Source organism: Equus quagga, chromosome 17, assembly GCF_021613505.1.
Source record: "Equus quagga isolate Etosha38 chromosome 17, UCLA_HA_Equagga_1.0, whole genome shotgun sequence".
NCBI classification, from domain to species: Eukaryota; Metazoa; Chordata; class Mammalia; order Perissodactyla; family Equidae; genus Equus; species Equus quagga.
Window position 1 is genome coordinate 19,115,576 of NC_060283.1, and position 72,089 is coordinate 19,187,664.

Genomic DNA, 72,089 nt, shown 5'->3' on the forward strand with positions numbered 1-72,089 from the left:
TTACCTTACTCTTTGTTTATTATGTACACTTCTTTTTAAATTATTTTTTGGTTGTTCTCTGATATACAATATACATCTTTAATTAATCATAGTTTACCTTTAAATATTTTTATACAAATTTACATATAATCAAGGAACCATACTTTCAATTCCTCCCTCCTAGTTTTTGTGTTGTTTTCATGTAACTTACTTTTACATTTTCTATAAACCCACAATACATGCTGCTAATTTGCTTTAGAAAATCACTTATCTTTAAGAGTAATTAAAATAAGAAAACAAGAGTCCTTCATATTAACTCTTTTGCAACCATTCTGGAGTTCTTCCTTTTTTTGTATACATCCAAGTTTCTATCAGGTATCATATTCATACTGCCTGAAAAATGTTAATATTTCTTGTGATGAACACCTGTTGCTATGAATTCCCTCAGTTTTTGAATGTCAAATATATCTTTACTTTTGAAAAGTATATTCCCTGGTATCTGTAGTTTGAATATATTTCATTATTTTCTTAGCCATTTGCCCTTCAAATATTTCTTTTTTCTCCATTCTCTCTCTTTTCTAATTTGGGATTCCAATTATACCAATATTGGGCTTTTGATATTGCCTCAGAGCTCCTGGATACTCTGTTCTGCAGTTTTTTCTGCTCTTTTATCTGTTTATGTTTCAATTTGGTAATTTATATTAATGTGTCTTTAAAGTTATCCTTTGCTGTGTCAAGTCTACTGTCAAGCCTTCCTAAAGCATTTGTCATCTGTTATCATCTTTGTTATGACAGGCAAATTTTGACTTACATTTCTAATGAGTCTTACATGGCAGATTTTACCACCCCTCCTACAGGCACAGAAGACCTTATATTGTATTGGCATAGGATTCTGGGTCCAGGCATTTCTCTCACTCTTCCTCAAGGATATATTTTCTCTTTTACTCTTCATCTTGCCTCAGTGGATCTTCATGTGTACACGGGGGCAATAGGCTTCTTCCTTAGAGGCCTTAGGCTTTTGTGCTATAAGAGAGAAGGGCCTGAGTCAGTCTATGTGCTTTTCCCATAATGTCAGCTGCTCTCCTCATCCAGACTTGTATCACCAATATAGATTTTCTCCAGTCTCTTCCCTGTCCCCGGTATTTCTCCTAAGAACCTAGAGGATGTCCCCATAGTGAAGATCCTACAAGTGAGCACGAACTCCCCTTGTGTCTGTGGCTTTCAGAAATTCTATACTCTCATGCTAGCCCACATTTGACTTATAATAGATTTATTTTTAAAATTTAGCTGTATTTTTCTTACCAATTTATGTGGCTGTCCGCATTTCTTCCTTCAGTATGCTCCCAGTGAGCCAGTGCTTGTGTCCCACCTGTGCTTGGCCAGGTCTGTGTTTCTTTATATTTCAGGATACTTGGTTGCTATGCAGCCTCAACTCTTATAAGTTTTTTAAATGTTATGAATTTGTAATTTATCTAGACTCTTTCCAGTTTTCTATATCCTAGGCAAAAATAGAAAATCTAGAAATAAATATTCAATTATTGTACACACCAACAATGCAAGTTGGAAAATATTTAGAAAGCATTTAGAGAAATTAAGGGAGACCTAAATAAAATAAGGGACATACCATTTAAGTAAGATTCTACCATTTAAGATAATTAAAATGCTGAGTATTCCCAACTTGATCAATAGATTAATTACATTCTCAAATAAAATTCCAGAAGGTATTTTTGTGGAAATTTACAAGTATATTCTGTCATGTACCTTAAAATGCAAAAGGCCTAAAATAGCTAAACTAAATTTGAAAAAGATCAAACTTAGAGGACTTATATTATTGATAATCAGCATTATTACAAGATTATGGTTGTTAAGATAGATATTGATGTAAAGATAGACAAACAGTCCAATAGTGTAGTTTAAAAAGTCCAGAGGAAGACAATACTTATATAGACACTCAGTTTATTACAATGGTACACATAAGGGCTATGGACATATTGTGCTCTCAGGTCCCTCACCAGCTATGCTCCAGAGATTGCAGTCTTCTGTTCTTCAAAAGGGCCACACTCATTCCTGCCTCAGGGTGTTGGGACACTCTGCCCCTTCTCCCACTTCCTCTGGGGCTGCCTTTTCATTCTAGCTGCAATGTGTTAGCAGATATATGTTTGATTCCTTTTGAATTTCTTGTCTCTCCAATAGGCCCTTAAATTCCACAAGGGCAATGATCATGCCTGTTTTGTTCATAAATGTACATACCCAGAGCCCACTGCCAGCCTATCACAGGTGATCAACGAAAATTTAAGTTGACAAATGAATAGCAACCACTTACTGTGTGTTTCATAGTTCCCAAGCAATATACTGCCTGTCTCAGCATGTTACAGCATCAAAATTGTAACCAAACTCATATGTGCACAAAATTTACCTGTCATCTTTTTTCTTACTGAACTTACCCTCAAGCCCACTTTGCTGCTGAGTGGTAGGGTCCAGGACATAAGGGTGGACCCCTGGACACTTACCAATTGAAGATGTGATGGCCAGATGACACTGGGGCTCAAAACACCCATGGGAAGACGTCCTACTGGGGACCTACGCCTCTAAACTTCCTCAGCTTTGTGGAAATTAATTTTAAAACTTAATTAAATTGGAGTTGAGAAGGCCTGTAGGGGGAGCTCTCACATCGTAGCACATGTGATCAATCAACACCAAACAAGAAGAGATGGAACCTTGCATTTATACAGGAGGTAAAACTAATTTACTATTGAAGGAAGACTTCTCTAGCCACCCGGACACAGCCCAGCTAATGAGAAGTTATTGCCACCTTGAACTGTGACTTTCTGCCAATGGACTTTCATTTAGAACAGCTCTGCCTCCTACTTTTTCCTCTATAAAAGCAGTTCCCCTCCTTTGTTTTCCAGATTCTCCTATGGTTTACTATAGCGCACACATCCCAAATTGAAATCCTTTTGGCTGTTCTTGAATAATCTCACTTTGAGGATCAAATAACAGGTGAATTTGCTTTTTAAGTTAATAGCTTTAACAAGAAGACGTCAACCCAGGCCCACATCTGCTCAGGCACACAGGGCTGTGTATTCAACAAGTCACAGATATTGCACTCTCAACACTCTGGACAACCTTCAGCTCATTGCCACGTAAGGCTTATCAAAAGTAGAAAGGTTCTGTGATTTCCACTCAGTCACTCTGGGTAGGGGGAGAACTAAAGCTCAGGTCTCCAAACTTTTGAACCCACATCATTCTCTGTACCACTGTATATCCAGAAGCATCTTTTTAAAAACAAAATACTTTCTATCCTCAGTCAGGGGAGTATTTATATCTGAAATAATTAAACCGTGATATGCTCCAGATCTGTGCTTTTTGCCTGAACAGAAGAGTATATACAACAATGGACCTCGGGCAGACCTGGATGTGCTTAGGGATGCCATACCTGGAAAACTGACCTTATTTCACCCAGTAATTCCCAGTAAACAACTCAGGAATGTGCTGAAATTGTAATTATTTTGTGCTTGGCAAGCAGGCCAGCATTTAGCTGTAGTCTCCAGATGCTGGGAGAGGTGAGGAGGATGGAAGAAAGAGAGAGAGCAAACAAGAGTGGGGGGGAAGGCGGAGAGAGAGAGAGGGAGAGAAGGTCAAGGCCAGCTCCCAGAAAGCCCTGATAGGACCCTGACTGGTCTGTCCACCGTCAACGACCAGTGAGAACCCGGCATGACCTAAAGGCAGGGAAACATGCATCCCACTGAAAGTGCTGCAGTGTGCCCTGTTCTGTGCGGTCACATATCCTTTACTCTCACTCTTCAGTCAAGTGTCCGATGGTGTCCTTCCCTCCATCCGATATGACCACCATGCAGTTTCCAGCCAAAGAAAATTTTTGTTGTTAGTGCTTTCGAGTCGATTCTGACTCCTAGTGACCCTGTGTACAGCAGAACAGAGTCCTGACTGATCTTTCTGCACCATCCTCTAACTTCCCAACGCTGTATCAGACAATGCTCCACTGATATTCATAGGGTTTTCCTAGGCAATTCTTGGGTGGCCAAGTACTTCTTCCTAGTATGTCTCAGTCTGGAAGCTCTGCTGAAATCTGTCCACCATAGGTGACCCTGCTGGTATTTGAAATACTGGTAGCATAGCTTTCAGCATCACAGCAACACACAGCTGCAAGAGTATGACAACGGACAGATAGGACTTGTGTTTCCATGACCAGGAAATGAACCCAGGCCACAGTGGTGAGAGCACTTAATCTTAACCATTAGACCAGCAGGGCTGGCTTCCAAAGAAAACAGTGAAGGTAAAATTGTATGTGTGTATATATGTATCTGTGTTTATATATATATATATATATATATGTGTATGTCTACACACACAACACATGCACACAGGCCTAGTATAGTGTTTTGAAAGTGAGACAGTTTCAGTCAACCACACATATAATCCTAGAGCTCTTGCCCTTCAGGGTCATCATCCTCACCTCACCTCACCCTCCCCACCCGCTCATAGTCCCATCACCCTGAAGCACTCACCATTCTCCAGGCAAAGCGTACACTTTCACACCCCAAACCTTATCCCCTTTTATCCTCCTGCTAAAATTCTGCTTAAGACTCAGCTCAGATACCACCCCTCTTCATTCTTCTGGGAACCCTGTTATCTGTTCCTTTAAACCTCCTCTGGTATTTTGAGGGGTTCATTTTACATTTGCATCACATGTGCCCCTGACCCCTCCCTCTGGATTGTCCACTTCTTACAGGTAGGACTTCCACTGCATCCATCTTAGTCTCCCTGATGGGGCTGAGAAGTGTGCACTGCTGATGTACAAACAGTCTGTTTCATTTTCCCCCAAAGCAGGGGTTTTATGGAGAGTGTGTTACAGAGATCTTCTTCCTTGACACAGTGTAACCACACTGTCCGTCAAGTGAAAATGACAAGTTTGGGCATCAGGGTGTGAAATGCTATATTTCTCCATATTTTCACCATCTAACATGCTAACAATTTTTTTTTAAAGATTTTATTTTTTTCCTTTTTCTCCCCAAAGCCCCCCGGTACATAGTTGTATATTCTTCACTGTGGGTCCTTCTAGTTGTGGCATGTGGGACGCTGCCTCAGCGTGGTTTGACGAGCAGTGCCATGTCCGCGCCCAGGATTCGAACCAACGAAACACTTGGCCGCCTGCAGCGGAGCGCGCGAACTTAACCACTCAGCCGCGGGGCCAGCCCCTAACATACTAAAAATTTTATATACATATGTTGTTTGTCTGGCTGCCCTTATCAGAAGACGAGCTCCATGCAGGCAGAGATTTTTGTCTTTTTTGTTCACCTTTGAATCTTCAGCCACTGAGGTATAGTGCCTGGTGCACAGCAGGCACTGAGGTGTAGTGGCTGGTGCGTAGTAGGCCCTGTGGTACAGTGGCTAGTGCTTAGTAGGCCCTGAAGTACAATGGCTGGTGCATAGTAGACACTCAATATATCACTGTTGAATGGACTAATTAATTTGCCTCGGGCAAGAGAAACAAGAGAGATCTCAAAACAAAATCATCTTAGTCTGCTTAGGGTTTGCATCAAGATGCAATGGGATTTCCCAAATCTGTTAACAAAAAGCTTGTAAAAATCCGAGGGACTTGCCTAAGGCATGCATGTCACCACCAAGTGGGTGTCTATGCATCTGCAGACCCATGTATCCGACCCTCTGAGAGCACACACAGCCCCATGTTAGATGCACAGCACTTATTCCAAGTCTCCTTTTCACTGTGTCACCCTGGATGCATGTTTGGGGCTGACTTATGTCCCCCCAAAATTCATGTTATAGTCCTAACCGCTAGTACCTCAGAATGTGACTATAGTTGGAGACAGGGTCTTTCAAGAGATAAATAAGATAAAATTAGGTCATTAGGGTGGGCTGTAATCCCATGAGCGGTGTCCTTATAAGAAGAGGAGATTAGGTCACTGACACTCTGAGGGAAGACCATGTGATGACAGAGGGAAGATGGCCATCTACAAGCCAAGGAGAGGCCTCAGAGGAAACCAACCCTCTGACACCTTGATCTTGGGCTTCCAGCCTCCTGAACTGTGAGAAAATAAATGTCTATCGGTTAAGCCCCCAAGTCTGTGTTATGTTTTGTTATGGCAGCCCTAGTAAACTAATCCAATATGGAAAATACCCCCAAAGAATGTGTTTTTGTTAAGGAGGCCACAGTTGAATGCAGACCTCAACTTCTTGGTCGATGAAATGGTGTGGCCATAAAGTAAGAAGGGAAAAAAAGAAACAAACAAAGGTACGATGCATTGATATTTTTTATATTTGGGATTTCTAAGTCTTTTTAAAAAATTCTTTCAGGCCATTTTTTCCTTAAAAAGCGAACAAAAAAAAGCAACCGACAGCAATTTTCTGTAAAAGTATAACAAACATTAGAAAGATGTGTTATTCCAAAAAAGCTACAAAAAAATTACAGTATTAGAGTCCACATCAACACATCCCATCCGTATGTGCCCCCAGGGGGAACAGCTACAGTATGTGGAACACTCGGCTGCTACACAGTCTGACTACTTGGAACTTGGACTTTTGAGGCAAATCAACATCAGTCACCAAGACATCTTAGCTCAATAAGCACAATCAAGCATTTCAAAAGAAAACCATCCCAGATGAAAAGCGAACGTGAGTCAGCTGCATAGCTGGCCCCCATGCTCCAGGAGAGTCTGACTTGATGGAGCCCAAATCCATTGGAGTCAATGATGTCACAGTCTAGCTGGAGGTCACTACATGGCCACAGTGAACAGACCCCAAATGTCATTTCCTACTGGTGCCAATCGTCACTAGATTTGACTTTGGAGGCAAAAGGTCCTTGCTCTTAGGAGAAGATAGCAATGGTCCAAATCCCTCAAACTAACTAACCACCCATCTTTAGTCCTTTCAAGTAATCCCCCGACTATTTTCCTGTATGCAACTGTAAAATATTAAGCAATGGCGATCACACCATACCCTCAATTCCACTGGACTCCTCACATTCTGCTTCATTGTTCCTGGAGGGTTTGGAATAGGAACTCAAAAACACTTCTCTTTTCTATGACCAACCCCCAGCCCATGTGTCCTTTATATTTACACATCAATCTTCCCTTTTCAATCACTGTGCTATAGATACCCTCACCACCCCAACTGGCCCCAGCCCCAGCCATCTTCAGGATGCACATCAGTATCATGACCTTCCTGCGACCTGCCTATTTGGAACCCAGACCTCTCCACCATAAGCTTTCCTCCCAGGAGTGGGAATGACATCTGAGAGTGGCTTTTGGGGCTACTGCCCATTTGCCAAGCCCATACCAGATGGAAGAAAGGGGGGTTTCTGTTTTTTTGAGTTTTTATCCAATATGTTTATAATTATTGTACTTTAATCTTTTAGAGTCAAGTCCTTCCCACTGACTTCTCCATGGCAGCCATGTGGCAGGGCAGGGTGGAACATCTATGGGGATTTGACACCTAGACACCCACCACAATGGTTTCCTGACAAATTGGAGTGGGGAGGGTTGTGGCCCACAGAACTGCTGCCTGAACAGGGCCTCCAAATGAAGTTTGGGAACTCTTCAACATCTGCATGCATTGAGGGGCAGACCAGTGTGAAGGTTTGGAAGCGATCTGCCCAAACCCAGCTTTGCTCAACACCTCAGGATGGCATGGCCTCCCTGATTCAGACCTACAGAGCCAAAGGCCCCTCTGAAGTTGAGTCAACAGGGCCTGACATGGTCTGGCAAACCCACTCCTTTAAGGGCCTGATACTACCAAAGAGAGCAAAGCCTTCAGCAAAAAGTGCAAGTTCCATTTGGGAAGTAAGGTTATCCCAAAACAAGACATCACTTTCACCACCTCTCCTTTTAATCCTTTAAGTACCTCAAACGGAAAGGGAGACAAGACATATAGCACGAACCTTCTGAACCAACTCAAGGGCTTTGAGTACGTTGTGGTTTTCACCCTTCATAACCCTAAAACACCCACTATCATGTCCAGTCAGTTATCAAAGTGCAGGCAAGCTGAGGAGCATGGCAGGAGAGGGGCTCCCACAGGTCAACGGTGACCAGGGCCCTCAGAGAAGACCCACTCACATTTTCAATAGGACACAGTGTCCTAAGTTTACAGCAGGATTTATTACTGTGGAAAACAGCCACAGGACTCCAGGAACTTCATAATTCCTTCATAAGACATTGTATACTTCATTGCCTATTGGAGGGAAACTCAAAACTGCTTCAAAATATAACCTAAGCCACAAGATAAAATAAAAAGAAACAAAATCTTTCATGTTAATGCCTTGAGAAGTTGATACATTATGAACCAATAACATAAATCCACATAAATTCTGAAATTCTTCATGAATACACATCTGAAGCCAAAAAACCCCAAAATAATCTACATTAAAAAAAATCAAAGTACTTACAGCAACAGTAGAGTGAAAAGAGGTTTTAAAAATAATCATTACATCTTTGATACAAATTCAAACTTTGTACACTTCAATTCAAAGGAATGAGTGTTTTAAGAATTTAGTATATATTTATACTGTAGATAGTGGTATGTGTCACTGCAGATACCGACTAAAGCCAGAGGACTTTGAGGAAGGAGGGATTGATTTGACACTTTTTTCACACTGAAGTATTCAGATTGTCATGTGTTTAAACACACACACAAAATGACAACCTGAGTAAAACGTTACTAAAAACCTAGAGACTCATGAATCGCTAAGTCACATATTGCACCTTTAAATAATCTTTCTTAAGAAATACGTAATTGAGAAAATAATAAAACAGGGACAAGAAATGGAGACTACAGAGGAAGAGCCAAGATGGCGCCGTGAGTAGTCCTCTTTGTCTCTCGCCCTTCGAGTCTACAATTATTTGGACACTTATCGCTTGACAAAGGATATCCAGACAGCATCTCAGAACGTCTGAGACACCCACGCGACTATACATTGGAAGGCGGATGGACTTTCCTCCGGGAGGATGTGGAAATAGGTGAAAACTCTCCGACCCCGACGGGCAGCCTAGTACCTGCAAGCGGCTTTCTTCCAACGGACGCCCCCAGAGGATCCACACACATCTAGGGCAGGAGCGAGAACACAACAGAGGAGCGACGGTGGAAACAGGTGACCAGAACCCTACCTAAACCCCCTGCAATTACTCCTAAACGCAGAGGGAAACTTTGGAGTTGCACACCTGAGCCCACGGGGAGAGTCTCTCCCCGCCATTGGCGGGGAGACCCAGCCTGGTGCTTGGGGCGCCCGGAGGGTCCCAGAGAGAGACACGGAGGGCACGGAGATCTCCCAGCTGCTGTTGCCCGCCCCGTGGGTCTAGGGATTGCCGGAGATCTCGGAGAGGACCGGGGCAGGAGGAATTTTCAAAGGCCGGTCCTGCGACCCGGAGGGGAAGCGCCGGAGCTCCGCCCCGGCAGCAGACAAAACTCTCTGTCTGCGGTTAGCAGAGGGGCCACGCCCAGCATTCACGGCTCCGGCAGAGGCCAGGAGAGAAGTCCTGAGGGCGGGGCGACCCCCAGATGCCGTTGCCTGCCCCGTGAGTCTAGGGATTGCCGGAGATCTCGGAGAGGACCGAGGCGGGGGGAACTTTCAAAGGCTGGTTCTGCGACCCGGAGGGGAAGCGCCGGAGCTCCGCCCGGGCAGCAGACAAAACTCTCTGTCTGCCGTTAGCAGAGGGGCCACGCTGAGCATTCACGGCTCTGGGAGAGGCCCGGAGAGAATCCCAGAGGGCGGGGCGACCCCCAGCTGCCGTTGCCCACCCCGTGATGCTAGGGATTGCTGGAGATCTCAGAGAGGACTGGGGCTGGAGAGAGTTCCAGAGACCCAGCTTAATAGCCTAGGGGGAAACCCTACAGGCTCACAGCAGCCTTAAGGAAAGCCTCTGCACAGCACCAGTAGAAGGCACCCAGCCGCCAGCCACAAGGCTGAAAGACCCCAGGGCAAAAGCAGCATAGCTAGGTGTACCAACCACAGACTGTAGAAGATGCCAATAGCTCTCCTGCGACCCATAGAGGACAAGTGAGATTTGGTGGGTGCCGACAGCAACGGAGCGACAAATATAAGTGATCCCACCCCTGGCCGCTGGAAAAGCCCATAACACCGTTGCAGACCCCAAGGAGAGAGCACATCTAGGTGGGCTACAACAGTAGGCACCTGCAGCCTGAAGCCCCCCTGTGACGGCCCCCACGGCAGAGGAGGGAATCCAAAGGGCCACTGTGGCTACGAAGAGGGGCCCAGGCCCATTTAGCAACTACGGACAGGGTTCCTGGTTGGTGAAATATAAACAGCTGCTCCTCCCACCGCAGCAGCTGAAACAAGTGAAAGGAGCAACTAAACTCTATCTCCATGCAGAGGCACAAATCAACAACATCAAGCAATATGAAAAAATACATTAAATCTCCAGAACAGAAAGAAAGCAACAAATACACAGAAAACAATCCCAAAGAAAATGAGATATATAACCTAAATGACGATGACTTCAAAACAGCCATCATTAAGATTCTCAATGAGTTAAGAGAGAATTCTGACCGACAACTCAACGAGTTCAGGAGCTATGTCACAAAAGAGTTTGATACGATAAAGAAGAACCAAACAGAAATATTGGAAATGAAGAACACAATAGAGGAGATTAAGAAAAATCTAGATGCTCTGAACAGTAGGGCCGATAATATGGAGGAAAGAATTAGCAATTTGGAAGATGGCAATATAGAATTGTTGCAGGCAGAGGAGGAGAGAGAAGCAAGACTTAAAAGAAATGAAGAAACTCTCCGAGAATTATCAGACACAATTAGGAGATGCAACGTAAGGATTATAGGTATACCAGAGGGAGAAGAGAAGGAGAAAGGGGCAGAAAACCTATTCAAAGAAATAATGGCTGAGAACTTCCCAAATCTGGTGAGGGAGATGGATCTTCAGGTGACAGAAGCCAATAGATCTCCAAACTTTATCAATGCAAGAAGACCAACTCCACGGCATATAGTAGTGAAGCTAGCAAAAGTCAACAACAAGGAGAAAATATTAAGGACAGCCAGGCAAAAGAAACTAACCTACAAAGGAACCCCCATCAGGCTATCAGCAGATTTCTCAGCAGAAACTTTACAGGCTAGAAGAGAGTGGAATGATATATTCAAAAATCTGAAGGACAAAAATCTACAGCCGAGAATTCTCTACCCAGCGAAAATATCCTTCAAATACGATGGAGAAATAAAAACTTTCCCAGATAAACAAAAATTAAGGGAGTTCATTGCCACAAAACCTCCTCTTCAGGAAATCCTCAGGAAAACCCTCATTCCTGAAAAATCCAAAAAAGGAAAGGGGCTACAAAACCAAGAGCAGAGGAGATAAGTAGAAGGACAACAACAGAGAGTAGCAGCTCTACATCAGAACAGATTAAACTATGGGACGAGAAACAAAGGAAACTGAAGAAAACCGGAAAACAAGACACAAAATGGGAGTGGTAGGCCCCCACGTCTCAATAATCACTCTAAATGTAAATGGATTGAACTCCCCAAGCAAAAGACACAGAGTGGCATGATGGATCAAAGAACAAGATCCAACAATATGCTGCCTCCAGGAAACACACCTCAGCCCCAAAGACAAACACAGATTCAGAGTGAAGGGATGGAGAACAATACTCCAAGCTAATAATGAACAAAAGATAGCAGGTGTCGCTATACTAATATCAGACAAGGTAGATTTCAAAGCAAAACAGATAAAGAAAGATAAAGAGGGACAGTATATAATGATAAAAGGGACTCTCCACCAAGAAGACATAACACTCATAAATATATACGCAGCCAACACAGGAGCACCAAAATTTGTAAAGCAACTCTTAATAGAACTAAAAGAAGACATCAACAACAATACAATAATAGTAGGGGACCTCAACACACCATTAACACCAATGGACAGAACATCCAGACAGAAAATCAACAAGGAAATAATAGAATTAAATGAAAAATTAGACCAGATGGACTTAATAGATATATATAGAACACTTCATCCAAAAACAGCAGGGTACACATTCTTCTCAAGTGCACATGGAACATTCTCAAGGATTGACCATATTTTGGGAACCAAAGCAAACATCAATAAATACAAGAGAGTTGAAATAATATCAAGCATCTTTTCTGATCATAACGCTATTAAACTAGAAATCAACTACAAGAAAAAAGCAGAGAAAGGTGCAAAAATGTGGAGACTAAACAACACGCTTCTCAACAAACAATGGATCATTGAAGAAATTAAAGAAGAAATCAAATATTATCTGGAGACAAATGAAAATGAGAACACGACATACCAAATCATTTGGGATGCAGCAAAAGCAGTCCTAAGAGGGAAATTCATCGCAATACAGGCTCACCTCACTAAACAAGAAAAAGCTCACGTAAGCAACCTCAAACGACACCTAACGGAACTAGAAAAAGAAGAACAAACAAAGCCCAGAGTCAGTAGAAGGAGGGAAATAATAAAAATAAGAGCAGAAATAAACGATATTGAAACAAAAAAGACAATAGAAAGGATCAATGAAACAAAGAGTTGGTTCTTCGAAAGAATTAACAAAATTGACAAACCCCTAGCCAGACTCACCAAGAAAAGAAGAGAGAAAGTGCAAATTAATAAAATCAGGAATGACAGAGGAGAAATCACAACAGATACCAATGAAATACAAGAGATCATAAGAGAATACTATGAAAAACTATATGCCAACAAATTGAACAACTTGGAAGAAATGGACAAATTCCTAGACTCCTACAATCTCCCCAAACTGAATCAGGAAGAAATGGAGAATCTGAATAGACCAATCACAAGTAAGGAAATAGAAACGGTAATCAAAAACCTCCCCAAAAAACAAGAGTCCAGGACCAGACGGCTTCTCTGGAGAATTCTACCAAACATTCAAAGAAGACTTAATACCTATTCTCCTCAAACTGTTCCAGAAAATTGAGAAAGATGGAGAACTCCCTAACACATTCTATGAAGCCAACATCACTCTGATCCCCAAACCTGACAAGGACAACACAAAGAAGGAGAACTACAGGCCGATATCACTGATGAACATAGATGCAAAAATCCTCAACAAAATTTTGGCAAACCGATTACAGCAATACATCAAAAAGATTATACACCATGATCAAGTGGGATTTATACCAGGGACACAGGGATGGTTCAACATCCGCAAGTCAATCAACGTGATACACTACATCAACAAAATGAAAAACAAAAACCACATGATCATCTCAATAGACGCAGAGAAAGCATTCGACAAGATCCAACACCCATTTATGATAAAAACCCTCAGTAAAATGGGTATAGAAGGAAAGTACCTCAACATAATAAAGGCCATATATGATAGACCCACAGCCAACATCATACTCAATGGACAAAAGCTGAAAGCCATCCCTCTGAGGACAGGAACAAGACAAGGGTGCCCACTTTCACCACTCCTATTCAACATAGTACTGGAGGTGCTGGCCAGAGCAATTCGGCAGGAAAAAAAAATAAAAGGAATCCAAATAGGTAACGAAGAAGTAAAACTCGCGTTGTTTGCAGACGACATGATCTTATACATAGAAAACCCCAAAGAATCCACAGAAAAACTATTAGAAATAATCAACAACTACAGCAAAGTAGCAGGGTATAAAATTAACGTGCATAAATCAGTAGCATTTCTATACACTAACAATAAACTAACAGAAAAAGAACTCAAGAACTCTATCCCATTCACAATCGCAACGAAAAGAATAAAATACCTTGGGATAAACTTAACCAAGGAAGTGAAGGATCTATACAATGAAAACTACAAGACTTTCTTGAAAGAAATAGGCGATGACATAAAGAGATGGAAAGACATTCCTTGCACATGGATTGGAAGAATAAACATAGTTAAAATGTCCATACTACCTAAAGCAATATACAGATTCAATGCTATCCCAATCAGAATCCCCAGAACATTCTTCACAGAAATTGAACAAACAATCCTAAAATTCATATGGGGGAACAAAAGACCACGAATTGCTAAAGCAATCTTGAGCAAGAAAAACAAAGCCGGCGGAATCACAATCCCCGATTTCAAAACATACTACAAAGCTACAGTGATCAAAACAGCATGGTACTGGTACAAAAACAGGTCCACAGATCAATGGAACAGAATTGAAAGCCCAGAGATAAAACCACACATCTATGGACAGCTAATCTTCGACAAAGGAGCAGAGGGCCTACAATGGAGAAAAGAAAGTCTCTTCAACAAATGGTGCTGGGAAAACTGGACAGCCACATGCAAAAGATTGAAAATCGACCATTCTTTTTCACCACACACCAAAATAAACTCAAAATGGATCAAAGACCTAAAGATTAGGCCTGAGACAATAAGTCTTTTGGAAGAGAATATAGGCAGTACACTCTTTGACATCAGTTTCAAAAGAATCTTTTCGGACACTGTAACTCCTCAGTTGAGGGAAACAATAGAAAGAATAAACAAATGGGACTTCATCAGACTAAAGAGCTTCTTCAAGGCAAGGGAAAACAGAATTGAAACAAAAAAACAGCTCACTAATTGGGAAAAAATATTTACAAGCCACTTATCTGACAAAGGGTTAATCTCCATAATATACAAAGAACTCACACTGCTTAACAACAAAAAAACAAACAACCCGATCAAAAAATGGGCAGAGGACATGAACAGACATTTCTCAAAAGAAGATATGAATATGGCCAATAGACACATGAAAAGATGTTCATCATCGCTAATCATCAGGGAAATGTAAATCAAAACTACACTAAGATATCACCATACCCCCGTTAGATTGGCAAAAATATCCAAAACCAAGAACGACAAATGTTGGAGAGGTTGTGGAGAAAAAGGAACCCTCATACACTGTTGGTGGGAATGCAAACTGGTACAGCCACTATGGAAAACAGTATGGAGATTTCTCAAAAAGTTAAAAATACAAATACCCTATGACCCAGCCATCCCATTACTGGGTATCTATCCTAAGAACCTGATATCAGATATCTCAAGAGTCCGTTGCACCCCTATGTTCATCGCAGCATTATTTACAATAGCCAAGACGTGGAACCAGCCTACATGCCCAGAAACTCATGATTGGATAAAGAAGATGTGGTATATATACACAATGGAATACTACTCAGCCATAAAAAAAGACGAAATTGGCCCATTCACAACAACGTGGATGGACCTCGAGGGCATTATGTTAAGCGAAATAAGTCAGTCAGAGAAAGACGAACTCTATATGACTCCACTCATAGGTGGAAATTAGTATATTGAGAAGGAGATCTGATCGGTGGTTACCAGGGAAAAGGGGGGGTGGGGGGAGGGTACGGAGGGGGAAGTGGTGTACCCACAACATGACTAACAAAAATGTACAACTGAAATTTCACAAGCTTGTAATCCATCATAACATTAATAAAAAAAAAAAAAATAGTAATATGGTCAGACAAAAAAAAAAAAGAAAAAAAACTAGACCGCCTAAAAATTAAATATTAATTTTATTTATTACTATAGCTTTTCTCTAATGAAAAGTTAACTCACAGTAAAGGTCAGAAAAATCCAAAAAAAAAAAGAAAACTACAGACCCGTACTCTTTATGAATATAGATAAAAAAAAAAAAAGTCCCGAATAGGCAAATCCATAGAGACAGAAAGCAGATTAGAAGTTACCAGGCATTGACCGAAGGGAGAGTGGGGAGCGCTAACTTCATGGATATGGGATGTTTTTATGGGATAATGAAAAAGTTTTGAAACTAGTTAGAGCTGGGTGGTTGTACAACCTTGTGAGTATCCTGAATACCACTGAAGTGTATACTTTAAAATGGTTAATTGTATCTTATATGGATTTCACCTCAATAAAAATACTTAAAAGAAAAAAAAAAAAAAAAAAAAAGAAATGGAGACTACATCACTGAATAGGGTTCCTTTACTTCCCCTCTAGAAATTCTCAGGGTGATATTTAGTTTCCACTCTCACTCAACCAATGGGCTGAAAATGTAGCCAACAGAGGTGTCTTTTGGGAAAATTGGGAGAGAAAGGAAAGAGAATAAAGCACAAAATGGGGCTGTGGGAAGTGGGGCAAGGGCCTCCTCTGATCAACTGAGAACAGGAATGTTACTGAGAAGGCTGAACCTCTGATACTAAGCTACTGTTTAAATATTTGTATATTCCACTTATGAGATTCAATACAAAAATATAGATATCTACTAAGTTTTTCCTATGGAAGCATAATTCAGAAAAGGCACATGCTCAAATAGAAAACCCAGGCAGAAGAGGCACTATGTACCCCTCCCTACATGATCACCATCCACAATTATATATTTTCCATCAGCTAAATCCCAAGATACAGTAGGTAAAAATAGACCTCTGATAAGTAAAATATAGTCAACACAACATAATCCTGGCTTTAGCATGTGAATCATATAAAATAGTCTTTTTTAGAAAAGAATCCGTTTTGAAAAGGAAAAAGAAAATCATAGCCCACTTTTCCTGGTGTTCTGTAATTCTCACAAAAAAACAAAAAGTGTAATCAGCCCACTGGTAATTGGGAATATAGCTGATGTGATAACCACCCAGCCACAGCCGCTGACAGCCTCAACATCTCATTTGTGGTGTGTTATACATGAAGTTTCATCCTCAAGTTAGTTCTAACAAAACAGAACAAAGAATTAAAATATTAAACATATAAAAACATGTCAACATCTGGGCATTTTTCTTTGCTGTGGGTGTGATGTTCTGGTTAAGTCCAGAAAGGTTTTCCTTTGGAATTAGGTGATGTAACCATTTGTCTTCCCAAACGTGCTCACTGGGGCAATGTTTTCATAGATTGTCATTGCATTGTGTTCTGGTAGATGAGATCTACTTTTGAGTCCCTCTGGGATATGATAATATGCAAAAAACACTGATTAAGGAAAATACACTGGTCTTATTAGAAAAGAAGAGAGAGCAAATGAGCACAGGCTCCAGAGATTAGCGCCAAAGGTTATTTTCAAACAGATAGCCAACCCCCCAACCCCACCCACCAGTGAACATTTCAAGTTAACGTGTGGCAAGAGGTATGGCGTTCTGGTGAAATCTGAAACCACAGAGAACAAGAGTCACATCATCAATGTGTCTCAACCACAAGGGCAGACTACCCACATCTTCCTCTCCAGGGAGAAATACCAGAATCTTGGAGAAGAAGAAAGAAAGAATGTGGAGGAAATAATCCACAGGTACATTCAAACAACAGAAAGTCCAACAAGGTTTTCTTGGCTATTGAGGATGTGCAGAATAAGGAATAAATTGTGGTTCTCAACAGAGAGGATGAGTTAAGGGAGATGATCGGGGTAGAGTTAGGTGGAGACCACTGTTCAGGCAAACATATCAGAATCTGCAGGTAGCCATTAGAAAGAGGAAGAAGAGGTATATGCTGACATAGAAAGATATCCATGATGTCATAGGAGAAAAACAAAATCACAGGGCAGCATTATATATAAAATAGGATCCAATTTTTAAAAAATACTATGTGTATGTACATGTGTTTTTCTACAGAGGTACATAAAGAAGCCTATAAAGATATACACAAACTGTAAACATTGACTATCTCTAGGAAGTGGGATTGGGGAAGAAAAAGTAAAAGAGAAAAATATACTCTATATAATCCTGTACTGTTCAGTTTGTTAATATGAACAGGTTTATATTACTTTCAGAATTTAAAAAAGAAGACAAGCAAAGAATTTGTGGCAGGTATAAAATTTCTGTGTTTCTCAAGAGATACAAGATTGAGAACTACTACTCTATATAATCATAGCAAAAAAAAGCAAATCTCTCTTCTGACCAACACAGGAGGTGAATTCCACTCTTTCCACCACAGCCACACCGCTCACCCCAAAGCACACAATGTACCCAGACCTCCAGAACATTCCCTGCTAGACTCAAAAACACAGCGCATATTCATAGAGTTCTAAATTGGTACAAGGCGACAATCTGATGCAAAATTAATATTCTGCTTTCATCCTGGCCCAGATATATTGAGCCCTACAGCACTGAGGAAGGCTGTTTCCCAATGTATTTGTTGAGAACATGCCTCAAAAACAATGTTTATCAGGACCATTTTGGGGAAAGCCAAATCTAGCAGTCTTACACAAATGGCAGCATGGATATTAAGCTTCATTTTCTCAATCGTCCAGCCATCTTCTCTTAGCTATGCTAATGGACATTTTTAACATTTACAAGGCTGGGTGAGGACACATTGCTGCATTAATACTTAAAGCAGCATTATGCTATTTCATATCATTAATATTTGATAAGTCTATTTCATTAGTGTATGTTAAAGATGGTCAGACTTTCTTAGAAGCAAAGAGTGAAAATACCAGTTCTAAGGGTTTAAAACCTGGAAGCCAAAGTTCAGAGATTTGTTAAGATTATTTGGTGAGTCATGGCTGAGAGGTAGGGATCCTGATACCTCTTGGTTTGTAGCTCCATTGCTCATATCAGCACCACTAAGGCACTATATCAGTTAATTCAACCCACATCAGTTTAGCACCTTAAAGAAATCCAGGGTTACCTCACAGCCAAGAGCCAGAAGATCTAGAAGGGTGAAATATTTTAACACAACTGTGTGACACGATGCAAACTTTCAAAAACAGATGGGAAGGTTGGACTGTCCAACACAAATCTTGGCCTCACCTCTGTTTACACCGTTAAAGGCATGTGCATTCGACGGTCATACACAATCCCGTACACATCCACAGTGTTCTCATTCTCTATCTGATAGATAAGACGATCAATGACAATGAAAGTGCCGGTCCTTCTAATCCCAGCACTGAAAGACAGGAAAATGAGCACATCACCATGGGTTACCTCTACTGTAAACTCTCAGATTTCCCCAGTTGTACGTATATCTTGCTCACCTCCACTATCAGGCTTTGAGGGCAATGCCCAGGATCATTAAATATTTGCTCAGTTGAAACCTCAGCAAGTCATACTATGAAAGCTTGGGGCTGGGGCCCAAGTTCTAAAGCATTTTTGAGTCAAATGCCACGAATAAAACACCTTGCTGGAGCTTTTTGTTTCTCAGTCTAATCTAAGTTGCTGCATAACCTAAGATGCTGAGTTTCATCAGTTTATTCACCATAGGACAACAAAGCCCCTCCTTTCTTCTGTCCTAAATTAATCCCTTTAACTTTAAAGCTAATTTCCTTCTGTTCTAGAGGAGGGGGAGCAAAACATTTTCTGTAAAGAGCCAGATAGTAAATATCTTCAACTTTGCAGACCAAATAGTCACATTCTGCCATTGTAGCAGGGAAGTAACTATAGACATTATGTAAACAAATGACCAAGGCTGTGTTCCAATAAAACTTTATTTACAAAAATTGGCAGCTAGAGAGATCGTGTTGATGGTTTCATGGGTGGATACTTATCTCCAAATTCATCAAATTGAATACATTAATTATGTACAGCTTTTTGTATGTCAAAAAAATACTTTTAAATACATAAATAAAATGAACTGGAGAAATGTGTTTCAACGTTGTTAAACACTGAACCAAACACTGAATGAAGAAAGCAAGTTGCAGAATGATGTATCGATCATAAAGTCTGGCAAAAATTTAAAGCTACATAAATCCATAGAGACACGCACATATGTAATAAAATATAAAAGCACACAAGAGAATGATAAGATCAACTTTAGGACCACATTTACCTATGTAGGAAGGAGAATGGGATAGGAGACGAGTAAGCAGAGAATTTAATTATATCTGTAATGTAATATTAACAAAAGGAAACATATATGGCTTCATGATATGCTTTATTAAATTAGTATTCTCCTCTATATTTTTGCAAAGTTGAAATATTTTACAAGAAAATATTATAAATAAGGAATAAATTAAAATACATTATGGTTTAAAAAAATACAAGAAGTCAACCAGACCTTTCCCATGGGCTATAGTTTGCCAACCCCTGTTCTAAAGTCTCAGGACCTAAGGACTAAGTCCCTTATCCAGACCTGTCCTGAATTTGTAAATTCCTTTTGCATTTTCTCCTGTTTGCTTTTCAAAAGTGTCCATATCTATAATTATGTTTGAAATTTGTCATACACAGGTTGCCATCTGCATACCCGCAATGCACCAGAACCAGCAATTCAGGAGGACTCTGCTTCATGTAGTCACGAACAAGGTACCAAATGTTGATGATCAGGTCAGTGGTGTCAGGAACGCCATGGTCCGGCCATGAGGTGAAACGGGACTGTTGCAGAGGGTGACTCTTACTTATCTGGATCTAAAAGCCAAAAAAAGAAGTTAGATCCAGAGAGAAAGGCTCCCTAACAACATCAGAAAGGCAAGTGAAATCAAGTGGTCCTTGAATGCTGAACTGCACGGGGCAGCTGAAAGGCAGCTACATGGGAGTGATTACTACTAAAAATGAAAATTTTACATTAATATAACAGCTGAGAAAGTGTTTACACACACCTTAACGTGCTCATCAAATCCTCATTATATGCGCAAGAGGGAGGGTTTATTAGGCCCTCTAAAGACAAGGCAGCAAAGGTTCCAACAAGTGAAGTGACTTCCCCAACACTCAGTTCAGACGTAGCTGAAGTCCCTCATCCTCTGATTCTGAGTTCAGATCTCTTCCCCTCCCGCCAAGCTGCCTGTCAATAGCGTACTCACATTCTTACACCTTCACCTCCTTAGAGCTTCATAAACCCCATCCCTGAGCCCACCTGGGAATGTCACCGACCAGAACACCAAACATGAATTACACACATACAATTATGATAATTGGTCTTCATAGTTCCCATCTTCCAGAGAATCTAATAAGTGAGAGGGAACTAGCAAGCACCAAGTAAATATTTAGAACTGAGAAAGGACCCCTCAAAGTAACCATCCATTTCAACATCAGCCAGACAATATAAAGTGGACCTTGTTATAATAGAGTTAATTATTACACAGATTGGTAACATGTACCTCTAATTACAAGAATTCTGCCCAGGCTGGACCATTCCTGTCCCTGATTCAACTGTACTCATCAAGCCCACACTGGGGCACTGACCTTTCCTGTGTGCCTCCAACCCAACTGCAGGATTTCCATCTCCTTTATGACAGCTACCTGTTGACCCTTATTTATTCTTTTAAAAATGTATCTACATTATAAAAGTAGTGCATCCACATTATTCAAAATGTGGAAAATAGTAGGAAAAACAGCAAAAGTGAGGGGAGAGGGCATTACAAAGTCTCATCATCACAACCATTAACATTCACACATTTAACCAAAAGTAGTCATCCAAAGAAAGCAACCAGCCATGAGAGATAAGAGGAGAGAAAGATAGAGAGGGGGAATGAGAGGGAGTCAGGTTTTTCAGCATTTTCTCTGCAGAAAGGCCAAGGGGCCCAGATTAGGGGTGACAGACAAAGGAAAAGTTTTAGCTCTATCTATTATGTTTCCACTTCTAAAAAGGAAAATATATTCGTGCATTTTATGCAACTAAAAAGTAAAATGTTACTAAATGCTATGTGGTATCCTGGATCGGCTCCTGGAACAGGAAAGGGCTTTAGTGGAAAAACATGAAATCCAAAGTCTGGAGTTCAGTTAATAAATAATAATAGTAACAGTAATTTCTTTTAAATGATGTGGACAACTCCACCCACAATTTCCCTCCACAATGGCAAATGCCAAGCAGTGAAAGTAACCCCTCCGTTAAAAATGGGTGAAATCTACAGAAATAAGTATGACATTTTAAGGGATTCTCAACTATTATGAATTGCATTATTTATGTGGCCAATTCAGTGCATAACAGCTTTGACAGCATCTCCAGGAGAGGAACTGAAATATGAATTGAGGTCAGAGCCTTTGAGACACAGCACTTAGTAAAAATTTAATACTTAATATACCACGTTATATTCTTTTTTTTTTTTTAAAGATTGGCACCTAGGCTACCACTGTTGCCAATCTTCCTTTTTTTTTTTTTTTTTTTTTATGGGTTTTGGCCCCTGGGTTAATTGTCCCCTCTTTTTTTTTTTTTTTTGTTTTTTAATCCCCACCCCCCCCCCCCCCCCCACATAGTTGTATATGTTAGTTGCAGGTCCCTCTAGTTGTGGGACGTGGGACGCTGCCTCAACGTGGCCTGAGGAGCGGTGCCTTGTCCACGCCCAGGATCCGAACCCTGCGCCTCGGCAGCTGAGCGCGCAAACTCAACCACTCGGCCATGGAGCCGGCCCCCCACGCTATATGCTTGATTTATGAAATCAAGCATAACTCTCAAAAATTAGAACCTAACCCACTAACCCCCCATAAGATTCAGCTCCACTGAATATACATCCAGGCTTTTCTTTTATGCACTATTCAAAATATGCATAAAATTTTCTCTCCTTGTGGGGCTGGCTCCGTGGCCGAGTGGTTAAGTTTACGCTCTCCGCTGTGGCGACCCAGGGTTCGGATCCTGGGCGCGGACATGGCTCCTCTCGTCAGGCCACGTTGAGACGGCATCCCACATCCCACAACTAGAAGGACCTGCAACTAAGATATACAACTATGTACAGGGGGTTTGGGAAGATAAAGCAGAAAAAAAAAAAAAAGAAGATTGGCAACAGTTGTTAGCTCAAGTGCCAATCTTAAAAAAAAAAATTCTCTCCTTGTATGTTTCATTTAATTGTATACTAACTTCTCCTTATGGTAATTATGTGGTCTACATAACCATCATTTCTAATAGCTGAATTATGATATACTGACTAGATAACCCACAGTATAGTTATCCATTCTCCAAAAGCTAGATATTTGCATAGTTTCCAAATTTTCCCTCCATTATAAATAATGCTAAGATTCATCTGATAGGCCTTCTCATATATTTCAGATCATTTCTTTAGGACAGATTCTCAAACTTGGATCCACCAGGTCAAAGGGGAATGGACATTTTTAGGCCCTTGATATAAACTGCAAAGGGTTATATCAATTTACATGCTCATCAAAAGATATTAAGTTGCTTCATGACACTGCTGCTATTTTTAACAGTCTTATAAGAAGAAAAAGGACACATAAACTGACTTCCTAGAATGCCTACACAATTTAACTGCATTTGTTTTCATAACTTTTGGGGGAAGGGAGGCCATGTGTTTGAGCCCTGGAATCTTCCTGATGTAACTGTTATCATAAATTGCTCCAACAGCAATTTTCCACTCCTGATGCCATATTTATAACCAAATAATCCAAAAAAGCCTTTGTTTGTAACAAAAATCCTGTAAGTAAGTCACCTAGAAGGGGAAGGAAAGGAGTCACTGATGCTGAGCCTTGCTCTTAAGATTCCTTTTATTCAAGAATAACACAAAGTTCTCCTTTATATAAAGCTAAAGGGTTGCCTTAGAGTGGATGTAGATATGAATTGTTCCATTCTGTATAGAAGAGAGCAAAAATATTTTTCTGATGCATTAAAAAAATTGGTTAATATCAACGCAAAATGTAATATCCCAAAGTTAATTTATAGTAATTTTATGAGAGACCTATCCATCCTGACTTCTTACATACACGTTTCATTGTGAAGTCTCTGATGGTTCATTCGGAAGGAACAGTTTCTGATGTCATTGCTACAGTTATGTCCCAGTAATCCTGAGTCTGCTTGGAGGGCCTGTACTCCTCACATGTGGTCAAGAATAAAAGTGGATTCTTACACAAAGACTCACATCATGCCATCTGCCATCACTACAGCCTCACAAGGGAGACCAGATATTGAAAACTGAATAGTCCGTTAGGTGGGTCCTGTTTTAACTCTTCGAATTATTTTAATTGATAATGTATATGTTTATCATTTATAACTGTTGACAACTCTTTTAAAATTGGGAATTTTCTGATAAAAATCCAAATTTCTATATTCTCTTGAAAAATCAAAATTTGTAGCCAAAACTGAGCTGACATTTCTGCATGAAAATTGATTTAGAGCAGCTGTTCCTTCACAGGTGACGCAATGCCAACCCAGTCCCCTTCAGCCCCAACAACAGCCAATCTACAACTGTTCACCAAACTAAACTTCTCTGATTGACCCATAACCCCAAGCATCTAGAAGAAATGAGAAGTTTCCCCAATTCTTTTAGATACACATGAGTTGGAATATAAATACAGACACCAACAAAGAGGATCAAATGAAACCATTTTTGGGTCTTTGATTTTTAGAAAGTCAGTGAGCAGATATGAACAGAGATAAAAATCAGGAAACAACTGCTCTCTGAGAACATCTGAACCCCCATTCGGCAAATGACTTAAAACACACACAAATACACACCTTCCTGAGGCGTGCCCCACTACAGGTGATTTCCAAACCAGATCAATTACCTGACTCACCAACGAGGTTTGTCTACTTTAAAAACAGATGCCTTGGTCCCACCTGCAAAGATTGTGACTCTGGCCGGGGATCTGTATTTGTTTAAAGATCCTGGTTTCTGGACCCCTGCTCCATCATGGGAGTAGGACACACATTAACATTGAGTTGATGCCCAGCTTGGTCTCTAACTAGCTGGATTTTTGTTGCTACTTTTTGGACAAGTTCTTAAACTCTCTGAGCCTTAGTTTCCCAGCTATAAAGTCATAACGTTTCCCAGGGTTGTTTTAGGAAAGAAACAACATATTTGGAGTATCTAGTGCACTGGCTCCCTTCCTCTTTCACCAAGAGTCAGTAACATCCACTTCTCTCCTGACTTAAGATGAACAAGGGCCCATCTAAATTCCCCTTTGTCATTCTCCATAATTTAAGTACATCATTTTCTTTTGTCTAACTGATGTTTATGAGAATGTTCCATATACAAGGCCGAGGCTCAACAGCAACATAAAGTTTATCTGCATTCATAAACACTGCTCTTTTGTTTGCATAAGAGCCTGTTCTCCTGATGCGAAGAAGTGGCCGCAGAGCCCAACTTTCTGTATCACAAGTAACATGAAGGTGGGACCACCTCTTACTGCTCTTTGTTACCTTTCCCTCCTTCAGCCCCAGCCCCTGGCTCCACCATATACATACTTGGGGCTGGATAAATATCTGCTAAATTAAAGTGGAATAGAGAACATTAAAAGAAATGATGCCCACAGGTTCCCACTATCCCCCAGAACAGGGCTACTCAAAGCGAACACCCTAGAGCAGCTGAGGCAGCAGCACCTGGGAATTGTGAGAAATGTAATTCCAGGCCCCACCACAGCCCTTCTGAATTAGAAACCCTGGATGCCAAACCACCTTCCAGGTGATTCTGATGCAGACTAAATTTTGAGAACAATTTGCTTAGGGATTTGACTCCTATCCTAATTCCTCGTGTAACGAAACTACGTGAAAAAATTCACAGAGCTACACTGCATCCCATTCCTCCTATGCATATTTTCTTAATTTAGCGCATTATCAATTCTCTTTCATCCATTTATGGAAACATTGGACTTTATTACTAGAAGAAATCTTATCTTTGATGGAAGTGCCCATAGGATTCCAGGCCATCACAGTGGGGAGGAAACTACTGAAACTTATCTGGGGAGAAGTCTGAGATTTTGTGTAAAGAAAGGGTTCCGGTGCTAAAAAGTAACTTTGAAAATCACCGATTTGGTCCAATCCCTCATCTCACAGATGAAGAACCTGGTTGCATAAAGACATGATGGGCGTGCACCATCCACAGAGCTGATGAAGCACGGAGCTGTACCATGAACAGCATCTTCCCGCTGCAGGCCTGGGAGCTTTTCCATTGCACTAACCCAACTCCTGCTATTTACTAAGCCCAGCTACAGTGACTTACTGAATAATGAACATACATATTTGTCCACTAAGGAAGCTAAAGATAAAATCATTTTTTAAAAAATTTTCTCTCAGAGAAGAAAAAGACATTCTAAAGACAAGTTTCTAAGAATAGAGGTACTAATGTTTGGAGGGGTGTTATTTTTTAAAAGACAAATGGTTTTGAAGATCATTATGCTTCCACCACAGTAAAAGTGAATGAATTTTTTTTTTTAAAAAAAGGTACTTACCCTTCCCTGTTCAACACATTTGGTCAACGTAACAACGACGCATATCGTTTTTTCTCCCAAACCCTACGCCAAAAATCTTTTAAGGTGTTGGATAAAGGTCCTTGCATGGCAATAAAATCTTTCTTGTAATGGTAGCCCTAAAAATGGAAAGCATGTTCAATCTCAAAGACACAGAAAGAAGAACTCTGAAGATTTCATCCTAATGAGCCAGTGCTGTGGGAACATCTCCCCACTCAGGAGTGTGTTTTTGGCATTGACGTAATCATCAGTTGTATGGATCTGCACTGAAAGCTTGGCATGGGAAATATCATCTACAACATTAAGAGAAAAAGCATCCTCATTAGAAATAAATGTTTGAGGAGAGTTATATACAAGAGAGAAAAAGTACAAAATGGTACAATGGGGCTTCTGTCACACCTTGAGAGCTTGACATTTTGCAAATCTGACCTCATTTAATCCTCACAGTTACCAAATGTGACTGTGGCACACAAGTTACATGATTACCTGGGCAGAGCTAGTAAGTGGCAGAGCCAAGGTTCCATCCCAGCAGCCCAGCACCAGAGCCCAGACTCAACCACACTAGACCACCTTCTCAGATAAAACAAACCTTCCACCATTAGCATCCTGGGGTGTGTGCCATGAGCCAGGGAATGCCCTAAGCAATTTTATTTATTCCTCAAAACCAGCCTACAAGCTTGTATGTCCATTTTACAGATGAAGAAACTGAGGGTCAGGGAGATTAAGTGATTTCTGCAAGCAACATCCGTTAAATGTCAGAATTCAAATCTAGTGCCCCTCCCAGTAGGAATAAATAAAATTGTCCTAGTGGGTAGACACTCAGGTAAACCTTTCCACACTTTCTCTATTCTCATAAATAAAAGTTGTTATAAAAAGACAGCACCAAATTCAAGAATAAACTGAATATATAAGAATACTATCAGTGGAAGTATCCAAAACATAAAATTCTCATGTTTTCTAAATGTTATCATCTCAAACACACACACACACACACAAACTTGTCCAATTCAAGGAATGAAGCAATATCCTTAAAATTTCACATGACAGGCTGAGGTATAAGCAGCACCACCTATGTTTTCCTGTCTTTGACAGGACACTCTCTCATTCTCCCGTGGACAAAATAACAGAATAATTCTAAACCCAGTTACCAATGTGAGTTTCAGCCTAAAATCTTCACAATAAAAACAATACTGGAACTCTGGATCTGAAAGTCCCCACAGACATTCACAAAAACAGGCCCACAATCCCGAGTTCCCCCTAGAAGGGCAGTGTTGGGGCACGTCTCACCAGCTTAGTTTCACAAACATTTCTCTCAGAACATGGGTCAATGTCTGCTGTCAGTACAACAAGGGAAAATGAGGAGAAAGAATACAGTAGCTAAAAAATTCTGAATCTAAGCAGGAGTTAATGTTTTAGGCCAGCAAGGAAAAACACAGTTTCAAATAAAAAAGACAATGTCTCCAGTTGTCCTAGAGTAAAACTTATCAGTAAGGCCTACAAATTTGAGCTAAATAAGAACAAAGCTTTGTTTTGTACTGACACGTCTTTCTGTGCCCTAACTCCTGCTCAAAAGAGAAGCCACAAAGAACTTTCTGTGGAGAAGGATTTACGTTTCATCTTGATGGATGACGTGGTAAATAGTTCTCACTTTAAACTCAACTTGTTGTTATCCCTGCGGGTTGGGCTGCAGACATTATTAATTCTCAATAACAGGAAGAAATCCAAATATACTTCGTATTTAGCTGTGGAATGCACTCAGCCAACCACAGATGTGTCGGGAAAAGCAGAAAATAGTACTCCCTGCCTGTCCGCCTCCCACTCCATTTCACTCCAGAAATATATTGACTGAAATAACAGAGTTGCAATATAGAGGGGTTAAGAGCACAAACTCTGATCTTTTCCCTGAATGACAATGGGTCCAAAGCCTGGTCCTGCCATAACTATCTGTATGACTTTAGACAAGTCACCTGCCCACTCTGTGCCTCATTTTCCTCATCTGTAAAATGAACCCTCTACTACTTATTTCATAAGGTTGTCATGAGGACTGAATACAATGGAATATGCCTAAATCAGTGCTTAGCACATGGTAGGTGACTAATGAATGGTTGTGGAAGTGGCTAATTAGTACCATTGATGCACTTCCCCTCTACTGTTAGAGCTGTGATGGCCAGTGTCAGCAAAAAGGGGAGATAATGTGGATAAATCAATTTACATGGCAGAATATTATTATAGCGATTCTTTATTCTCATCTGGTTCAGCTGCATATTCAGGTAGACTAATTCCAACAAGCTTCAGATCCTGAAAACCAAACAAATGAGTTGTTCATTTATTTAGTGTTCAGATATTAGTCCTATTGAGCATAGACTATGACAGAATAAACTGGGAATACAGGGATATTATGGGTTAAGTTGTGTCCCACAAAAAGATATGTTCTAACCCCTGGTACCTGTGAATGAGACCTTATTTGGAAATACAGTCTGTGCAGATGCAGTCAAGATAAGATGAGGTCATACAGGAGTAGGGTGGGCCATTAATCCAATATGACTGATAACTTTATTAGAGGAGAAGAGACACTGAGATACAGACACTTGAAGGGAGACAGCCATGCAGAGATGGAGGCAGGCATTAGAGTCATGCTGCCACAAGTCAAGAAAGCCTGGAGCTTCCAGACGCTGGATGAAGCAAGGAGAGATTCTCCACTAGAGTCTTTGGAAGGAGCAAGGCCCTGCTAAACACCTTGATTTTGGATTTCTGGCCTCCAGCACATGAGAGAATAATTTTCTCTTCTTTTAAGCCACCAGTTTGTGATGTTGTGTTATGGCAGCTCTTGGAAACTAATACAAGTTGTGAGCAGGATTTCAATAATGGCAGAGATGCTGCTGCAGGGGCAGCACAGGGAGGGTGAGTGTGTGTCACCATTGTGAGGGGCATTTCCTGGGCCAGTTTTAGGGGGAGAGCATATGAAGACTGAAAAGCAGGAACTCTTTCTGTAGGATTTCGCATAATACTCAGGAGCCAACCTCAACCACATAGTTGTCAAGTCCCAACCCCCTAAATACCCTATCTGGTTTCTTTCCAGCTCATACAACCTCCTAATTATTCTAGATAATAGCCCTCTAACTTGAAGTCCCAGTTTCTATGTCTCTCTGGATAATCTTCAGGTATCAACGAGATTAGACATATAATCCACTAGAAAGAAGATACCTTTTAGTGCTCACAGCCAACCTGGTGACAGTGCGACTCTCAGGAACATGCAGGAGCTTCTCTCTCCCTCCAAGAGGGCCACCCTTTACCCAAAGCTTCACCATAAGACAAAAATGGGCAGTTTTCCAACTTTCAGGAAAACAAACTATAAAGCAATTAAAAACACAATATTTACAACCACATACCTCATATTCTTCTGCAAACCGACAGTTGAAGTTGGCTTCCTGTTTCTTAAAGTAGGCCTTGAAATTCTCCACTTTGATTAATTTGGATCTAAGAAAATAAAATGATATATTAGGATTTTTTTACATTCAATAAAATTCATACTCCAAATAGAAAAATACAAGTTGTAAAAAAATTAAAGAGGTTACTCACTTTTTAGGTCTCCATCATAGAAAGGGAAAGAAAAATACACAATTAGAAAAACTGGCTCAACCATGACTCTGAGAACTACATCTCTTCGCAAAAGAACAAAAACTACAGTATGATTGGGGATAGTTGGGGGAGGAGTCAGTATAATGTTATTTACCAAACACTGAAATCTGAATCAGGACGTTTGACTTCTAGACCCTATCATGTCACTGATTAGCTTTGTGACTTTGAGCAAGTTCTTCTCTTCTCCTAGATCTCAATAAAGCATTTTCTTCAATCACAAAATACATATTTATTGGTAGAATTATTGGTGGAACCATACTTTCCATAGAACGTGGCAGGAAGTTAGCTTCAGGAGACTAATGAACACAGATTCCTTGCAGAATAACAAAGCCAGCAAGAACTTTTGGAGAATGATGGCCAAATGTGTCAATCAGGAAAAATGACAGCAGGTTCCATCAAAAGTCCCCTAGACGGTCACCGAAGAGCTTGGGGATTAAATGTCTTAAAACAAAGTTCATCACTCAAGAGCCTTACTTAATTTGAGAAAAGGACACTTCACTGTTCTTTGCATCTTTCTTCTGACAAAAGAAAAAAAAGAACATTAGACAAAAAAGTTTAATTCTGTGATTTGCTCCTTTCATGTGTCTACAAAATGGCTTTTCCCTGGGCATGAGTTCATACATGACACTAATCCTTAATGGTCTAAGCAGCAAATTCTGAGAACAAATCTGTGAAGTTACTCTCTTTTACACCATCTAAAAGTATGGGAGAATCTTACTCAAGCAACTTCTAGGAAGTCCCCTGGGTAAATATATATCAGCAGCATTACCTTAATGTAAACTGAGACTCATTATTTCATACTCTGCTTTTCTGAAAGCCTTTCTGATAAGTTAATGGAATAAACCAGAAAATAAATCCAGTGTTGGTAAGGCGGTGGGGCACCTGGTGCCCTCCTGCACTGCTGACTAAACTCGATATTGGTATTTTTTAAAAAAACTTTCTGGAAGGCAATTTGGCAGTACAAAATTGAAAGCATGCATACCCACTGACACAGCAACTGCCAATCCTTGATTGAGCCTAAGGAAATAATCATTAATGTGCCCAAAGATTTAGCTACAAGGATAAGTATGAGGGAGAAAAAAAAAAACAACTGAAAACATCAGGAAATTGGTTAAATAACAGTCATATAGTTCAATACTCTATAGCCACAAAAAATAAAGAAGAAACGAGGCCTCCACAATGTCTTAATTGAATACAGTAGGCTGGAAAATAATGTATAGTATAATTCCATTTGTGTGTGTGTGTGTGTGTGTATTTCTGTGGGAGTTCTGTAATCATGTCAATGTTAACAGTACTTTTATGGGGGTCCTGCAATTATAGATTATCATTTTTATCTTTTTTTTTTTTTTTGGTGAAGAAGATTCACCCTGAGCTAACATCTGTGGCCATCTTCCTCTTTTTTTTTTAATGTGGGTTGCCACCACAGCATGACTGACAAGTGTGTATGTTTGTGCCTGGGATTTGAACCACGAACCTGGGGTGCCAAATCAGAGAACTCTGAACTTAACCACCAGGCCATGGGGCCAGTCCCTGGATTATCTGTTTTCTTGGCTCTTCTTTTCTGCATTTTTTTGGCCATAAGCAAGTATTACTTCTATTTTGAAAGTAAACAGTAAAGCAGTTTTTTGACTTCTCCCTCACCAAAACAAAATGAATAAAAAAATCAGAATCTAATGCAAGACCTGGAACCTGAGCACTGTCTGTCAACTCAGTAGAGGAGGTGACAGCAGAAGAACCAGGTGTAGCCATGTTAGAAACCCTGGGCCAGGATGAAAATTCCCTGGCAGGCAGGACCTGATGACTGAGAATGAATCCCAGCTGATACACAGAGTTCACCTGCCATACGGTTGGGCAAGAGGGTATGCAATGAAGAGCAAAGATCAGGTTCAAGGACATTTCCACACTTCCTACACTCAGCGTCTGCATCCTTGCAATGAGCTCACAAGACCTGCCTCACAGAAACTCATGAGTGAGAGAATTCATGGGCAGCACAAATCGAGGTACACAGTTCACGCTCAAAACAGAATTATTTTTACTATTTAAGGACCCAAAAGGGTAGCTGTAGATATAAAATAATAATAGCATATAAGGTACAAGACACTGTCAAAACACCTTATTTATTTAATGCTCTGCAGCATCACAAGTAGGCACTGTTATTATCCCAGTAGCATAGAATGCCATAGGCTAAGCTCCCTAACAACCAGTCAGAGACTGAGCATGTGTTCAAACTTGCCCAACTCTAAAACAAAACCTCTTCTCAATAAGAAACTGATTTGTGAACTAGAATACACTGTTTGACAGTAGTACCCTACATTGCAGAGTCTACCCATGACCTGATGTCAGGGTTCGGATCCACTTTAAAACCTCTAGCTTGGGGGTTGGGATGACATAAGACTGGCTGGAGAGTCAAGATCATAGATGATGGGAACATGGGACCTCATTACACTATTCCTTTCAGCTGCGTGAATGTCTGAACTTTCCCATAATTATAAAGCTCCCTTGAAAAGTAGGGTCTTCTTATTAACATAAGCAATAGTCACCTGTTCTCTCCAGGAGACGAAGCCTCCCAAAGCCACAATAACCAGGGCACCAAAGATACATGCAAAAACTGCTCCACAGCTGACACCTGGGAAAAGTCCAAATGGGAGGCACTTTAAGAGGTGTTCACAACCTAACAACCTGAGAGAGTGTGTGTGCGTATGTGTGTGTGTGGCAGAGGACAGTTAAATCACTTTGAACCTAAAACCAGTCCAGGCATTTGGGAGCGGGTTCCTTGTTCCCAGTCTACCACTAACTGGATGGTCTGAGGAAGTCACTCCTCTTCTCCATGTCTGTTTCCTGAACTGCAAATTTAGGGAACTGGGCTAGATCAGTGATTTTTCAGGTTGTTCTTACCCGCTGATTTCTTTCTTCAAATGAAATTGCGTGTAGCAGCCCAATGAATAAAATAGAAAACCAGGCAGAAACACTTAGTTGAGGTAGGGGTGGGACCAGGGAGCATCTCAGGACTCAGCCATGTTTGATGGAATAACTACTGTTTGAAAACAACTAGAATTGATGTTCTACGTGGTCCCTGCCACCTCTGACTCTTTGAGACTAACACCCATGTACAAGCAGCAGGACCTACAGCACCGTGCTCAGGGAACATAAAATCCACTTGTTTATTGGGGAAGGGTGTGGGGACTCCCTGAACTTTGCTTCTAGGGCAGGAATTCTTTCCTGTAGCCAATAACTACTGAGTATGAAAACCAGACAAAGTAACAAACCAGGTGGCCAATTGTCTGTGGCCTGAAAATAAGGCGTGTATCCCTTTGGGTCCTTGAAATTCATAAATCACTTCCCTCTGTGCAACAAAAGACAGGAGTACTTGACAAGGAGTCTGAGACCAGAATGATAGGCCTGCCTCTAAGCCACTTTGTAACCCTGGGCAAGTCACTGGGCCTCTCTGGGCCTTAACAGCCCCATTTCTAAAAGGAGGGTTGGACAAGACTATTTCTATGGCTTCTGCTGATCTCAATATTCAAAGGTTCTATGCCTTACAAGTCACAGTGCACGTCTGGCACGTGGGCACACAAATGACTACACTGAGACAAAAAGGACTAAATAGTCTTTGCAGATTGGAAGTACAACTGGCACTCAGAGAAGGGAGAGTTGGGGGGGCAGGGGTGTTGGGACCTCAGAGGCAAAAGCTGAGCTGGGCCCTGATGGCCAAGTGATATCTCAGCCTCTGAGAGGAGAGATGAGGCTCTCAAACCTTCCCAGGGGCCAGAGTGCAGACACCCGGCCTTCTGTGGACACTGGAAGCAAAAACCTACGGAACTGCTAACAGCACTGTGGTTCTTCCTCTACCTGGGTCCTGGGCCAGGAAAACAGCATCTGAAGAGCGACCGAAGGACATGTAGATCTTGGCCCTATCTATGAGGCTGTCATTGGGAGGGTTAAAGGTAACATTGGTGAAGCTGGCCACACAAGCCCTGTGGGATGACAAGAGGAAAAAGAGGTGGGTGAGATGTGTCCAATGCCTCAGGCATGTAAAGCTCTGCATGCAGAAGGCTCAACCCCAAAAGACCAAGAACCAGGAGCCATTACCGATAGGAGCCCAGGGGTTCCAGCTTCCCGTTGTAATAGCTGTGTGTGGTTGACTCGTTTCCAAAATGGACTTCATATTTCAAGACTTCAGACAAGCCCTGAGAATGTCTCTTTCCTTCTATTGTTATCAGGTATGTCACATTGGTGTCTGAGGTGCCCTTTTTGAAATCTTCATACGTATATCTCAAAACATCTGCAGACAGATAGGTAAACAGGTAAGAAAGGCACACAGGAGGAAAGTCATCAGAAAGTGATAGCAAAGACGTAAGCCTCCCATGCACCTAAATAATGATGTTGACACTGGATGACGATGATAGGTACCACCTCTCAAGGATGCTCTCCATGCCAAGATTTACTGATATAAGGTTCTAAGTGCTTTACTGACATCAGCTCATTTAAACCCAATAATAATCTCAACACATAGGTTTACTATCCCCATTTTACAGATGACAAAATGAAGGCACAGAAAGCTAAAAGGTCTCCAGGCCACACTTCCTATGTGGTAGAGCCACAATTTTAGCCCAGCTCATTAGACTGGGAGTGTGTGCTCTCAGTGACCACAGGCTGGTATTGGTCAGTTTGGGCACTAAGCAATAATGCCTTCCTCATCCAGCAAAGGTCTGAGCTTGGGATTTTCTGAAAACCTTCACAGCAAAATGACTGGGTTTGAAACAGAACCAAAACAAAAAGACAGAGAGAGAGAGATCTAAACATCACTTGTGAAATTTTGCCACAGGTTATGATACTAGTAAATTCTGAAATCAGGAAGCCAAGGAGTTGGGCATAGGAAGCTTCAGTTTCTTGATATTCTCTGGATATTAGTTTCGCTGTAAAGGAACTTCAAGGTCCTGGGATTAGCTTCAACTTTAGTGGGAGCCCAGTTTGAGGCCATCTGGACTTTAGAAATTTGTAACTTCTATTTAGTTGTAAAGCTCAAGGGGTCAGAGGTTAAAGAAACAAATATTTACACATGAGTGTTACTAAAGACCCAGGGAACTAGGATTGCAGGTTTTTAGTCTTAATCCCATACGTGCCAGGTTCACTGTAGGGGAACCAATACCAGGGCTGATATTAACTAAGAGCTGGTAAAATTAGGGGATCCATTTGGAGAAATGGGTCTGAAACAGAACAAAACAAAACATGATCACCCAACATTTAAAACCAAAGGGACAAAATTACTAAGGAAAGAATTTGCTGCAATGCCTTCTGCAGGATCTGACCTTGATCAGGAAGCTGTATGCTGGGCTCATGCAAAGTAAGTCCAGAAGCAAGGGGCAGGAAAAGGAAGTGCTGGAGTGCAGAGAGGGTAGATCTCTAGGGGAGCCTGCCTAGCTCACAAAGGCCCCTTCAGTGTGGCAGACACGTCCCTGAGGACAAGTTCCCTGCAACCTTAGTGGTTGAAGATAACCTGCCTTTTCTATCTTGCTCCAGCTCCACCCGACACAGGTGAAACCAGAGGGCCGGGATCCTTATCCTGAGAACTGGAGAAGAAAGAAAGTGAGAGAGAGACTTTGTGGGTGGAACTCTAAAGTGGGGACTTGGGAGCTGTACACAGACATCTGCCCAGCACCCGACTTGGCACCAGATTGGTCGGTCAGCTGAGAACAATGATGGGGCAGAGACGACATAGACAGAACACACTTCCTCCTGAGACCTGGCTGCATTCCTGCTCCACATCCTTCACACCAAAGTCCTTACTTTTGCTGCAGTTGGTTTAAAACAGCACCTGGAGAAACCCAACCAACCCTCTTCCTAGACACCAGAAAAGCCCACACAGGAGCATTCCGTGGGTGACCTTCATGATGAGGTACCTCACCTTTCCAAGCTAGGCTTGTGAATCCGCTCTCTGAATTAACACAAAAAAGAAGAAAACACTGAATTAAAGATGATCCCTCTCCACACACTCTCTCTCTACCTAAATTTGTCTCCCACATGCAGTTGAGGTGATTTCTTATTATACTCAAGATCAGGGAGACTGAGAAAACTGAACTCCAAAAGAACCACAGCACAATTCTCCAAACTTGTGCTGTCCAATATGGCAGCCACCAGCCGCACGCAGCTGTGGAGCACTTGAAGCATGACTAGTACAAATTCAGATGTGCTATACGTGTGAGATAGAGACTGGATGTCAAAGACAGTGTGAAAAAAGAATGTAGAATATTTCATTAATAACTTCCTTTATACAGATTGCATGAAATACCATTTTTAATATACTAAGTTAAATAAAATGTGATTGAAACTAATTTCAGCTGTGATTTTCATGTTTACTTAATGTGGCTTCTAGAAAATTTTAAATTATACATGAGGCTTATATTATTTTCTATTGGACGGCACAGCTCTAAACCTGCTTCGGCAACCTCTCATGTAACTGACAGCGGTGGCCACTTGGAGGCGCTGTCCCCATGTCTGTCAATGGCCTCCCCAGAGACTTCCTAACACAGTTCCCAGCAGCCCCTATGCTCCAGGGGCCTCTCTGCCAAGTGCATGGTGTCCCTTACCACCGTCCCCCACCACCCAGCACACAGTAAGCAGCCAACGGATGTTGACTAAAAGACCATCATTCCAACTCTCTCAGATTTACCTACCCACCAATGCTTCCTACCTCTCTCAGAGAAAATTCAGCTCTAGTTTTATGTTAAATTAAAAAGTGTTAAATTTGTACATTAAACAATCATGTTAAAATAGTACATAAAAATCCACCTGAGAAAAAGCAGCTACAGATCACGGAGTGAGAGAATCACTGGACTAGATGAGAAGTGGGCATTATCCATCCCTCCCACCCATGGTTCAGCTTCAGGAATGACGAATTCTGAGGAGCTGGTCCTCTTCACCACTCCCTGCGCGCAGCCCTGAGACACCAAATCAGACACGGTTTCTGTTCCTCAGTGGCTTACACCCACTGAGGAGATGACAGCATAAAGCAGAGAACTACAAAAAAGTACCCACAAGGGTCACTGTCTCTATCATGTTGTAGAGTGCTGCAGAAACCAAAGGAGTGTGACTCAGGGCCATCCTGTGCAACTGTGTCCTACACACTCCACAGAGCTTCAACCACATCGTAGTCCGTATGATGGTGTCGCCTGGAATTGTGCAGTGCATCACCTGAGCGGCCATATATGGCAGCTCTGCAGTGGCCTTCCACACACATTACCTAATCTTATGTTTACAACATTCCTAGAAGGGAGGTATCATTTCCTCTTTTACAACTAAGGAAAACAAGGCCTAGAGAGATTAAGCAACTTTTCTGAGATCGCACAGATGGTAAAAGGCAGATCTTAGAATCAAACTCTAGTCAGCCTAAATCTGAGGCTCTGTCCACAGAACCCCTCCACCACTTTCCACGTCAGTGTCTCTGAAGTGAGAGGCCTTTTTTTCTCGCTATTACAACCACTAATTCTTTAGGAATTGTCTGGAAACATTCTGATACTCTAAAGGAAACATACCTAGGAGTCAAAAAGCACAAAGCAAAACCAACTCAACCAGGTTGATCTAAGACGTAACTTTGGCAGGACATGGGGAGCAAAAGACAGACAAAACTGAGGCAAAGATGTAAGAAGCAATTTTTTCAAAGTACCAGAAAAAATATATATGTGCATGAAGATTAACTATGGGGACCCCCTGTGCAATAAGTGATCCCCTGTTTCCCAAAACCACTGGGGGACTTGTAAATACAGATTCTGTCTTAGGGAGTTGTAAATAGGGAAATAGGAATCTTGACTGAATATCTGATAATAGTGAAAAAAAGGATTGTTATGTTTTTAAGTGTGATGATAATAGTAACGGGGTAATGTCTGAAAGAAAGAGAAAAGGAGTCCCTATCTTGCAGCAACACATGCAGAAATATTTACACATAAAATTACAGAATGACTAGGACTGGCCTCAAAGCAATCCAGTAAGGGAGCAGAAGACATAAACGTAACAAAATTCGTCAAGTGCTGGCAAATGTTCAAGTGGGTGGTGATGGGCATGTGGGTTTCTTTATACTGTCCTCTACTTTTGTGTATATTTGAATATTTCTATAAAAATGCTTCTTTTTAATGCAGTAAGGGAACTCACTACTTAAAAGAAAATGTGACAATGAATTATTCTGTTAAGCAAAGCAAACTTGTGTAATGTAAAAAATCATTCCCTCTTATTCTGCTTTTGTAGACTAGATTTCTAAAGAACCAGGTTAACAGTCTATGCCAACAAAAATATTTTAGCTGAAATTTAAAAAAAAGAACACAACAGATTTCTAGGCCACACTTGCAGACCCACTGGGTCAGCCTCTCTAGGGGTGATGAAAATGCCACCTGGCCACCCTGTTGTCACGAAGGCCACCTGTGATGCCAGTGAGGCAGGTGTTTTGGGTGGCGAGTGCTGTCTTATTACAGGACAAGGCAGTGATGCTGACGTATAAGGTAGAAAAATTCAAATATGTGACTTCCATCCTGTACTCAGTGCTGTTCTCCGAGCAGCTCTCCAGGTATGTCAGATTTTGCCAGGCCTCACAGCTGATCTCCAGCCTGAAGCCTGCGTTGGTGCAGGAAGGTCAGGCCCACTTGAGAACCAAGGTCGGCTCTTTGGGGACCACCTCACAGTGGAAGGAGGCTACTGGTGCAGGATCTGCAAAGCAAGCACAGCACATCATGAGACTCTGGGACGTCTGTCTTTGCAAACACTGACACGTGTGGGGCAGTAGAATTCTGGCCCATTTGTGAGGGGGGAGTCCCGTGGTATGGGAGAAGAGGCAGAGGCTGACCCTGAATCGGGTATTACTGAACTGGGTGAACTTGGATCAGTCACCCAACTGTTCTGAGCCTCAGCTCAGGCCTGTTTGAGGACTAAATGAAACAGTGGTTGTCAGTCACTGAGCTGGAAGAGAACAGGGCTCCAGGAGAGGTAGGTATATCATACCATGGGTGGTAGCAACTTCTTCACCTGTGTCATCTCATTTTGCGGCCCTCTTGACAATCCTTCTGGAACAGGTAGAGTTACTACTGTCCCATTTTGCAGATGAATCAACTGAGGCCTAGAGATGTAAAGTAATTTGCTAAAGATGTGACATGGCTGGTAAGTGACAAAGCAAAAATTGGATCCCAGGTTTTCTAAATCCCAGTCCAGGGAATTTTCTATACACACAACATGCTGAATGATCAATGGTAAATGGCATCAGTTTCCTCATCTTTAAAATGGGGTGTTATTTGTTTCTGCTTGAAGATCAATAGAGTTTTATTGAGGGCCAACATCAAACGGACATAAATGGAAAAATCTGTTTTAATATCCTGGGGGAGAATAATGTCATTACTTTAATGTTGCCAAATTTTAGAGCAGAAAAAGCACTAATAAGTCACGTAGTGCCTCTCCACACTCTCTACTGGAGGCCTGGAAAGGTAGCCTCCCCAGTTCATACCTTCTCCCACAGCTGCTGTTCCCTCCTCCCCTAGTCATAAATGCTCACACATGTTTTTCTCCTGCTACAGGCTGCCGTGATTATGGCTAAGAAAAGTATCAGCAATGGAAGCCACCCAAATACCAAAGATCAGAGTCTAGACCTGGTGGCTGGAGCCTGAGGCAGCAGAGGTGACTCAAAGCTTCAGGGATTTCTTTAGCCACTCCACGTGAAAGGTCAGAGGGTCATCAAGGTTCCTACATGACCAGGGAGGCTGATCCAATGAGACTACACCCCCCTCTAAATCAGTCTGAACACACTCGAATAGCTTGGTCTAAGGAAGGGAAGATGCAGCTGAAAAGAGGATAGAGAATAAGGTGATACAGGGGCATCACAGTGACAAAGGCGCCACCGTCAGAACTGCAAGCAGAAGTCCTCACAACTCTACAGACATTCCCTGGGTTCCTTTCTGAACGTCCTCAGTTAAACCCAGGGCTCTTCTCTTTATCACACTTTTCGCTTTGAGAAATAAGGATCAAGAAAGGTGAAAAGGCTGAGCATCCATTTTAACAATATCCTTTCCACCTTCTTCAGTGTAAAAGCCAAACTATGAACTACAAGCCTGGAAGTCATCCATGCCCTAACTCATTACCTCCTGGGTCTCACCACCTACTCCTCGCTCTCTTGTTCCCATGGATCCACTCCTGCCATCCTGGCCTCCTGCTCTGCCCTCAACAAAGCAGGCACTCTCCAGCCTCAGGGCCTTTGCACCGGCTGCACCTCTGCCTGTAACGCTCTTCACCCTGACATCCACATGGCTGGCTTTTTTACTTCCTTCAAGTCTTGGCTCAAAAGTCACCTTTTCTTTGAGGCCTTCCCTGGACACCATAGGTAAACATCTCATTCTCCCTTCCTTGTCTTTCTTGGCCTCTCTCTAGCAATAATCATCACCTGATAATTTATTCACCTTGTTTATTCTGTCTTCCCCACCAGAATAAAAGTCCCCGGAAGGCAGGGACTTGTCTGTGTCATTTGCAAGTGCCTGGTATTCAAGAGGTGCTCAATAAATATTTGTTGAATGAATAAATAATGAGGGCAACAAGAGAGCACTAATAAGCTAACAGGAGGTCTCAGAGAGCTCAGTGTCCGTTTTTGCACACCACACAAAACCTGATATACTAAGGATTGTGGAGGACCAGCCTGCAAGGTAAGCACCACACAGGAAGGAGTCCAAGAAGCACCTGGGGCTACTTACCTATACACAATGACTGCCAGCCAGGTACCAGTGACTCGGTGACATTCCCCACTTGTGTGAAGATCTCTACTGTGTATGATGAGCCAGGTATTAATCCAGTGACAGTTACATAAGTGACACCAATGACTGTGACTGTTGCGCAGCTGGAATTTCCATCCTTCCCAATAAGAAGGCGGTAGGTGTACCTGGGAGAGGCTTCCTCAAAGTTCTGTCAATTTAATGTTACTGCTATGGTGTTGGTACTTATTTCAATGTTAGACACAGTGCTGGGCCCTTGATTTAAAATAAAACAAAATAAAATAAAGCATGGATTAGCTCGAATCCCAGAACTATTTTATTTATTGCATCTAAAAAGAGCCTGAGTCTTTTGGGAAATGAATGAATAAAGCTAATATTTGTTGGCTCAAAAGATGGAAATATTCCCAAGAAGACATTCAGAAAATAACTATACAGATTAAATCTCAAAAGAATTCAAGTGTTTCAGGCTTATTTTCATATTTTGAGTTTACCTGAAATATATTTTCAAGATATAGTTTCCTGTTTGTTTTTCAAATCTGATTAATGAAAGGGAAAAATATACTAAAAAGAAACTATAAACTACCATCCCTACCACATATTTAGATCACATATGAGCAAAACACCCCCTCCCCTCTTGCATGCAGAGCTCCTCATTTGAGCAGTATCTTCCAATGCCAACATGACAAGGTGACCTCCTCTGGTCTAGATTCCCAAGGAATGAATGCAAGGTTAGGTTCTCCATGACTTATGGAATCACTTCCTGCTTCTCAAGACAATTCCAAGTGCACATGGCTCAGCACCAGTGCCCCATGAAAACAGCAGGACGTTTGCTGAGGCTGATGTTTTCAGCTTAAGCAGTTTCACATTCTACCTGGAGCCCAGAAACACCATGGGCTCTGACCGCATCATCTAACCAATGCTTAGTTCTCACCCTCCAAGTGAAAGTCAGGGAGACTACTCCCTTAGGTGGGCATCCTAAGACACTTACGTGTATACTGTTTGGTGAAGCTGTAGATCCCACGAACATGGTTCACTTCTGGAGAGATAGTGATGTTTTATAAGGTGCCTGGGATCAGGCCCCAGAGAGTGACTGCTCTGTGCAAACTGTTTGTCTTATTAGAGCCATGCTCAGATGGTATGAATAGATGGTAGGTGTACTCAGAAGTACTGTCCGTATTCTGCCACTCCAACACCATTTCGGTCATGGTGACGCAGATCACGCAGATATCAAATACTGCACTGGGGGCTGGTCAGAAGAAATGAGGAGAAAAGGAAGACTGTTCATGACCGTCATAACATCCAGCTTTATTTCAATCTGTCTGTCAAAAGAACTTGCTCTTTCACCATCAAACTCTCAAAGGAGTTCACAAAGGGCAAACCCCAAAACATAGGTGAGAAACAGACACGCTCAGTTCTTTCAAGACTTTTGGCTCTTCTGTAACACAGATGAACTTTCCAGTTCATTGTATCAGTTCTCTGGTCTTTTGCTTTTGTCATAAAAACACCCCCTTCTGGGGTCTTCTGGACTGGGAATCATGTTCAGTTCTTGTTCTAGTGTTGGTGACCAGACAAGTAGAGTTTGTCGAAATTCATCAAACTATGCATTTAGGATGTATGTGCTTTACAGTAAGTATATTATATCTCAATAAAATGTTTTTAATCAATGTTCTTTTCTCAAAAGAAAACATCTTCCTATAACATGGTCAGGCATACTGGAGAGAAGAACTGAAATGGGGAGTTGACATTTACTAAGTGGGAGCATTGGAGGGGGGAAGGGAAAAAAGACACACACCCTTCGATCCCAGAATTGGGAGTCAGAAGAGAAATCACCCACATGAGTGCCCTGGGGACTGTTATCTGACCGTCTCACCTGACACACTGAAGCAGTTGCAATACAAATGCACAATCGAGGCTGAGAAATAACAATATGCAGGGTCTCTCTACTGCCCTTGTTTTCAAAACTTTTGTCTCTTGACCCAGTAACCAAGGTCACTTCCAGTGAGAAGAAGTGGGTCATTGGGGGACAAAAGAAGGAAACATTTTCACCACAAAACCTTTTGCATTTGTTTTTAATTTTATACTACATGCATGTACTATCTATTCCAGAATCAATTTTTTCTTTTAAAATGAAATCTCCTAAAAGGGAGGTAGCTTCTAGAGTCTTCTTTCCCTACACCCAGATTCCTGATGTCAAAAGGATTCCACAGACAAAAAGCCAGGAAAGGCAGCCACTTTCTGTAAACATAAATAAACTACAAATAACTTAAATACTACAAAAGAAGAGAAGGGCTGTGTAAACTGTGATCTGGCTCCATGATGAAATATTCTGCAGCCACTAAAAATAGGAAGACCATACTAACTACGGGGGAGGCTATAGTATGCACTGAGAAAAAAAGTTCAAATACAAAATAAAATTATTTTCATAATAGTTACAATGGTGTAAACAAAACATATGACTGTGGACACAGAAAAGGAAGTTATTTGGGTTAGAAGAGTGAAGTTATTTTGTTTCCCTTGCCTCTTATGTGGCAAAATATACATAATAATATTTATCATTTTAACCATTTGTAAGTGTACAACTCCATGGCATTAAGTACATTCACAATGTCATGTAACCATCACCGTTATCTGTACCCAAACCATTTCATCACCCCCAACATAAACTCTGTTCCCATTAAACAACAACTCCCCATTCCTCCCTCCCCTAACCCCTGGAAACCTCTGTTCTACCTCCTGTCTCCATGAATTTGCTTATCTTAGGTTCCTCATATAAGTGGAAGCATACAATGTTTTTCCTCCTGTGTCTGTCTTATTTCACTCAGAATGGTCTTTTCAAGGCCCATCCATGTTGTACCATATATCAGAATTCCATTCCTTTTTATGGTTGAATTGGTTCCATTGTATGTAATATAGTACATTTTGTCTCTCCATCCATCTATTGCTGGACAATTGGTTGCTTCCACCTGTTTTCTATTGTGAATAATGCTGCTATCAACAGTGATGTACAGATAACTGTATGAGTCCCTCCTTTCAATTCTTTTGGAAATATTTATGTGCAGGAGTGGAATTTCTTGGTAATATGGTATTTGTTTCCCTTTTTCAAATTTGCCCTTAATGTTGTTACACTGACTTCCCCAATAATAATGAATGTTGTTCAGTAATTTAATGGTATTCCCTAGGAGTCTAGTGCCTTATTACAACTCTTCTTAACTTCCATTCAAAGGGACCAAACTATAGGCTGTAGTACAAAAGATATTTTCTCATCAAGAATAGTCCTAAATTACTTTGCAGCTGTGCCATAGCAAAGTGTCAGTCCACATTGTGGTTAGGACCTCAGTCTTCAAAGTCAGACAGAGGCCATTTTACTAACTGGGCCAGTTACTTAAACTTGCAGAACTCCCATCTCCAACTCTGGAAACTGGAGATGCTAACAATACCTACCTCATGAAGTTGTGTTAAAAATTTTAAAATATAAGATGAGAGACCAGCACATTATAGATCTCCAATAGATTATATTATTATTACATTTAGTTGGAGGCAATGGCAATACACACAATATCAAGAGTATCGCCACAGAGGGGATCCTCTTATCGTTATCAATAGTCTCCAAAAGAAAGAAGTAATATATTTTAATATTAAGACCCTGCTTTAACAGTCTAATCTAAAATTCAGACTTGAAAAGGAATTACTACATTTTATCTGACAGATGCATTTTAGTGGTTCCCTTTTTCTGCAAGCAGATCTTTTCAAGTAACTATCAATGCTTAACTCAACCAGCAGGGTTGAAGAAACCTACACAACGGGGATCTCAAAAAACCAACTGACTTCAATGCAGCTTAAGGAATCAGTCTCATTTTTTTATTCTTCCTCTCCTTATAAAGGATTTCAATCTTGCAATTAAAGATCAAGGAATACTGTATGCTTTCCAAGTTTTGTCAAAAAATGTATTTCAAATTTTATAAACATAATGAACACCAAATTATTTTCATGAAATACTTTTATCAATATCAATTAGCCTTATAGAAGTAACAAAACTATTGCATCACAATGTTGTTTTTGAAATATTGTAAATAATCTACCTGTCCAACAATAGGGGAACAGTTAAATAATTTACAATACATCCAGTCCAGAGATTCTTAAACTTCTGGGTCCCAGGACCCCTTTACCTCCTTAAAAATACTTAAGGTTCTCATCGATTTTTTAATGTAGCTTATATTTATGGAAGGAGAAATGTGAAATGAGGAAATTGTTAAAACATAAGAATACACAAGGAATATAATGGAATAATACTCAGCCGTAAAAAAGAGAAAATCGTCCCATTCACAACAACATGGATGGACCTTGAGGGTATTATGTTAAGCAAAATAAACCAGACAGAGAAAAACAAACACTGTATGTTTTCACTCATATGTGTAAGATAAACTAACACATAGACTAAGAGAACAAATTAGTGGTTACCAGAGGAGAAGGGGGTTGACGAGTGGGCATAACGGGTAAAGGGGCACATTTATATGGCGACTGACAAATAATAATGTACAACTGAAATTTCACAATGTTATAAACTATTATGACCTAAGTAAAATAAAAAATAAAATACTGAAATATATTAGCAACAATAAAATGTTTGAACCTGAAAGAAAGAATAAAGAATACACACGCATATGTACCATTAGCCGTCAGACTGATGATATCATCCCTTGTTCTTCAGCATCTGGAAAACTCTACTGTACACCCATGATGAGAGAAAGAGAGTGAAAAAGCCAAATAACATTTTAGTGTTATTATCATAATAATACCACACAGGCTCCTTGAAAGAACCTTGGGGACTCACAGAGCTCCCTGGATCACCCTTTGAAACCACTGATCTAAGCCAGGGGTCAGCAAACTTTTTCTATAGGGCCACAGAATAAATATTTTAGACTGTGTAGGCTATATATTCTTTGTTCCAACTACTCATTTCTAGCACAAAAGAAGCAATAGACAGTATATAAACAAGTAAACCTGGTTGTGTTCTAATAAAACTTTATTTATAAAAATAGGCAGTGGGCCAGATTTGGCCCAGGGGTCAATATTATCTGTTGACCTCTGATTTAGACAATGGAATGCCAGGCAAGCACTAAAATTATCCTGCAGAAATATTTATATTGACAGTGAAGAATATTCATAACAAACTGGTAAATGGAAAAAAGCAGATTATAAAACCGCATGTATAGGAGGACTTCAATGTTTGTAAAAGAAAATCAATCAATCAACATATATGTATATATATATATATATATATATATACACACACACACACACACGCACACACCTGTAAATATTATAAAATTGTAAAACATTAGACACCAAAATTTATCAGTGGTTACCTCTGGTTGATTGTTTACATGTGATTTTTTCTTTTTGTTTGTTTTATTTTATACAATAAATATGCATTACTGTTTTAATTTCTTTTAAATATTTTTCTTAGATAATATGTTAAACAGAAATACTTGGAAATCCTGACATCTATAAATTACACTGATTTTCTTTAAGAAATATCCTATTTGCTTACCAGTTATACTATAAAATGTCTAGGAATCCCCTTCAGTTCCATTTGGTCCTTGTGGAAATAGTTCAAAATAATACTTGATTCCAGGGTATAAGCCACCAATGACAGTACTCTGGTTGGTCGTTCTTTCCAGCTAAGGTGCTCCAGCTGAACCCCATGTGGTAAGCATCTTAAAGGAATCTGAGTTGTTGCTGCTTCAAGCTAAGCCACTCTCCCTCATGCTGACATCACCAAAAGTTGGGAACTAGAACAGGGGCTGAGGGAATAAAGTAGACAAATGGATTAAGAATCTATTTCTCCAGAAGACAAAGGTGACTGAACCTCAGAAAACATTTACCCTGAGATTAAATGCACACTTGGGACACCTGAGCTCTCCTTCTGTCTTCTTCGTATTATCTCCTACAACACCAGCCCCTCAGAAACTGGTATTTCTGGCCACTGAGAGGACACCTGGCTACAAAAGTGCAGAAACTGTGTGCTTAGGTTGTACAAAGTCATTCTCAGGAAATGAGAGGAGGTGTAAGGCCCCATAGGCAAGGGCTCAGTCTGAAGTAGGACTGGCTGCTGCTGGCTACTTTATCTTATATACATTACTAAACCTTCCAGAGCCTCCTTTTAGGGACGAGTAGTAGAAGCTGCTGTTGGCCCCCAAAATCCATTCCCCTCCTCTTTTTATTAGTCATACCCTCCCAGATTTTTAGCTGTGTACATGGCTGTTGGGTATAAAGACTATATTTCCCAGCCTCCTTTGCAGCTATTTTAGCCATGTGACTAAGTTCTAGCCAATGGCATATGAGCAGATGTACTGCATGACATCTAGGAAGCATCCTTAAAGCATGGAGCACTACCTTCTGCCCTTCCTCCTTCCTGTAGCTGGAATGTGGATGTGATGACTGGAGCTCAGGCTGCCTAGTCCTAGAACCAACATTGTGGCTGTGGTGGTGGCTGCAGCTTCCTGACCCCAGGACTGCAGCTCACAACATACATTCCTGGAGCCAGGAAATACAGCCAGGGCTGCTGACGGTGACAAAGCAGGTGACTCCACAGGTGGGGAGTTCTGCACCCTTAGTTATGGAGTCATTTCTGGGTCCCAGCCTTAAAGCCTGCTCTCTAGCTGTTGTGAGTTGAATTGTGTCCCCTCAAAATTCATGTGTTGAAGTCCTAAACCCTGTACCTCAGAATGTGACTGTATTTGGAGATAGGTCTTTAAAGAGGCAATAAAGGTAAAATAAGGTTATTAAGGTGGGCCCTAATCCAACATGACGAGTGTCCTTGTAAGAATAGGATATTAGAACACAGACATGCACAGACCAAAGTACAACCAAGCAAGCACAAAAGGAGTAGACAGCCATCTACAAGCCAAGGAGAGAGGCCTCAGAAGAAACCAACCCTGTGTCACCTTGATCTTGGTCTTCTTGCTTGCAGAAGTGTGAGAGAATAAATTTCTGCCTTTTAAGCCTCCCAGCCTGTGGTACTTGTTATGGCAGCCCGAGCAAAGTAATACACTAGCCTTCAAATGGGTCTATAAACCCTCGATTCCCAGGACTAAATCCCACTCAGCTTAAAGCAGCTCACAGTTTCTGTTTCCTGCAACTGAGCCCTGGCTGACACTCGACCACCCCATCCTGCCTAGTGCTGGGCTTCTTTTACAACAAGAGAGAAATAAACTCCTGTCTTGTTTAAGCCATGAATACTTGGTGAGATTTTTGTTACAGCTGAAACTAATCCTAACTAATAGAGAGATTAAACAGTAAAAAAAGTAAAAAAATGAAGAAGTTAGTAGATTCCGTTTACCCCAATTAGCCAGTACAGAACACATCTGTAAGAATGCCTAAGGTGTGTTTCCTGGGAAGCAATGGACACTTGAGGAAAGCATTTTTGTGGGATGAGCCCTGGGTCCAGAGTCAGGAACCCCTGGGTTCAAGTTCCTGCTCTGCCCCTTGGTCTTCGGGAAACTGTTCAGCCTGCTGGGCTGTAGTTTTCTCATCTGCACAGGTATCTTAATACCCACCACGAAGGCAATTGCAATCCACATAAAGCTCCTGGCACAGTGTGATACCAATACTATTATCTAGCATACTACTGGTGCACCATTATTGTTTTATTTTAAATTATTTGATCTTCTCTGGAAGAGAAAGCTTATTATTTTCTGCCTATCTTCTTATCTTGAAGGGACAGTTAAGCAAAGCAAGGAGGAGATGTAGCCATGTTCTGCTTCGCTATAATGTCAGCATTAAAAGGAGACAAGGGACGTGAACATCAAGGTTCTTTTGTCTCCATGTATTAATTTGCTCTAGGTCTCTACCACACTGGAATAGTCACTATAAGCATGGGCTGCAGTCAAGACAGCTTATCTGTCTAATTCCACCTCTGCCACTTACCAGGTGTGACACCTGCCTACAGCACCTCTCTCAGCCTTGGCTTCCTCCTCCATAAAATAAGGCTAATGCCAAACATGTCACAGATTTGTGACTATTAAAAGAGACAGTGCAAGGAAATCAAATTGCAAAAAAAATAAGCTCAGAGATTTTTCTTGTATCTGAGCCTGGTACATGGAAGGTGACTAAGAAAGGTTAGAAAAGCAATGAGTGAACTCACGGGCATACACTTGGCTAAAGCCTGGCATGCCTTTGGAACCATCACCAATGAAAGGATGCACTGTGATGGAGTGATGACAGCACAAGTCTCATTGATGGTGAGAATGAGGGAACTGATCTCCATAGCAACTTGTATCTCCTAGGTATAGACAGAGGATGACTCATTATCATTGATTTTCCAGGTCAGGGTCATGCTTGTGGCACTAATGTTAACAGCTTCAACAGCAAAAACCTGACTGGAGTCTGTGAAGACATGTGAGGTATTCATAATAACCAGAATGACCAAGCCACAGAAGGAGAGAGAGAAGCTATCATCTGGGTATGTCATAAAATCTAAGAAATACTCTTGGAAATTATCCCTTCCTATTCTACACCATTTAACCACAACCACAACAAACACAAACATATTGGGGTCCCAGCAAAAGTCAGGCATCATCTTAGGGGAAGAAACAACCTGGACAATTACACCCACATAGCTACTCTTTGTTCTTCTTGTGAATTGACTCTTAGTGGTACAATGGACTACTCAAAGAAAACATGGACTTTTCACATGCCATGCCTTGTAATCAATTAAAAATCACAGTCTTTAGCATGAGGAAGGCCTGGGTTCCAAGGTTAGCTCTGCTTTAATAGCCAGGTGGGTCTTAGGAAAATCACCTGAGCTCAGTTCCCTCACCTATAAATTGGGATAATAATCCTAACCTCAAGAAAAAATAACACGAGTGCTAATTATTTGCCACTTGCTCACCTCACCCTCTCAATCCATCCTCTGTTCTTCTTCCCGACTGCTCTGTGCCCCAGGAGGCTGACCCCTTAATGTTGCTTCTTTGGTACAGGGTAGGACCCTGCCCGATGGTCTGGGATCAGGTATTGCCAATGTGCAATATGGGCATGTTACTGGGGGGCTGGAGCAGAAAGCAGTGAAGTCTTTCTCCCACTTCCACCTCTCTCTGGGCTGCCCCAGCCCTCACTGGGCTCCAGAAACACCACTTCCTCCCTCTTGCTCTTCAGCCTCAGAGGCAGTCTTCCACCATGACTAGTCTCAGGTGTCTCAACATCCTCTGATGGTTCCCTTAACCCCATCCCACCTAACTAGTCACTTGAAAAATGCCTGATGTGATACATGTATGTGCATGCATGTGTATGCACATGTATGTATTATGTGGGGTCTATCCCCTACACATATGCAAACCAAATAGAGAAGGTTAACACTACTGTAATTATTATTTATCAAGTACGAAGACAGTTAAACACAAACCAGTCTGTGTATGTACCCAAATGACCAAGAACCTAAGGTGCAATCACTACTACTTTAATTCTGCTCAAGCTGCTTTAAAATATAGGGAACCCAAGGCCCTCACTAATCCACATGATCCATTTTAGCAAATCAGTCAAAGGGCCCTCCTCTGGAAGGACCCAGCCCAGGGGTGCATGGCTTGGTGAGGAGCCCACCGGCTAGATTTCAGGCACATTCACCCTCCTGCACAAGCATCTGTGTAGGACAGCCCCACCACTGTCAATGGCACATCTGGAGGAGCCCCTTCCTCTTCCTCCTCCTCCTCACACCATGCCCATATACTAGACACCAAGCTGTCCTCACCTGGGAACCTCCCACCTACCAAACTGCTGGGGAACAGGGCCCCATGAGGCCAAGTGGCCTTTCCTACAGTTGCATCCTCCCCTCCCCCACCCACACATTAACATCACCAGTGGAAGAGGAAAGAAGGAAAGAGGACACAAGTGGATCTTTCTTAAATGTGGATAACACAAAAGCAACAATTCCTTACAGACATGACTTGTCACAGGCTTCTTGTCCAAATTTTCTAGCCGCATGAAAGTAATACAGCCTGGCCAGTAATTGCTACCAAGTAGTCTACAGCATGCCCCTCCACTCTCCGAACACAAGAGAAATAACTCACAAAACATACAAACGATGTCTCTCTAAGAAATAGTAAACCTTTCCAGAATTATCAGGGCCAAGATGTCACCAAGTCCCAATGCCTCCTTACCTCAGACATCGGTGTTCATCCTCTGGACCTTTACTCATGATGTTTCCTCAACTGACACGTCTTCTTCCTTCTCTCCATTTATCCAGATCCTGCCCTCCCTTCCAGGCAAGTTCAAATCCTTCCTATAGAAGAGGCCCTCCCTGGGGATTTGATGTTAAGATCCTGCTCTAGCCTTCCAATGTCCACAGCACTTAGTGGGCAGCTATAGCGGATGGTGGCCATGTGTTACCTGTGAAGCACACAACCCTCTCTTCCAAACAGCACCTCAGTCACCCTTAGTGGGAGGAAGTGCTTGCCACTCACGTAGAAGCTGGTGGGACAGCGGCTCCTTTCAGTTGTCCACAAAGCAGGGGTGTGACCTCCTCTCCATCCTGAGGAAGTATCACCAGGTCCAGGGTGGACCAGCCTGCAGAGCTTCCTGGAGGCTAATCTGGTCTCTGACTTTGGTCCTCCAGGCCCCACATCCACTCCCCTCATTCTGTGCATCTATGACATCATTTCACAATAGAGATATTTTGGTTAAAATAACCAGAATCAGTTCATGCTGCTTTAACCCAAGCCCCTGAGGGCTATGACGCTGCAGCATTTGTTCCTGAAACCTCAGACCTGACCATGTACTTGTCCATGTATGTCTTCCTCGATCCCCCACCTATACTGAAATTCCCTGACAGTAAGAACTGTGCACTGCTTTACCCCCTCATCAGCACCAATCCAAAAAGCCTCCAAATATTGGTCAATTTACAGAGTGGGAGAGCTAACAAATTATAGGTAGAAACCAGCAATGTTCATATCAACAAGTTTCAATAGAAAGATTAGTATGCATTCCAAGGTCAGGCCAAAAAAAAACCTCCTTTTCTGATCTCAAGAGGAAAATACTTAAGCAACTTGACAAAATGAATTTCTGTTTATAAGAGAAAAAATATTATGCATTGGCTGGTAATTGTGTTGCCCCATTGGCTAGAATGCAGATATGAAATAAAGACAGGAGGCAGCAGCTAATGTTTGCACAGAGCAGCTGCTCAGTATGTCTTATTGAGCTGAATGAAAGAAGTGTCTTGGCTAAAGAATTAAGAAGAAACTCACTGGATCTGCTCTGTCCAAAATCTCTTGCAGAAAATTCCCTCTTACAACAAAAGTACCTGTGAAGCAAAAGACAACTCAGAACCAGAATCACAGAAGACAAAACTTTGTGCTAGAAAACTCTGACTGAAGCCATTTTACAAAATTCAACATACTTGTCCTGAACTTAATGGCCTGGGGCTGTACTTTGGTGCCATCTGCTGCTTAAGAATAAACAGTGGCCTTGTACCTTGTGTTAGATTTTAACCCAAATAGCAGGACATCCCTGTCTTGGGTCAGAGGAGAGCTCTGGAGATTCTAGGTGATATTTGATCACAGGAGCAGTGGGTCTTCTGGGTCATTGGGGAAAGTTGTCTGTCTTGTTGATATCTGTTTCAAACACAATAGGCAAAGACATTAACTGTAACAGAAGTACATCCCTGTCTTGTTTCAGCACTTCTGCCCTCCCTCCCATAAGATGACACATCCACAGTTGGACTCCACAAATATCTGTTCCATTCCTCCCCTAAACAGAGGTACATCCTCCTGAGTCATTTCATGTTGTACTTTTATTCCAGGTAGCACCACAGATATTTGTGCTTGTCTTTCAAACTGAGCTATTCGACTTTCTCCTCCATATTTTGGGAAATCGTCTCCTCCCACCCAACTCAAAATGGGGTCTCCCAGGGACAGCCACATGATTCAAACTTGGCTAATCAGAAACCACTCAAGGAATTTTTCCCTGGACCATATCCCGGTTGATAGAGCGTGAAACAGGGGAAATTCTGGTGGCCATTTCTCCTTGAGTTGTGTGGAGGGAGCCACTCTAAGAACAAAGCTGACAGAAAGAAAGAAGCAGGAAAGAGATGAGAGTCACCTCGTCTCTTTCTTCAAGGCTTTGCTGCCCACAACAGGGAAATATACATGAGCCAATAAGTTGCTCTTTTAGTTGAAGCTATCCAAAGTCTTGTTTCCCTAATTTGTGATCAAGAATCCTAACACCCATTTTGTAGTCATGTTTCCTTATGTGTAAGATGTGAATTAAGTACTTGTTCTTCTCAGTTCGCAGGGTTACCTCTGAAAATGCTATGAAATCTGTAAATGACTACTCTACTGTTAGTGCAGAAGACAACTGCTAGATTGGCCTGCAAAGCATCCCTTTTCTCCATGGATCCGGTAAGTTCCTCCAATGGCCCTACTTGGGTAAATCATCTCTTATTTGTTCAACTGAAATTTTAAAAAAGTTAAGGGGGCCAGATTCTTTCCTGGATTCCAGGCTCCAAAAAGTTTCAACTCCCACTATCAGTCTAAGACCAAATGTGCTGACCTGTAAAATAAGAACATTTTCCCTCCTCCCTCAATAAGGTGTGGTCAAACTATAAACCCTCTAGAAATTCTAAAACTCTATACATATATAAAAACAATATTTTAAAAAACTATTAAGTTACTGAAATTCAAAACCACAAGGCAGAGGAGAGGCACACTTTTGTAACTCACCTAACCTACTTTCTGTAACCAAGAGGTCTCTCTGTGCTCATTTGATTTTGAAAAATACAAGGTGACCTTGTATTGAATCTCTGGCTTCATCCCTGGAATATTGACTGCTAAATCTTGAGGTATCTCATTCCGGCTTCCAATGAGTTCAAGGAGCATCTGGCAGGTGACAGTGTCATTATCATTCCTCCCTGTAAGAGGCCTTGCATCACATCCAGGAAGGCAAAGTGAAGACCAGAAACTAGACTAGGCTCCATTTTTAAAACACACAATATGCATTGATAGGACAAGATATTTGTAGGCATCTTTCTTTAAGAATGACTGCAGTCATTGATGTTTTAATGTGACCCACTAAAAATCCTTCCTTTAGATCAAGAGTCCAGTGTAATGCCATCATTTTATAACAGGAAAAAAGCACATCATTTTGCAGGAAGGAGGAGAAAAGAATAAACCTTAAAGCCAAAATGTTTTAGGATCTGTACTATTCTCTAAGACTGTTAACTCCAACAGTGATTTGACAGTCTTCTAAATTGTCACTTTTAAACAGCAGCATTTAATTATATTTGTTTTAGACATCGGGAACAAAGCATCAAATAAAGTGGTTGTTTGCTACATCTAAAGATCTTCATTCAAGATAATACAAACAGTATCATTTCATAGTACCAACACATTTCAACTAAGGAACTTGTCCTTGTGTTCCAACCCAAGGGGATTTTTCAGAAGACATCCAACCTATACTATCCTCCACTGTTCTTTCCATCATCTTATTTGGCTGTCAGTGACATAAGTCAAACTATTTCAGCCAAAATGACATCCACTCCCTTCATTCTTGACATGAGAACATGAAGATACAGAGAGGTCGAGTGACTTGCTCAAGAACGCATACTACCGGTGTCATTGGGGGAACTAGAACCCAGGGCTCCAGGTTTAAGTAAACAAAGCCCAGGTGGTGTTGCAGATAGAGCAACAACCCTGCCTGATGTCTGCAGGTGCCTAAACTCCTAGACACCAACCTAGGTGACTGTAAGGAATCGTCCAGCTCTGAAGCGATTTGATCAACTCTGTGATTCCATTCTTCCTTCATATCAAACGTGTTTAATGCAAAGATTTTAAATTGGGTCACTCATGTGTCGTATTTTTTTTTAAAGAAATGTAACACCAATAAACCAGCCAGGTCAATGACTCTGGGTCACTGTTACAAATATCATTGTACCATGGTAGTTGGCAATCAGGCTCCCTGGGTTTCCACCGCTTGATGCTCACTACCTCTGGGACCTCAGAAGAAGCTTATCTTCTCAGCATTACAGTTTCTTCCCCTGTAGCCCTCAGGGTTGCTGTGAGAACAAAATAATGGTTTGGGACTGCTAAGCACAGAATGCATGTTCCATAAATATTAGCTGATGAATCCAGCCCTGTGCTCAGAGGATTTAAGCTAGAGGAAGGATACTCAGCTCCTAGGATGCTGCTTCCTGCCTCCACTCCACCTTCTCTTTCTTTAGTCACCAATTTTATATCACCTTATCTTCATCACCATTTCTAAATTCTGTCTTCTTTTTTTCTCTTTAATTCCCTTCTATCTTCTCTGTGTCCTCTCCTTCTTTTCCTCTCTCTTTCACAATATAATACAGCAAATCTTTATTGTGTGTGTGTGTTTTTTTCCCCTCTAAAATCGTGCTCTGAGGAGCCGGGAGGTTTTTTGAATGTACCTGTGACACTCGATCCCTGTAGCTCCTCTCTCTCCAGTTCTTTTTAATTATTGAGCTCCAGGCAAGATTTTATTTAAAGAAATAGTTTCCAGGCTAAAAGGAAATGTTGAAAACCACTGGTCTAGTGTGTTCCTGCTCCGTGTGCAGAAGGTGCTGCACTAAGTGGTCCCTTCAACCCCTGGGCTCGAAGAGGTCAGGCTTCTATGGCCTTCACCAGCCAATGAGATCACAGCTCTAGATCAAAAAACTAATAGAGGACCTCTTTTTTAAATTTTTCATTCCTCTTAGCTGAAAAAGAGCTTCTAATCTCTTTTTTTATATTTTTGGTTCTTTTCAGCTTAAAAAAAGAGGTAAATTTGCAGCTATAACAGGTGGCTCAGGGTATTGAGCTCTAAGCTAAGTAAAAATTGAAATAAATCAAATGTCACTGGACTCCTATTTCATTTGAAACACACATTCCTCTACAAAGTGTGACAAAATTTAATTCCTAACAGAAACTCCTGGAAACATAAACACAGCATCAGCTTCCCTGGGGAACTTAAAAGAAGCCTAGTAATTACTGACACCATTGAGACACAATCCTAATGGGGTCTCTGCTACAAAGTCTTAGCTGAAAAATAAGTATTAACCAATAATAACAAAATATTTTTAAAACTGGGCAGTTGGAAATAGGTAAAATACCTCAAAACACATAAGACCTTAATACTGAATGATCCAGCCACCTGAACTCCTGGGCTTGAAACAATACAGAATCTTTTTTCCTCTTCCACAGTTAATGAAAACCAATCTCTTTCCAATAGGCTTGAAAGGACCAGGCTCTAGGATACAGGAAAAGAAGGAATGGTTCGTGATAATTCCTAGGAGCTGGTCATTTTACCTGTTGTAACACTTACGCCTGTGTAATCTCCATACCTCTAACTGTTGGTACAGATAACACCACCTTAGTGCTGTTGACTATTCCGGAGTGATGGAGGGTGGATGTAAAGTTGCTGAACTTAAGCCTGTGTTGTTATCCTTTGTTTGATTTGCAATAAGAATTGTTTACCCATTTTCCATCTCATTCTTCACTTTATACTTGTCATTAGAAGCAGCTGAGTCATTGTTTTTCCATGTTAGCGTCACATTGGTTGGACTGATGGAAACAGCTTCAGTGTCAAACACAGAACAGGATTCTATTTCAATATTGTTTCCCCCAAAAAAGAAAGAAGATAAGAAAATATGTATTTAAAAAACAAATGTAAGGGTAAGAACTGCTCTATTTTCCAGAAGTGAAATTCGCAATTATGGGATTTCATTTCCCTCTATTTGCTCCCTGGACTTCCCTCAAAAAAAATACATTGAGACACGTATCCACACATGTATACACATGAGTTAGTGAAACAGAGTGCTGTAAAACAGAGAAAAATGATAGAGTTTGGCCGTGTTGGCTTTGACTTGAATGTGGGTTACACCTGGATAGACGTCAATACAAAAAGAGACCTAAGATGCAAAATGAGTCTATCTCCTGATTCTCAGAAAACACTGCCTGTGGAGAGGTGTTATATCGTGCAGAAGCATGTGATAACTTTTTCTCCAAACCTTGATAATTAGGAGGAAGCTCTCAAGATTTCTGGCATAGAGATGGCAGCATAAAGAATGTAACATCTCAAAAAGAAACGTATAAAGAGAAAATGACTTGTCTTGGAATCCAGATCTGGACATAAGGACCTACTCTTCCCCTTAGCTATGTGGCCTGGAATTAGTCCCTTATAGCCTATCAGCCTCAGATTCCTCTGTTGACAGCTCTAATACACTATATTAAACACAAAGGAATATTGTTAAGGCATGATATAATAAACAAGGTCATTGGATTTGGACATTAAAAAAATCTGAGTTCAGAGCCCTGCCTGCTAGTCATCAGCCGTGTGATGTTATTCAAAATCATCTCACCTCTCTGAATCTGACTTTAATCATCCGTCAAATTGTAGATGTATGGGACCTTAAAATAATGGAAGCCATTATGGTTATTAACGGTAACTAAAACTTCAAAATGGATGCATCCTAGTTACATTCGAGACCGAAGAGTGACAACTAGCAATGAAAGAGAAACCATAGGCAATAAGGCCCTTTTTCTTCTTAAGGACCTAGGGATTGACCCCAGCAGAGTAAAGATGGTACAGGTAACACCACCTTGGCATGCACATGACCTTCAAATGACAGCATGGAGAGTGTGCCTTACCTGGCTCCTGGGAGACACAAACATTTACCCATTCAGTGGAAAAGGGTGGGAAAGGAAACAAGATAGAGGAAGAGGAAACAAGACAGAGGAAAAAGGAACAGGCGAGGAAGAATCCTGTGGCCTACAGTTCAATAAACTTCACGCCAGGAAGCCCCTCCAGTCTTGAGCTTCCTTTTCATAAAGTGCCAATTTCACAGGGTCAAGTAACATTTTTGGCAGATTATTATGGTACCACTTACAATCAATGCTGATGATGGTGAGAGGATATTAATAAATCAATAACCACAGTTGCAGGGTGGTGGCAGCAAGAAGAGCAGCAGCCCTATTTTGGGGGCTGATCATGTCTCAAACATGGTACTGGGTGCTTATTTATGCTTCACAACAACTTCATGAGGAAAGATATGACACTATTTTAAAGAAGGAGAAATGTGTTAAGAACTAAAGCTTGTTGATTCATACAGGGATTCTGGGAAGGTTTTGGAAAAGCAAGCTGTTAAGTTTTGAAAGTTCAGAAAATAAGGCACGTTTAAAAATATGTTTTAAAATGTGTGTATCTATTTTTTTTTAATAAAGATGAAGAAACTGAGTTCAAAGAGGAGCAATGACTTGCCCACAGCCACACAGTTAAAAACTGACAGACACAGGAAGCAAACCTGGGTCTCCTATTCTGAGTCTGTGTCTTAACTGCTACACCATTGGTGTAGTGCTCAAAGAGGAAGCAGAAAGACAAGAGGTGGAGAAGCTGGCCGAGGAGCCAGGATACTCACACCAGGCTACACGGCCAAAAATGGGGAGAGAAGAGATACAAGAAGTAGTGGCTTTTTACTGCAAAGCTCAGATAATGTGATCTCAAATACATTGCAGACGTGAACACATTTATGTTCTCTAAACCCTAAAATCCATCCAAAAGAAAAGTCTCACTCACTTGTTTGCACTTGTTGGCAGCAGGTACTAGAGCCATTTGAAAAGCTGATAAAATAGCTGGTCCCAGGAGCCAGCCCCTCAAATAAAGTCCTCCTGTCACTGTCTCCTCAAGCACTCCACTGAATCTGGCCACTCAGACTGGGCATGTTTACTACTGAAAAGTTTCCTGGGGCTTCACTGATATTGATCTTGGTGGCTGTAGATGTGAATGGAACCAGAGCACAGTTAGAGTCTAGAACCTAGGAAAGAAAAACATGCAAACTAATAATGTGGCACTTCTCACCACATACTGGCTATTCAACAAGTTTTTTATTATAATCTTAAAAACGTATCATAGTTCCTTCATCTGTCCTTTAAAATACCACCTGTATGCATAGGTGTTTTCTTTTTTTTGTTGAAGATTGGCACCTGAGCTAACATCTGTTGCCAATCTTTTCTTCCCCTCCCCCCCCACCCCTTCCTCCTCCTCCTCCTTTTTCCCCAAAGCTCCCCAGTACATAGTTCTATATTCTAGTTGTAGGTCCCTCTGGTTGTGCTATGTGAGACGCCACCTCAGCATGGCTTGAGGAGCGGTGCTTGGTCTGTGCCCAGGATCCGAAACAGTGAAACCCTGGGCCCCTGAAGTGGAGCACATGAACTTAACCACTGGGCCACGGGGCTGGCCCCAGGAGTTTTCCTCCTTTGCACAAGTGATTCAAGCCTTCACAAGGTACCTACCAGCTTGTTTACCAAAATGATTAACAAGAAAGAAAAATCAACCACAGAATTCTCCCATTGTTTACACAGGCTTGCATAATTACTGTTGTTAATTGAGATTTGCCTTATTAAAGGTTTCAGGGGGTCAGCCCGGTGGTACAGTGGTTAAGTTCACATGCTCTGCTTTGGCGGCCTGGGGTTCGCTGGTTCTGGTCCCAGGTGCAGACCTACACACTGTTTGTCAAGCCATGCTGTGGCAGGAATCCCACTTATAAAGTGGTGGAAGATGGGCATGGATGTCAGCTCAGGGCCAAACTTCCTGAAAAAAAAAGGAAAGATTTCAGTAAGATCTGCCTTCTTTATGTGGCCTGGGAGAACATTCTAATTATTTGATCTCTATGGTGTATAGACTTTAGATTTTACCAATCAGAAAGAAAAAGTCCCCAAATTTTGAGGACAGACAAAAATTACCAATATTTTATTTTTTCCAAAAAGTACATTAAAAATTACCAAAGGGGCCGGCTCCGTGGCCGAGTGCTTAAGTTTGTGCAGTCTGATGCAGCGGCCCAGCGTTCTGATACTGGGTGCAGACATGGCACTGCTCGTCATGCCACGTTGAGGCGGTGTCCCACATCCCACAACTAGAAGGACCTGCAACTAAGATATACAACTGTGTACGGGGGTTGGGGAGATAAAGCAGGAAAAAAAAAAAAAGATTGGCAACAGTTGTTAGCCCAGGTGCCAATCTTTAAAAAAATAAAAAAATAAATAAAAGGAAGATTGGCAATATTTGTTAGCCCAGGTGCCAATCTTTAAAAGAAATAAAATAAAAAAATTAAAAATTACCAAATATTATTAATTTTATTTCTTATAGGAATGAATTATGACAAAAAAATTAGTAAGAACTTTATACCACACTAAATGGAACTTTTAACTGAATATATTTAGCCTAATTAAAAACTTATAATCAGGGTCTTGCCTGATGGTGCAGCAGTTAAGTTCACACATTCTGCTTTGGCACCTGGGGTTTGCTGTTCGGATCCTGGATGTGGACCTACACACTGCTGTTGGGCCATGCTGTGGCAGTCGTCCTATATATAAAGTAGAGGAAGATGGGCATGGATGTTAGCTCAGGGCCAGTTTTCCTCAGCAAGAAAAAGGAGGATTGGTGGCAGACATTACCTCAGGGCTAATCTTCCACAAAAGAAAGAAAAAAAATCTTACAATCACACCCTTACTGTTTTAAACATCTGTATTTTATAGACATTCTATGACAATTACATTGCATATATTTGCTAAAGTCTCAGCATACTATCATAATATAACTGAATAATTTCCTAGAGATATTTGTTTCAAGGGTGGTCACCTACTCCTGTCTAAGAAAATTAGAGTCCCTTTCGGTCTCTCAGCATGGCCTGAAGAGTGGTGCTAGGCCTATGCCCGGGATCCGTACCTGCTAACCCCAGGCTGGTGAAACAGAGCAAGTGAACTAAACCACTACACCACCAGACTGGCCTCCATCTTTTTGTCTCTTGATGGGCCATTGAAATATTTCCATTTTGTACTATCATGAATAAAGCTACCCATGTTTTAACGTTCATAAACAAGTAGGTGTATATTAAAAGAGCTTTAACGACTTGCCTAAGTTCACTCAGTTTGTTAGTAGGGGAACAAGACTCCAGAATGATGGCTCTTTGTTTTGTCATTTCGAGGGGCCCTGTTTCCCACTACAGACTCATCTGCAAATCTCCAGCTGGCTCAATACACTCTAGCCATGTTGGCATTCTAGCACTTTTTAAAACGTGGCAAACATTTTCTAGTCTCAAGGTTTATGCATATATCTGAAGTCCTTTCATTACTTGGGATGCACTAATTTCTTTCTATTCTGTGTTCTACACTACTCTATTCTCTGCTACTTCCTCAATGGAATCCTGGTCAAGACTCACGAAATTTGGAATATCCTAATTGTGCATGAGTACATTCTCAGAAACCCCTTTCTAGACTTCTCCTCATAAACACAAACATAAAAACCCTTCCTGTAACCATCTCATAGCAACTTCTCCCATCCTCCAAGACATTTCCTTCACAGATTTTCTTACATAAATTATAGTAATCTCCATACTCTTAGGACCTGTCTGAAATCTTTTTACTCTATATTAAGTGAAAACATGAAATTCCCTTTTCCTTACAACAGATAGATTGATAAGAAAATTTGTTATAAATTTGTTAAATTCATTTATATCCAAAAGGAACATATCTGTTGGGTAAATCTACCACGTAGTTTTCTATTAAATAAACTTCCAACTATCATAGCACTGGGTTTCTATATAATGAGGAGAGAGACAGAATATTACATTTCCTTTATATGATGCAGTCATTAAAATTTTCACTGAAGCATACAATGTATCAAATACTTAAAAATAACAGCCTGATAATATTCTATGAGTTATGATCAGGATGCGATTTTTATAGGCAGAAATTATGTGTTTGAGATCCTAAATACTTATTCTATGAATAGACAATGTCTGTGTTTCTTTCATTAATTAAATTTAAAAACAAATCTACCACAATTGGTCAAATGTCACATCTCTGCCTGTGTCTTGTTGTAAAATGCTATGAGTTATGGTCTGATATTAGATGGTGAATTAGTAACTGTGGTGCTTAACATGGGAGCATGGTTAGTGTTCCTAGACAAGGCCGTTCACTCTCTATAATTAAGAGCTATATTTTTTCAAGAAATTAAAGTTGATTTTCTAATAAATTTGGCCTAAAATAAAACATCAATGTAAATAGTTACATAAAACATGACAAACACAGGACATTGTATAGAGAGTCAGGGAAAACTAATATCACAGTTTTTTATAAAGGAGTTCAGACACTTAACACAGTGAATCAATCATAAATTTCACCTGACATATTTCATTAATATTAAGTTCATAGGCTAATTTAGAATTGTAACAACCAGTGTAAGTGCCCACATGCAACTCATAGCTTAGATCACAATGCTACACTGATTTCCTCCCTGTTACAAAAAAGATTAATCATGCGTAGTGTCATGAATAAACAGAAGGCCTCCCAGGAGGTATTTAAGGACATAACAAATTTCTCATCATTTCTGCTGAGTACCATTGGAGCATTGCCATTTATCTTAAAATCCCTACTGGGTTATCACGTTGAATTAATTTGTGAGAAGCAAATAACTACATTACAGTATTTAGAGATTGTTTCATATTTAAGGACTGACTATGACATCAATAGAAAAATGAAATCCTTGGAATCCCAAATCTGTGAATGAAATTGACTTTGGTAATATATATGAAATCCAAATTTAGATCAGAAACACGTAATTTTCAGAATTCAATTTTCCAATAGAACTGTTAATAAAGATAAATCTTGAAATTTCATAAAGAACAATTGGTTCTCCAAGAAATATAAACCATCAGATTTAAAATTTTCTCTGCAGTCAGGATTCTCTTTATCATTTTAGGATTTTTTAATGCCTGGTAGTGTTTTTAGCAGTAATAGTATTCTGTGGGAGTGACTCAAGGAGCGTTGCAAAGTGAGCTGAGAGAAGGATGTCAGGAAAAACGTGTAAGATAATCAATTCAGCAAATCTTTGTGTTGGCCACCTCAATTAACCAGAGAAGTATGTTGATTAGTATTATCTTTTTAGGATTAATTTGAAACAAAAGAGTTCTGTGAAAAATCGATAAATAATAAACAAACCATATTTCTAGCACAATATCATAGTTATACCCATGAGGAAATGCAAGCCTAGAGAGAAAAATTAAATTTCCAGAATGTCACTCAGCACATGGTGTTTCTTTCAGGAGTCCAGTCCATGCTTCCTGATGGCCCAGTCTGTTCATCTGTCTCTCTTCTCCCGGAATAAAAAGGACCCAGGTGTCCACAGTAAACAAAATTCTAGAATTGGCTATGTGTATTGGTGCATTCTTCATATTTTTATGTTTGAAATAAAACTCGATTTACTGATAGGAAGAGAAGCTGAGGATGCCACAATAAGACTCAGCCACCTGAAAGATTTGACAAATGTCACATATTTTGTTGTTGTTGTAAATAAATTAAAGTGTATCCTTTTTTCAGATTTTCTTAGATTTTCTCCAATGAGCTTTTTCTAATTCAGGATCACATCCAGGATAAAACATGACATTTGGTCCTTATGTTTCCTTAGTGATCTCTTGGCTGTCACAGTTTCTCAGCTTTTTCTTGTTTTTTAAGACCTTGACGTTTTTGAGGAGTACTAATCAAGTGTTTTCTGCAATGTCCCTCAGTTGGGCTTTTTCTGATGTTTTTCTCATGATTAGACTTGGCTAACAAGTTTTGGGGAGGAAAACCTGTGAGTGAATTGATGTTCTCATCACATCATAAGAAGAGTACATACTAGCAACATGAATTATCAGTGCTGATGGTAACCTTGATCACCTGGCTGAGGGAATGTTTGTCAGGTTTCTCCACCATAAAATTACCCCCTTTCCTTTCTATATTATACTTTTTGGAAAGAAGTCACTATATGCAATTCACACACAACGAATGGAGTGTCATGATCCACCTGCTTGAGGGCAGACTATCTGCATAAATTATTTGAAATTTTCTGCCTGTGACATTTCACTGTTTTCTCTCTTCATAATTTATTCAATCATTTATTTATATCAGTATGTTATCATGGAAACACTTCATTCATATTGGGATAATAATTCAACTCTAAAATTCTACTTTATTTTGTTGCTCAAATTATTCTGGCTTTGGCCATTGGAAACACTTTCAGTTGGCTTCTGTGTTATTCTGACATACCCCTTCATTGCTTTTCTTTCTTTCTTTTTCTGTCTCTTTCTTTTCTTTCTTTCTCTCTTTCTTTCTGTTCTTTCTTCCTTCTTCCCTTCCTCCCTACCTACCCTCCTTTCTTCTTTCCTTCTTTTCTTCTTTGCTTCATCTCTTTTTTTCTTATGATTTCCTTACTTTCAGACACAATAATATGCTCATTCTGTAAATCTCCAGCCTAGTCCTAGAATCAGTCAAACTCAAAAAAGTCCCAGTTCCTTACATTCAAAAATATTATTAGAATTTAATATCTTACCAGCAGATGACTTTGTTGCTAGTGAGATATCCCCAAGCTTCTAGACCTTATTAGTTAGCAGAGTAAGGGAATATATATTTGTATATTAACTCATGTGTATATATTTATCTATAACTATTTCTGTTTAAAACCCTCAGTATCTACATAATGCTGAACAAGAGTTCATGCTGATGTCTCTGACACTGATCCATTATCACACGGATCATTCTGGCTTCGTCACTTTGCTTTGCTTTAACTTCCTACACAGTTAGAAACCTGGTCCCACCATCTACCACCTATTTACTCAGTTTTTTAATTCCAGTGTATGTGTGTAGTCGTTCCAGAATTCTTAAACCACATCCCTATGAGAAAAAGATTTATAACTGAAATACAGTGCGACATACCATCATTTTTGCCTTTAGTCCTACATATTCCACCATTTCCAATGTTACTTAGGTCAGCACCTTTCACCCCACCCATCCAAAGAAATTGTTTCATACATTTTATTACACTAGATTGTTTTAGCACTTTCTGCATTCCATTCTGGCTTGTCCTACCTCTTAAATGATTTATTTCAACATTTGCATTCATTAAGATTTATACTTTGTCCCATAAATCTCTATGGGTATTTAAAAAATATATAGTGTCATGTATTCACCATTACCTTACCATACACAACAGCTTCACTACAGGAAAATAAATCCCTTGTGCTTCACCTATTTAACCCTTCATTTCACTACTGAGTCCTTGGCAACCACTGATCTGTTTACCATCTCTATAATTTTGCATTTTATATAATGTTGCATAAATAGAATATTGTAGTCTTTTCCGACTAGTTTCTTTCACTTAGCAACATGCATTGAAGATTCATCAGTGTCTTTCTATGGCTTAATAGCTCACTGCCTTTTATTGCTGAATTGTATTCCATTGTACAGATGTATCACAATTTCCTTATCTATTCACCTATTGAAAGATATTTCATTGCTTTCAGTGTTTTCCATTATGAACATAACTGCAATTAAACACAATTTTATATTGAGTAAATCAAATCACTTACGTAAATATCTAGAATATGGTTGTGGGGCAGACATCAGGATCTATAGCTTTGCTGCTAGAAATGGGCTGGTTTGATCTGGAGTGGAGCTTGAAAAAACCTATGCCCACGGGTGTTTTCAAAACAATTCTGATGTCAGTGGATTTCTCAGCAAGGTGAAGTTATAGATAGTGTGAGGCCACAATACTGGTTTGTATAACCAACAGTGTAGCAAACCAGCCATAGATTTAATAGAGTGATCATGCTCTGTATCATCAGCTATTAAAGAAATGAAAACTAAAACCATAGTATGGTGCCACTACATACCTACTAGAGTGGCTAATCAAAATGACTGATGTTGCCTGGCCCAGTGGCTCAGCAGGTAAGTTCGCACGTTCTGCTTTGGTGGCCTGGGGTTCGCCGGTTTGGATCCCGGGTGTGGACATGGCACTGCTTGGCAAGCCATGCTGTGGTAGGCATCCCACATATAAAGTAGAGGAAGATGGGCACGGATGTTAGCTCAGGGACAGTCTTCCTCAGCAAAAAGAGGAGGATTGGCAGCAGATCAGGGTTAATCTTCCTCAAAAAAAAGAATGACTGATGATATTTATACTAAGTGTTATACCCAGTGGGGATGTGAAGAAACTGGAACATTTATACTGAGTGTTTTACCATTCTGGTTCCACTTGACGTCTCAAATGAAATCGAGTATATTTTTTAGGATATTCTTCATGTACCAGGAAGACGGCTAATCTAGGGTTTTAAACATTTTTAGTAAATTAATTTCAAAGAAGGATTATTGTTCTGCTTTGGAAATGCCCAAGATGGTTACATGCACTACATAAACATTACTCCATTAATTTAATATTACATTGGTTAACTCAGTTCTCATTTGATACATCTGAGATATAATATGGTCAACTCTATATATTCAAAGATGTACAGTAGATTTTAGTGCACACTCACTGATCAAAATGCTATCAGAAAACAGAAAAAAATTATAAATCAATTAAAGCATTCCTCCAATAATGTAGAGAAATTTCAAAAACATGGCCCATTGAATATCTAATAGTATACCATTCAGTACATTTATTATACACACTAAAGAAGACTGATACTTAGAATAATGAGAAAGAAAAACTTTTACAGAATCCACGAAGGTTTTCAATGAAATAATACCCAGTAGGAGAGCCTATTCAATAATCACACTCTGTATCTTTCATAAAAATGTTGTATAAATTATATAAATTGAAATAAAAATATTTTCAATTATATTTTGGTTAACATTCAGAATATAAGTTCATTGGTAATGTATTTTGTAATTCAAATGATATTAAGAAAGTGTTAGGGAGTTTCGTTTTAAATATAGCTGTCAATTTAATTTTGCTAACTTAGCTTTAGTAGGTTTTTGGTCAACTGCAACTACAGTTTTTCAAGGTTCATTGACGAAACACATCCAGGAACCAAAAGGGAAGCCAAATAGGAGAAATGGACTTATTTTTCTGACCCATATGTTGTTGGTCTGTTTTAACTTATTTAATTTTTTAACTTATATCTTTCCTGAGTCTTGGAGATATTTATTTCAATCTAGCTACCTGCAAACTCCTTGGCAAAGTTAGTAAATAATGCTTTGCTTCTGTATTAACCTGATAACTTCTAGAGTTTCCGTTTGTTTTTTAATTCACTGGTTCCTGATCCTAGCCCCTTTTAATTCACAGGATTAAGTACTTGTAAAGAAAGGAGGTCAGCCACCTACCCTTTTGCTTTCTCTGCTGTAATGACAGCCTATCTTGATCTTGTCTTCATTTAACTATAGAGATCTAAATTCACATTAATTTAAAAGAACAGCGTGAGTTTGTCAGAAATCTCCAAAGGGCAGCCTTCACATCCTTATTCCGCAGGCTGTAGATCATGGGATTCAGCATTGGAATCACCACTGTGTAAAACACGGAAGCCATTTTATCAGTATCCATTGAATGGTTAGTTGGAGGCTGCACGTACATGAAGAGCATTGTTCCATAGAAAACCGTTACCGCCATCATGTGTGAAGCACATGTGGAAAAGGCTTTTTTCCTTCCTTCTGATGAGTGTATCCTTAGAATGGACAAAACAATGTTGAAATAAGATACAAGAACTATAATCATGGAAAAAACCAAATCTGTAGCAGCAGATATAAAAACTACTGTTTCTGGAAAGTAAGTATCAGAGCAGGACAATGCTAACAAAGGGACGGTATCACAGAAATAATGATTGATGACATTGCAAGAGCAATAAGACATGGAGAATATAGAAGATGAAGCCAGAAGAGCTATGAAAAAGCTATAGAGGTAAGTGAGGGATACCAGCAGAAGGCAGACCTGCCGAGATACCACCACCATGTAGAGCAGGGGATTGCAGATGGCCACATAGCGGTCATAGGCCATCACAGCTAACATGAAGACCTCAGCTACAATGAAAACCAAGAAGACTCCCAGTTGGATGGCACATTCATAGTAGAAGATGGTTTTCTTCTTTACCAAAAAATTGATCAGCATTTTTGGGGCTATGACAGTAGAATTGCCAAGATTGATGATAGCCAAATGTCGGAGGAAAAAATACATGGGGGTCTGAAGTCGAGAGTCAACACTGGTGAGAGTGATGATGCTCAGATTTCCTGCCACAGTCAGTCCATAGATGACCAGGAAAACAAAGAAGAGTGGAATCTGGAGTTCTGGACGGTCTGAGACACCTGTGAGAATAAACTCAGTGACCCGGGTGAAATTTCCAGGAGCCATGTAAGAGTTTGGAAATTCATCTGTTTGGAGAAAGAAAGGAGAAGTGGTTACAAACGTTAAGGGACTCTTTTCTAGGACTGCCATTTGATGGCAAGGGCAAGTCCTTGGGTGAGAATTCCTGCAATCCTTTATTAACCTAAGCCATTTATTAAACTCAAGGTTCTAGGTTTTATAAATACAGCTTGCAGTCATTTGGGAGATAGAAAAAACAAACATGGTCAATTAAATGGATGGTTCACTGTCATGCATATTATGAGAATTTACTTCCTCACAATTTTATTAAATTATGCATATCTTATTAGCTTGCAAACAATAGAAGCCATGATTCATGTCTTACGTCTTTTGCATTGAGTGGGAGAAAGGCTTGAGGAATTGCATGTGCCATATAATTCAATGTCTCTTTCTGATTTCTTATTCTGAGATTTCTTGCTTTTTCTCAAGAATAGATAATCTAGCCACAATCCTGCTCCATTTTCTTTCTTCAATCTTTCTATAACTTCTAATCAATATGCATTCAACTTGCACATACTACCATCCATATATGTTAACTGTTTTTCCCATTTTACACTTTATTAGCACAGACAAAAATATATGAATACATGTCTTCAGCTGTATTTTTCTGTTTACTGATTCTCTTTTCAATTTCTAAAAAATGATATATATGAAAATGTTATCATTTTTTGCATCTCCATCACACGCTATGCTCTACTGGATTCAACTTACTTTTGCTTCCATCTCATAACTCTTCTTTTTCCTGCCCCACAAGCTGATGAAATTCATCATATTCTTTCCAATATGTATTTATTTTTACCTAGTATTTTTATTTATATAATTTTATAACATTATTTTAAAAATTTATAAAACATATCTGGCCTTAAGTTTTAGTTGGCCTTTTCTTGAATTTTTCACATTTTGATATTTTTCATTATTGCCAAAATGTTAAATATCCTTATTTTATAGTTTCTATGATAATTACCTTGCATATATTTGTCAGATAATCAGCATGCTATTATAATCTGATTGAATATTTTTCTAGAGGTGTTTGTTAGAAGGGTGGTCACCTGCTTCTAGCTAAACCAATTAGAGTCCCTTTCCAATCCAAACTGATGCTTCCCATGGGGTGCACCTTGTCCAAAAAGTCCTGTCATTGTCTCTTATCTGAAGATTTGGAGTTCACAGCCAGAGAGTCAAGACTATATCAGCATTTAACATAAGATCTACCTTTTAACAAAAATTTAAGCATACATGCACTCAAAATAATAATAATAATAATAAAACAAAGAGGCAAAAGGAAACCTTTGAAGATGAAGGATATGTTTATGGCATAAACTGTGGTGATGATTTTAAGGATGTAGGCTTATCTCCAAACTCATCAAATTTTATACATCCAACTTGTACAGCTTTTTGTTTGTCAATCTTAACTCAATAAAGTGATTTTTTTAATGATTATGTATCACTGATGCCTGACTTGTAAAAGCCCAGAGTTACTGACATTGTCTCTCCTAAAAAAGGCTATAAAAGAAAGAAAAATAGAAAACTCTGCTACAGTGAGAAAAAAGAATGAAGCAACAATGCAAAAAGAATTGGAGAAATAAGACCAAAATAACTTCCAACATTGTTGAGTATGTGATATCAGTTTGTTTCTGACACCAAACCTCATTCTTTCTCTGTTTCTTTGAATCATCCTCTTATTTACTTATTTACCAAGTATTTGTTGATTTCCTATTTGAGCCAGACAACGCTCAAGCTTCAGATAAGTTACTTGTTCCTCAATTCATGGGCCTTCTTGTTTGATAATAGAAGAGAAAAAAGGCTGATAACAGAACATATAGACAGAGGATTATAAATTGTAGTAAGTACAATAAGAAAATTCAACAAAAACATGCATCAGAATAAGCTGGGAGAGTTCTTGCACAAATCATATCAAGGCAAGGCCTTTCTGAGAGGGTGACATGTGAACTGAAAACTAAACAAGCCATGGAACCAGCTATTTAATCAATCACAGGAAGAACCCTCCAAGATTCCAGGCAGAAGGGTATTTCTTGAAAATGCTGCTGTGCGGTAGAAAAGAAGTTAGTTTTTTTGTTTGTTTTTGAGAGGAAACTTACTGGAGACCAGTGTGACTGGATAATAATGAGAAAGTGGAGAATTACTAGAATTAGAAAATGTAGGTCAAAATAAGTATTTGGTTTTCATTTTAAGTGAATTGTAAGGTATTGATAAGTTTTAAGGTGGGGGAACATAATCAGCTTTAAGTTCTAAAAAGCTTTCTCTTGCTGTTATGAAGATGATGAATTATAGGATTTAAAGTGTAGAAGTTATGAGTGGAAATAAAAACGAGTCAAACAGTTGGTTGAGGATTCCCAGTATAAGATAATGATAACTTGGGCCAAATTGGAGAAGCTGGACATACAGAGAAGGTACACTGAACAGCTGGAACCAGAAACAAGATGATATCTTAAATAATTCATGTTATGAATTACGTGAGAGGGATGTGAGAGAATGACAGTTGGGGGTCGAACAAGAAAGACTTCAGTGACGTTTTTGCAATTGGGTCAATGGCCATAACATTTTTTGCATATTAGAGGATATGATTTAAGATGGACTGATCAAAGTGAAATTTTGAACAAGTTAAATTTTCAGAGTGCTAATGGGACATTTAAGCAATCATTTAGGCAGCTAATGTTTACGGCTGGAGCACATAGGTGTGGTTAGGTTTACAAAGCTAAGAAACCTCAACCTAGATGATGATACCATATTGTTTTTCATCTATTTCAAGATCTTTTAACTTTGTTAAACAAACGTTCCTAATATATTCCTCAATCTATCTGCATTATTGTCCTCTGAGGGACAACCCTCTGTTTTGAGATTGTAGCTTACCTATCTCCAAACACTACACTAAAAGATATCATTTCTGTGTCCCCTCCTATGCATTTTTCATCTTGTCTTCTCTTTGTTTGCAGTTTTTAATATTTTGTCTGCAGCATTTAGTCTCTCGATTGCCTCCCTTGGCAAACATTTCAACTATCAGCCAAAACAATGTTTCCAAATTATATTAGCTCCTGTATTTCTGCTGAAATCTAGAGTGCTGCTTGTTATACACTTTATTTTAAACTTGAAATAATAAATTTTAAAAAGCAACCAGTTTAAATCACAAAAATGTATCCATCCTGTAATATTCTTTCAAAGCTCCATATGTTGTTTTGTGCAGATTTCCATAAATACTTTCCTGTCCTAAGCATCCTCCTCTTCTACTTCCTCAGGTCAAGCTTTCATTGACATTGTTATTGACTTTTGTATCCTTCTTGGTCTCTATGTTATGATTGTCTCACATTAGCTGGTAGGCAAATGAAAGCCATTAAATCTTTTTGAATAATTAAGACATGTCATCTCAGCTATCTTTTAGGATAATTGAAATATGCTTTAGCCTCATTTTCCATGCATTCCACAATGAGTTCCACATCTCCTTTCTAGTCATAATACCTTCCCAGGCATACATTACGTATATATTTTCATCTCTGACCATCTGTATCTTTACTCATATTGACTCTTCTGAGATTACTCCACTTTTTTGTGAGGTGGCATATTATCTCAAAGAAGTCTAGCCACCATTTGTAGCACTGGCCCCATGTGATCAGAAACTGGAAATGAACATAGTATCAAATGAGGATGAAAAACTTGATTTTGGAGTATTTAAGCATGCTATTCCTGATACTTCTCTAGGCATTTACAATCTTCTTTTGAATACTAATGAGTAAAGGGAGGGTAAAGAGATAGGTGAATTGTCTATAAATTAGCACCAATGTTTTATGGTTCATAATAATAATAGCATTTAAAAGTGTGTACATAGATAGCTTCCGTGTACTTTTTTATTATAAAATGATACGACAAAATATAAAGAAAATTAATTTATTTAGGAACATCCTATTTTAGGTCAGTTGAAGTAAGTAAAATCTAGGTAATCAACATTGTCTTCGGGGTTTTATTTCCTCCTAAAGAATGCTATAGAGATTCTGTTCTATCAAACCAAGAATCTACAGGTCTGCATTTCTTAAAGACTTGATCCTATTTATTCAGTGACTTTCTTCAAAGAGAAGTCTTTCTTTTTGAGATCTTCACAACTAAATGTTAGTAGACTATTTTACTATAAGGTAGATGGTTTATCTCAATGTGTTTCATTATTGCATTGATTACTTCTCATGCTTCTCTACATACACTTGCATGTATGCTTTCAGAGTGAATGGAAAAATTTCCTGAGAAAATTTGTGATCTAGAGTTATATTCTCAAAAAGGAGCATCATTTGGAGTCTGGGTAGTTGTTTGACCAGGTTTCTTTCACAGGATTTCCTATGAAACATTTTGTTTTTATTTTAGGTAATATTGTGGGAGAAAACTACGATATGAACAATCTCAGTGAGCAAAAGTCCATTATTTCAGTAGTGATATAATTTATTTAAGTACATAAGGCACAAAGATGGCAGTTCTAATTTGGAAATATAAAAGCTGGATCATAATTAACATTCTGTGTTCTCCCAAACAGTTGTAAATCTTGAAAACAAACCTTACATTAAACATTGGATTATTTGATTATATATAATATCCAGTGC

At 40.1% G+C, this 72,089-nt stretch overlaps 1 protein-coding gene and 1 pseudogene across 1 annotated transcript; both read right to left on the reverse strand.

Moving 5' to 3' along the window:
• Positions 1-16,764: 16,764 nt before the first annotated feature.
• LOC124228555 (receptor-type tyrosine-protein phosphatase eta-like) lies at positions 16,765-46,118 on the reverse strand (annotated as a pseudogene).
• Positions 46,119-66,534: 20,416 nt separating this feature from the next.
• Positions 66,535-67,482, reverse strand: LOC124229385 (olfactory receptor 8J1-like). Its single transcript, XM_046644578.1, has one exon. It carries the CDS (start codon positions 67,480-67,482, stop codon positions 66,535-66,537), a length of 948 nt encoding a protein of 315 aa, XP_046500534.1.
• Between the last annotated feature and the right edge of the window lie 4,607 nt (positions 67,483-72,089).

Coding starts and splice junctions, on each gene's coding strand:
- LOC124229385 (XM_046644578.1), bottom strand. CDS start 67,482: ATGGCTCCTGGAAATTTCACCCGGGTCACTGAGTTTATTCTCACAGGT.